The sequence below is a fragment of the Pseudochaenichthys georgianus genome, chromosome 10 (assembly GCF_902827115.2).
Source record: "Pseudochaenichthys georgianus chromosome 10, fPseGeo1.2, whole genome shotgun sequence".
In the NCBI taxonomy this organism is placed as follows: Eukaryota; Metazoa; Chordata; class Actinopteri; order Perciformes; family Channichthyidae; genus Pseudochaenichthys; species Pseudochaenichthys georgianus.
Window position 1 is genome coordinate 2,446,141 of NC_047512.1, and position 52,001 is coordinate 2,498,141.

Consider the following 52,001-nt stretch of genomic DNA (forward strand, 5'->3'; position numbering starts at 1 on the left):
AAGTGTCCATCTTGGGTTGCCGTCCGGACTTCCGGACCATCTCGCACATGCGCAGAACCGATCGGGCAGGGTGACGGATCGGGTAGTGACACGTGTTTCTTCTTCTTCTTCTTCTTTAGTGTTTATTGGCGGTTGGCAACCCAACCTGTAGGTGCATTACCGCCACCAACTGGACTGGAGTGTGGACAAGAGACTAAGCAGAAAACAAGAAACAAAAGAAACAAAACAAAGAACCAAAACTCTAGATTATTTTAAATGTATCAATTTCTCTTAGAAACGTAATAATCTCTCAATATATATTGCCTGATGTTTTCCCTAACAGCCCTGATAGCGACAAGTCATGGCATTTTGCTTTCTCCAGTGTCTGGAAAAGCACATTTCTCTGAGTACTATATTTCCTGCAAAGCAGTAAAACATGCTCAACAGTTCCTGGCTGGCTGCAGTGTATACACTTTCCGGTTGGATGCTTTCCTATTATACTTAATGTATGATTGAGACCTGTATGACCTATTCTCATCCGAGAAATGAAATGTTCCTCCCTTCTTTTAAACCCACCTTCCTTCCATCCCCCACATACCTTTGCATTTTATAAGATGTCTTCCTGTATCACTAAGGTCCCAATGATCTTGCCATGTTGTTTGTGCATATTTCTGAATGAATGTTTGAACCTCCGCTTTGCTGAGTGGAACTTCTATGTCTATGTTCATACTTCTGAGTGTTTGTTTGGCCAGAATATCCCCCTGTTCATTACCCTCCACACCAACATGAGCAGGAACCAGAGGAAACGGGTTGCTATGCCTTTGATTTGCATTTTATATAACATTAGAAATACTTCATTTATTATGTCCATTCTAGATGAAGATCTGCCTGATCGTATACTCGATAATGCTGAAAAGCTGTCAGATGCAATTACACTGTTATGTATTTATTTCTCCTCTATCCATTTCAATGACAGCACAATGCCAACAACTCTGTGGTCAACACACTCTGACGGCCCCTACACACAGCGGCGTGCGTTGCCGCTTGGCGGTGGGCGTGTCTTGAGCTTGGGGAGTCAACGCGAGCAGCCCGACCAACAACCAACCACATGAATGTCCCGCCCCGGACATACAAAGCAAAGCATTCAAGCTACATCCATGCTGGCTAAATATACTGTCTATGCTTGCTAGCTGTCCATTCAAACGAAGTACACTGGATATAAACTCCCCAAACAAGCGAAAACCTACCAGTTTCCCCCACTGTCTCTGCCACCTCCCCCCATGCCTGGCTCCTCCGGTTTGTATCCCTGTATGTTCCCTACCGCCACGATCATTTTCTCCTCCTTTTGTTGACATATGGGAAATAACTGCGGTCTGGCTCTCCCAACATACACCCGGTTTGATTGGCTAGTGCTTGTACTGTCAGATTTACATACGAGGGATTTGATTGGCTGACGCCTCCGTCGAGGCGGCAAAAGTAGAACATTGCTCTACTTTTGCAGTGAGCACCTCGAGAGAAGCTACGCTTTGCTCCCACAATGCAGTTCGGGCGAATCGTGACGTCACCCCATTCAAAGTGAATGGGCAGAAGCGTTGAAGCGGCAACGCACGCCGCCGTGTGTAGGGGCCGTTACTCCCTAAGCGTCCAGGAGCGACGTTTGGTCAGTGTCCGTGGCGTCCAATTGTGACGCTCCTAGGCTCCTTCAGCGTCATAAAGGGACGCAAATAGCTTTCAACTGATTGCAATGTATTCCCATCTGCGTCGGGATTTGACGGTCATGGAAGCACGGCATTCGTTTGTGTCGGCTGCCCTTAAAGGCAATGTGAGCGTCCATTCCCATTGGATAACGGAGAATTTTACACCAGGAAGTAAGTATTCCTCTTACTGTCTATTTTACAGTGATATCTGCACTACTCATCGACTAAAAAACACCAGATTATCCTTGTTAATTACACAACATTGATTGGTTTAAATTGTGTGCAATGCTTTTGTATTTTTCCCCTTCGATTCGGAGAAACAAATATGTTTTCTGAGTAAAGGATGGCAGAAGACACTACACTACCCAGAATCCCCAGCTATCGTTTGGCCTACACCATGTGCCCTGTTTGACAAACCCCGTTTTTTTTTTCACCATTCATTCCGATGGCTGGCGTCTATGTCACGTGATCTTCAAATTTCTCCCTGCAGAAAAAGAAAACATGGCCGCACTTCGTTTTATTCTCGGTGTAAAATGCCTATTTTAAAGTTAGTTTGGCCATTAAAATGCGTTTTGATGTCATTTGATGCGAGAAATATGAGTTGTTATTTCAGATTATGTGTGCAGTGGATGTACATGATCTTTAGTTTGCTAGTTATTACGAAGATTACTTCAGGAAATCGCGACGTTTTCATTGTTACCAAGGTGGTTGCTAGGGACGCTGCTATCGATATTATTTCTGTTATGTTGTGTAACTGTTTAATGGTGTTATCTTTATTGCTACCTCCTTCCCCGTCAATGTGTTGGTCCACAGCGCAAACATATTAGTTTAACAAAATCCGCATCTAAAGATACGTTATTTCCCCCTCTGCAATTCCAGTCTCACATCTCAGAGCACATCGTCATTAACAAATACCGGAAACAGACCGAAAACATTTTAAAATGAATAATAATACTTTATTCCGAGTGTGCTTGCTTTTCTCTTTGAAAGTCATCACATAACGGCATTGTAATACACGGTTCGGCTGCATTAAATATTACATATCTGCCGTAGTTCTGTATTTATAGCCCTGATGAGAAGACAAACATGAGGAACTGGAAACGTGACGTGGATCATAAATATATCAGCCATTAAACAACATCTTACATTTCTTTTCACACAATACGTCTCCTTGCAGTATCAACACTAATTCGGCTGACTTTTATATTTGATCCAATTGGTAGATAGGCTGTATTTACACCATAAAGGTGCACAGATGATATAAAGAGACACCTGGTGGTTAAAGCATGTTATTGAATTTCATTATTTTTATTATTAGATATTAATACGATCCTTATAAAGTATATTCATTACTCGTTATTCTCTACTAATAGTTAATTAAAGACTGTATATAATGACTATTTTGCACATCCCGTTCAAGATTTCAAGATGTTCTAAGGTTTATTGACATCATATAGGCCTACACAACTGTGGTGTAGTTCTGCACTGAATGAAAAACTTGGGTCGCAGGTTCCTCAATAGTGCATTACAAGACATCTATCAATATGTGTGCATACCTCCAGCAATGTTAACTATGTTGAAGCACTTATTTTAACTGATATTATACATAATGTATTATACTCTTATAAGATGTATGTAGATATTTCATCTCCGGCCTTGTCAGGTATTGAACAATCAATAAATAAAGAACACAGAATTGTTGAATATAAAACACAGAATTTGTGTGATTATACTAAATGATTTTCAAATAAACACCACTGCATATTTAACTGTTACACATGCTGATGGAACGCAAATGTTCCAACTTGGGATCAATAAAGTATATCTTATCTTAAGCTGATCGATGGCTACTGCCATATTTGCAAAATGTGCCTCTGAACCTTGACAAGTGCATGTGTCAGGCTTATCAATTAATGTAATGTAATGTTATCACAGGGGTCACACACATAAGACCAGCTGTTAAATAAAGCTCTTCTGACCTTAGCTGGCATGTGGGTATATATATTAATACTGCCCATATTGGGCACAAGCAATTTTCACCCATTTATTAATTATATGTTTCAAATGTGAGTGTTTCCTGTCCCTTAAACCTCCAGGGATGTACACAGTTTAATACTGGCAACTTCTTATTATGGGAAATACGAAAACGTCTTTTAAAACTACAACTCCCAGTAGAGACGTGCCATAGAGAGAACATGTTGCGAAACAGAATAGCCAGCATGTGTAGTTCTGGGGACGGGGTGGGGGAGGGGGGGGACGCGGTGGACCCGTTCAAATCCAGTTTTGGACAGTCTGCCGTGGTTCCATCCCATTTCAAGTGCTGTTCGAGAATCTGCTTAACCCTCGGAGCACACTCTCCAATCACAGAGCTTGAGGACTATCACGGGGTTTGTCAAACAAACAGAGCACATGGTGTAGTCCAAACGACAGCTGGGGATGCTGGGTAGTGTAGTGTCTTATGCCATCCTTTACTCAGAAAAAATATTTGTTTCTCCGAATCGAAGGGGAAAAATACAAAAGCATTGTACACAATTTAAACCAATCAATGTTGTGTAATTAACAAGGATAATCTGGTGTTTTTTAGTCGATGAGTAGTGCAGATATCACTGTAAATTCGACAGTAAGAGGAATACTTACTTCCGGGTGTACAATTCTCCGTTATCCAATGGGAATGGACGCTCACATTGCCTTTAAGGGCAGCCGACACAAACGAATGCCGTGCTTCCATGAGCGTCAAATCCCGACGCAGATGGGAATACATTGCAATCAGTTGAAATCTATTTGCGTCACGATTAATACTTTTTCGTGAGTGTTTTTCCGTGCCTCGTGGCGGGGATGGCGTCCTTCGGGGGGTGGCTCAGGCCGCAAGCACAGTGGAGCAGGTGCTGCTGGCTGTGGGGGAGCAGGTAGGCCATGTAAACATCTCCTATGCTTCCCGCATGAACAAAGCGGTCGTGGTCTTTTTGAAAGATCAGAAATATGTGAGGGAATTTATTGAGAGCGGATTCATGCTAAACGAGGAATATATTCAAGTTTCGCCGTTGGCAACACCGTCCACGCGGATCACTGTGTCTGGCGTTCGTCCGTTCATCCCGAATGAGGCGCTGGAACGGCAGCTGAAGCGTTTCGGTAAATTTGCCAATAATCTCCGCACTGTTGCTCTGGGGTGTAAGGATGAAAAGCTAAAACATGTCCAATCTCTGCGGAGACAGGTGTTCATGTTTCTGACTTGTCCCACTCAGACACTGGATGTGTCTTTCCGGGTGAGGCACGAAGAGGGGTTTTATATGGTGTATGCGAGCTCAGGGAACGTAAAGTGTTTTGAGTGCGGGGAGTCGGGTCACAAACGTGTTGCATGTCCACAGAGACGGCACGCCGCTCCGCCGGGTGCGGCTGAGCCCGGGGCCGCTGGGGTGGCCGGGGTCGCTGGGGCAGCCGAGCCCGCCGCCGGGGCGGCCTGGCCCGGGGCGGCGGCCGCGGGGCCCGGTGTCGCAGGGGCTGCTGCTGCGGAGGAAGTAGGGATGAATATCGTGAGAGATGAAACAGGGATTGTAGAGAGTGTGGTGAGTGTGAGAGGAAAACATGTAGAAACAGGTAACCGGATGGGAGATGATGTGCGGGACAGGTGAGGACCGGGGCTGTGGGACAGGTGGAGGCTGTTGGCACACAGCAGGAGCTGCCGTCTGGTTCTGGGAGGCAAACAGAGCTTCAACAGGCTGCAGACATTAATGAGGTGACAGAGATGGACACAGACGGTGAGGGGGATTCTGACTGTGTTTCAGTTGCAGATAGTCTCTCTCAGAACGCAGAGATATATTCTTTGGAAGAGATTAATGTCTTTTTAGATGTGTCCTTTGGCAAGGCAGTGGAAGTGAGAGACTTTTCCCCTGACACTAACAAGTTTCTTCATACAGTGAGCACTCTTCAGAAAGTTGTAGGGTTAGACCTGCTGGATGAAAAGAGACGCTATCGTCTCAGGAAGCATGTGGGATGAGTATCTCCGCAGGGACGTAGCGCTGCAGGGGGAAAGTGATGAAGAAACCGAAACAGTAGAGAAGCTTCACCCCCTGATCGGTCCTGGAAAAAGAGCAGAGAAATAGTCATAAAAACGGGACTTATGTGGCAGAAAAATCAGCTTTCAAGCTCTTTGTCTGTGAAACAAGCGTAAAAAATACGAATTCAGCTGATGTTCAGGTGTATATCAGTATGTCTCTACTTTAAAGAGTCCTCTCCTGCTGATGTTCAGGTGTATATCAGTATGTCTCTACTTTAAAGAGTCCTCTCCTGCTGATGTTCAGGTGTATATCAGTATGTCTCTACTTTAAAGAGTCCTCTCCTGCTGATGTTCAGCTGTATATGTAGTGTCTCTACTTTAAAGAGTCCTCTCCTGCTGATGTTCAGGTGTATATCAGTATGTAGTGTCTCTACTTTAAAGAGTCCTCTCCTGCTGATGTTCAGGTGTATATCAGTATGTAGTGTCTCTACTTTAAAGAGTCCTCTGCTGCTGATGTTCAGGTGCATATCAGTATGTAGTGTCTCTACTTTAAAGAGTCCTCTCCTGCTGATGTTCAGGTGTATATCAGTATGTAGTGTCTCTACTTTAAAGAGTCCTCTCCTGATGATGTTCAGGTGTATATCAGTATGTAGTGTCTCTACTTTAAAGAGTCCTCTCCTGCTGATGTTCAGGTGTATATCAGTATGTAGTGTCTCTACTTTAAAGAGTCCTCTCCTGCTGATGTTCAGGTGTATATCAGTATGTAGTGTCTCTACTTTAAAGAGTCCTCTCCTGCTGATGTTCAGGTGTATATCAGTATGTAGTGTCTCTACTTTAAAGAGTCCTCTCCTGCTGATGTTCAGGTGTATATCAGTATGTAGTGTCTCTACTTTAAAGAGTCCTCTCCTGCTGATGTTCAGGTGTATATCAGTATGTAGTGTCTCTACTTTAAAGAGTCCTCTCCTGCTGATGTTCCTCTGCTGGCCTGCTAACCGTCCCCACCCCACTCCTGGACACCATGGGGGTTATGCAGGCCCGGTTCTACGGGGGTTTATAAGGGTGCATTGCACCCTCAGTTGAGTCGTTATGCACCCTCATTTGAAAAGTGAAAAAAGTGAAAAATATTACATGTATAATAACAATAGTAGTAATAATAATAATAATAATAATAATAATAAGAAGAAGAAAGTTGAAATAAAATAAATTGTAATTGTGGTTAAATAGCATTGTCTAATGCATTTATTTGATCAATTTAAACGGTAAGTAACGTTATTATGTCAGGTGCGCGTGACCTGTGCCGCTGCGCGTTCGTCCTCTGCAAGGTGCTGACACAGCAGTCAGTGATGGATCAGAACATGGTTAAAACAACCAGCCCTTATCGCCAGCATGCACTGCATCTACTGCAGGTAATAACAGGTCAGATCATGGGGACATTACGTTACCCGCGGCCACTGTCGGGGACACTGACGCCCGACTCGCCGGCTTTGCCCGCCTCGCCCACGGAGGCAGAGCAGCCGCAGCCGTCTTCGTTGCCCCAAACACCGCCACCCCTCGGCGGCCTCCAAGTGCCAGAGGACCTCTGCAAAACAGCCTGCCCAGGTATATTTAAAAAAGTACCCAACTCGCCTGTACAGTGGGGTGAGGCGCTCGTTTTGCAGCTCATGGTTTCAAAACAGATATTGGCTGGAATATTCATGTAAAAAAGATGCCGTCTTCTGCTATGTGCATGTAGACATTTCGGTCCAAGTAAGTCAGATCCACCCCCACTTAAAATATGTTCACATGGATAGGTTCCCAAATACATTTGCACATTTTTTAAAATAGTAACCCCTGTCCATATGTTTATTATTGGGTAGATTTAAACTATAGAGCTATCACTATGGGCAGCTACGCTGTAAATATTTACAAATAAATCCAGCAGAATGGCAACTGGTAGTGGCCTGGCTGGTGTATAATTCCCGGCCTGACTTATTGTCCCAGTCCGGCCCTGTAGTCAGCTGTATAGAAAACTGTAGTTTCCATAGTTACCCCACAGCAGCAGACGCACATTTATGACGTCCGCTGGAGCATCATAAATACGTTGGATATTGTAAGTGCAGTCGGATTCTCAAAGCACAGCAGTCTCTTCTCCTATCCCCTTTTCAATTCTCCTATCCACTATTCCTTAACCCTGTGACGTTTCACTCAGAGGTCAAGGAATAGACGATAGGAGCGGATTTTTGGACTATTCAACTGCAGCCACGCTGTTTACAAACAGTTACTGCAAACATCCAGTAACATGCAATGTTAACAACCTCATGGTAACCTCATCTTTTTTTTAACTTAGGATCATACCTGTGTTTAGTCTAGAAAATATGGAAGCCCATTTCCGCCACTTGAAAAAAATAAAATCCCCATGAAAAGTCATTATGAGATAAGAAAGTCGAAATTATGAGATAAAAAGTCATAATGAGATAAAAAGTCATAACTATGAGATAAGAAGTGCGCATGTGCTGCAGTGGCGCTGTCTTTAAAGGTCCCTTCATCACCTTGCTGCTCTTCACCATGCAAACAGCATCTAGTCCTAAATAAGATAACTATTACAGGTGACTTTTGTAAATGTTAGATGTTACATATAGCCTATATTGCAGTTAAACTACAACAATGCAGTTCATAGCTTTGACATTACCTGTTATGAACTATAATATATATGCCTATAGTTTTGTGGTAACGTTCACGCCACTAATGACAATAGTGTAGGCATACTGCTGCTGTGAGTTGCTCTAACTCTAACCCGTGAACGTTACCACAAAACTATAGGCATATATATTCTATTCATAACAGGTAATGTCAAAGCTATGAACTGCATTGTTGTAGTGTAGCTGCAATATAGGCTATATTTAACATCTAACATTTACAAAAGTCACCTGTAATAGTTACCTTATTTAGGACTAGATGCTAGGGATGTGCATCTCCATCACTGAGGCCGATGCGATGCGCATCTCGATACGTTGCCACGATACGATACATTAACGATACATTTGAAACACCAGGTGATACGATACGATACGATTCACCCCTGTTGCGATACAGTTCGATACGATTTGATTCAATATTATGCGATACGATGCGATTCAACACAATGCAAAAATAATGATACTTCAATTTGGTACGACAGAGGATTTTTGTTTTATTCCTTATATGCAGCAAATCATACATTAACAAAAAAGTGCTTTACATATTTGGTACTGCACATCCCATCATGCCGTTTATTTTTTTAACTTTAAAAGCTCTCCAGAGTAGCTACAGTACAATTGTATAACACCTCACAGTTAAACAATGTAAGGATGCATTGCTCATGATTAACAATGTGCAAATAACAGCTACCACAGTGCCATGCCCATACAGCTGCCAGCCTGATGTGCTTAACACTCATCCATAGGCTGACTCACCAGTGAGCAGAAAGCAGTGGGTTCTATAACAATAAAGAATACAAATAACCTTTCACAAACAGGTATTTCATAACTGCTTACAGTAAGGAAGACATTCAAATTATTATTGACCGTCACAGGCTGCTGTAAACTAAACACCACTCTCTCTGACCGAACACCTCACTGAGTGATTTAACTCATGTCTAACTTTCAGGTTTCTCTTTTCAGCCGCAGACCCCATGTCGCCTCTTTATGTGCGTCGCTAAGTTCCTCGTACTACTTGTGTACTTTAAAGCGGCTCGGCATCGTTTACAATTTGCGAGCGATTTTTCAAGTTGACTGTAGTATATAGTGCCGCGCACATATACCATCAGGACGTTACTGATGGGGTGCGGCTGCGGAGTGATACTGTGTGTATGCAAGCCCGCATCTAGGACGGATCTATGTATCATGGCTGAAGACCTGTTGAGTAATAAAGATACCTCATACAAAGGTCTACGGATACCTTATTACTCTCCATGACCTGCGGTCAGCTATATAGCATAAAAGGACTATTACACCGTCTTTCTTGAACAATCCGAAGTGTTGCCAAACGTTTGATTGTAGGTATTTTTCGGTGCGCTGTGTTTCTCTTTCTCCTCAACTTCCGTGTGTGTTGATAACTGAGACTCTCGGCCTCGGGCGAAGCAAATATCCAAATCAAAGATCGTCTCTGCTGAGCGTTGACAGGATGAGGGGATTTTATATGAATGAATCGGTTTTTTACCGATGCAAAGACGCTACGCAATCGATGCATCGCGAGTTCAACCCGGTTCAACCCAAACTGTAGCCGATGTGCACTCTTTCAACCGGTGCACTCGCATCTTGAACGTTTATGCCGATGCGAATCGGTGAATCTTAACATCTCTACTAGATGCCGTTTGCATGGTGGAGAGCAGCAAGGTGATGAAGGGACCTTTGAAGACAGCGCCACTGCAGCGCATGCGCACTTCTTATCTCATAATTATGACTTTTTATCTCATTATTATGACTTTTATCTCATTATTTCGACTTTCTTATCTCATTATTATGACTTTTTATCTCATTATTTCGACTTTCTTATCTCATAATTATGACTTTTTATCTCATTATTATGACTTTTTATCTCATTATGACTTTTTATCTCATTATGACTTTTTATCTCATAATTTCGACTTTCTTATCTCATTATTATGACTTTCTTATCTCATTATTATGACTTTTTATCTCATAATTTCGACTTTCTTATCTCATAATTATGACTTTTTACCTCATTATTTCGACTTTTTTATCTCATTATCACTTTTCATGGGGATTTTATTTTTTTCAAGTGGCGGAAATGGGCTTCCATAAGAAAAAGATAAATGTGAGCATTTTATTATAAAGTTGTGTATATTTACAGAATGTTGCAAAAACTAAGGAGCTTATAAACATCAGGTTTAAAACTAAAAGGGAATTGGGCCATACTTCCACACGTAGTGATGGGATGACATGGTGATGCATATTCTTGTACGGTAGGTGGCGGTATGCGCCTTAAAGTTATTTTGCAATCCGGCAATAACCGAGAGAAGAAGAAGGAGAACCATTCAGTTAAGTTTCAACATGGCGTCCAAGTACTACCAGGAGATGCAGGAGAGCTTCAGGAACAACAACAAGAGCCGAGAGTTCCCGGCTCACACCGCTAAAGTCCACTCTGTGGCCTGGAGCTGCGACGGGAGGAGACTCGCTTCCGGATCCTTCGATAAAACTGCCAGCGTTTTCATCCTGGAGAAGGACCGGCTGGTGAGTCGAGGAGCTAACATGCTAACGTGCTAACATGCTAACATTAGCATCTGTCTGTAACATCTTAGGTCACAGGCTCCTCCAACAGAGCAACACAATAAAACAGATAAAATCGTGCAGGTAAATACAATAAAATATAATATAATAGAAACGCAGAATGTTAGAAGTGCAGAATGTTATGGATGTTCTTTCCAAAGTGCAGGTGAGAATCACAATTAAGTTTAAACTTATAATTTAGGGTAGTAAATCCAAACACAGTAGGCTACCTTGTTTACTACCGTATATAATATCGCACAGCCTTGTTGATTCTTCCCTGTGCATTGGAGCAAATACATTTTATATGCTACCCAAATATGGCCAGGATCGGATGCATTTTGGGATATCGGGTTGCAGATTATAATTTTCCAAAGGGGGGTTCGTTTGACACTTGCAATAACTAAAGGACAAGTTAAAAAAGAACGTGGAAAGAAAGCGAGGTCAAAGAAAACTATTTCCGCTATAAAGTTAGCACTGATCGAGAGTCGGAGCTAAACCTTTCAGATGTGTGTATCTCACACGGCACTGCCACTTGAATTCATGTACCTTTGTTATTCATGTTTTATTATCTTTGCTTTTAAATGAGTGTTTTTAAATGCCATTTCATAATATGTTTCTTAATATCTTACATTTTTGTAACGCACTTTGAATGGCCTTGTTTTGAAAAGTGCTATCTGGGGCCCTCAGCAAATTAAAAAAGTATAATGGAATATGGCGCACAAATGAAACTTGTGCTTGTCTTGTATTGTACTTCTTAAATATATCCGTACACAGTAGTATTCATGTGTTAATAAGACCACTTTCAGTCAATTAAAGTTGAAAATATGTTCTAACATATCTAAGTTGATAAGAAAAAAGCCCAATGACCTACAGAGCAAGCTTGAATTACACCCTTCCTATTTCTGTTTTAAGGGATGAGCTGCGAACACTCACAAGCATCATTGACCTACATTTGATTGAATTGTTAACTTATAACTGAACTTACGAGGCGATATACCTCGAGTGAGGGGCCTTCTTTATGTGGCCCTCTGTGAAAAAAGTTCGGACACCCCTGGCGTACAGACATGTGTGAATTTGTGTTGAATTGGAGTGTGTCTCTGTCCTCAGGTGAAGGAGAATAACTACCGAGGCCACGGGGACAGCGTGGATCAGCTCTGCTGGCATCCAACCAACCCCGACCTGTTCGTCACCGCCTCCGGAGACAAGACCATCCGCATCTGGGACGTCCGCACCACCAAATGCATCGCCACCGTCAACACTAAAGGTGGGACCAGAGATCCTTTAAAAGTCTCAGATTATGCAAAATCCACTTTTCATGTATTTTCTACAGCAACAAGAGATTCTGAAAGTTTCAGGAAAAAAAAGAGCTGATCTGATTTTGGCCGCTTTAAGATGTCTCACCACCTTCAAAGACTCACCTCTTCAGTCTGGATTTTAATGTGTGATTGTTTTTGTATTATTTGACTTGAACTTGAACTATATATTTATTTGTTGTTCCTCTATTTTATTTTATCTTCACTATATATGTAAAGCGTCTTTGAGCACCTGTAAAAGCGCTAACAAATTAAATCTATTCTTATTATTATAATCAGGGAAACATTGAGAAAGAGAGATGAGAAAAGAGTGATATTTGCGAGTTGCATAAGAACCGGTAAGATAGCAGGGTTTCCCACATCGACTTTACTTTGGCGCGCCGCCCAGGTATATTAACGGTAGCCTATAATTCGCGAGCCATTTAGGTTTAATTTGTTTAATCCGTCCGCGAGCACGACGGCATCTGCGATCCCCCGCTCTACCCCTCGCTATCGCGTGAAGGGTCTGCTTTATGCGCTCCACACAGTAACCCTGCTGCACACCCCCCCCCCCCCCCCCCCCGTTCATAAAGTCAAGTACCCCTCAAAAGGTCCGCTTTATTTCATTTTAAGGATACGCACCAAGCAACATCTCCAGGTGCTCCTTTGAGAACCAGGGCAAAGAAAGTGTTGTGCACCCCTGGTCATAACGATGTTTTGTCTTGAGTAACCCCCCCCCCCCCATTGAGTTCTTTGTAACCACATCTCTCTCAGAGGGGCGTGGGGAGGGGCTCCTTATTTTCATCTAAAGTAACAGACAGAGAATCAGCACTTTGGAAACAGGGCTGAAACAGAGGGGGTTATGGGTAATGCTGCAATGATCTGTTTGGTGTTTCAGCCAATCAGAGACAGGCTCTGGATATATCTGAGAGCTGTGATACACTGATGAGAAACAGGATGATAGGGGACCTTTTTAAAATTCTCTCATATTGTTTTTGTTTGCTCTTCAGGAGAGAACATCAACATCTGCTGGAGCCCCGACGGTCAGACGATCGCCGTGGGCAACAAAGACGACGTGGTGACGTTCATCGACGCCAAGACGCACCGCTCCAGGGCCGAGGAGCAGTTCAAGTTCGAGGTGAACGAAATCTCCTGGAGCAACGACAACGACATGTTCTTCCTCACCAACGGCAACGGCTGCATCAACGTCCTCAGGTAGGAGAAGTGCATTTAGGGTTCTCCACGAACTACCTCCGAATAGAGCGGTGTAGGAGCGAGTCCTGCGTCCTTCCCTCGTCTCGGAGTCGACGGGTATTTGAACTAGTTTTTGGAGAACAGCTGGTTGAGACAAATGTAAGAGACGGATCACGTTTTGTTCCACGACATTAAACACCGTGTCTGAAAAACGATGGTGGTTACCAAGTGGCCGAATAGGACTACAGAAGTTGTCGAGGACGTTGCGTGTAAGAAATGTTGTCATTGTGTAAATCGCCTGGAGCAACGACATGTTCTTCCTCACCAGCTTATATATTTATATTTTGCCCCATCTCTTCCAAACATCGCAGGGGAAACCCGGCCAGGTACATGCAGCCTTTTCTTTCAGGGTTGATGGGGAATCCACCATTTATCTAATTAACCTTTTTAAAAGGCACATTTAGTACCCTCCAGAGAAATCGATTCTGCGATCGCAGAATTTACCGCAAAATGGCGCAGATTTTTTAAAAGGCCGCATATTTTTTAAAAGGCCGCATAATCCCCGCATTTTTCACACAAAGTTGAGAAGAAAAAAGTGATGATGATATTGACGCGACGCCATCAGCGCGAACGTGTGGAGCTCACGCGAGAGAGAATAGGGTACCCCTTGCCCGTCAGGCTTCTAGACCACGTGATCAACGATGGCCGACCTTCGTGTTATTCTCGGTGGAAAATGCCTATTTTAAGGTTCATTTGGTCATTAAAATGCGTTTTGATGTCATTTTATGCGAGTAATGAGTTTTTATTTCTGATTATTTGTGCAGTACATGTACATGATGTTTAGTTTGCTAGTTATGACGAAGATTACTTCATGAATGTGTACACATTCATGGTTGCTAAGGTGGTTGTAATATGTAATGCAGCCGAACCGTGTATTACAATGCCGTTATGTGATGACTTTCAAAGAGAAAAGCAAGAGCACTCGGAATTAAGTATTATTTTTAAAATGTTTTCCGGATTTCATATAATATAAACACCAAATCCCAGCATGCTTTGCGGCTAACACATCCAATCAGCGAGCTTAAACCATAGCTGAGGATCTTGGGTAATCGCTCGAAAATACCTACGTCTGTTTCCGGTTATTTTTATTTTGAAATTCAGTTCCTGACGGACGCCAAAAAAGCCCGAGATTATGGAATTAAACCAATAAATAAAAGCAAGGATAATTGTGTGTTATTGGTGAGTAAATAACAGTGTGTTATTTTGAAAAGAATAACAAATTAGAAGGAAAAAAAGATTTAAAAAACACAAGGCTCTGAGCCCCGTGTATTTTCCTCACAGACGGCAACACTAAAGGTCTACAATAAAGACCTAAGTTAATATATGGGATGTTCTTTTCTTTAGATTCTCCCAATAAGTCCAAGTACAGAGGGTGACTTTGCTGTGAAAAAACACATTTCCACCTAAAAAACGTTAGCATTCATGAAGTAATCTTCGTCATAACTAGCAAACTAAACATCATGTACATGTACTGCACAAATAATCAGAAATAAAAACTCATTACTCGCATGAAATGACATCAAAATGCATTTTAAAGCCAAATGAACCTTAAAATAGGCATTATGAAGGTCTACGGGACGCCCTGCCCGTAGAAGCCTGACGGGAAAGGGGTACCCTGTACGTAATATAGCGACGGGGAGGGGCCCTGACCGTCCGTCAATATGTGACGGGATGGGAGTGAGAACGTGTTGGTGTGTGTGTGTGTTTTCTTTTACAATAAAATAAACATTGAATGTGTTTAATTGAACAGTAAAGGGTTTAGTGGCAGGTTGTGTGAGAGAGAATAAATACGACAGCCCAATATTTATTTTTTCCGCATATTTCGCAACTTTCCGCAATTTCACCGCTTAAAATCAAGGATTTTTGCCCGCGTTCTTCTGGAGGTTCTAATTTAGGTACCTTTTTGTTTGAGTTGAAACCAACTCCAAACTCGCCTACCGTCTACTCGCCTACTGCTCCTGACCTTTAGAGGGTTTCATCCTCCAACTATATTCTCTTCTATCCGTCCAGATGGTTCAGATACTTGTGTTCTGAATTAAAGTGACTCTTAATTTGCTTACTTTGTGTGTGCAGTTATCCGGAGCTGAAGCCCATCCAGTCCATCAACGCTCACCCGTCAAACTGCATCTGCATCAAGTTCGACCCCACGGGGAAATACTTCGCCACGGGAAGTGCCGACGCGCTCGTCAGCCTGTGGAACGTGGAGGAGCTGGTGTGCGTGCGCTGCTTCTCGAGGTCAGTGCTTCATCGGGATTGAGGAGGAAATTCCACGCAAACAAAAACAACCGGTTTGGCAGGAAATGAACGAGGAATGGAAGTTTAAAGCGGTTTGTTATCGCCTGTGGCCTTTGTCTGTTCCAAGGAAGCATTAGAGTTCAACACATGGGAAGATAGAAACCTCAGAATGAAGTTAATACTTTTACTTAAATTAGACTTAATGATTCATTTCTACAACAGGGTTTATGATGCATAATATTTACATTTGAAGCACCAGTTTGATGCTTTAGGGTTAGTTGGATCAGTTCTGGACGATTATTTATAAAAGGTGTATACTCCATCCATCCATCTTATCCCGCTTATCCGTGGTCGGGTCGCGGGGGTATCAGTTCCAGCAGAGAGCCCCAAACGTTCCTTTCCCCTCATCAACCAGCTCTGACTGGGGGGTCCCAAGGCGCTCCCAGGCCAGCGGAGAGATATAGTCCCTCCACCTGGTCCTAGGTCTACCCCTTGGTCTCCTCCCAGCTGGACGTGCCTGGAACACCTCCCTAGGGAGGCGCCCAGGTGGCATCCTAACTAGGTGCCCGAACCACCTCAACTGGCTCCTTTCGACGCGAAGGAGGAGCGGCTCAACTCCGAGTCCCTCCCTGATGACCGAACTTCTCACCTTATCCCTAAGGGAGACGCCAGCCACCCGGCGGAGGAAACCCATCTCGGCCGCTTGTATCCGCGATCTCGTTCTTTCGGTCATGACATTCTTAGTGAAGTTGTATAGAAAAAATTGAGACTTCTTAGAAAAAAAGTGAGATTTTATAGAACAAAAATTCACGTGTGAAAGTCATTTTCAAAAAGTTTCATTTAACATATTTCTATATATTAAATGTCAGGAATAATAAAAAAAAAAGTGAAATGTTGGTTAATAACTCCAGGAAGGTAAAATAAGCAAGAGAATACATCGTTAAAGTAATCCGAAAAACAACCCACTTAGTAAAAGTAGGTACGGAAGAGGATTAGGGCCACACGGAGAAAGTCTGATATTTTTTCAACAACAACAAAATAATAATAGAAAAAGTAAATGGATAAATTGAAAAAGCAATAGAATTAGAAATAATAATAGTAAATTAATAAAACAATACAGATAAAGACTAATATGACACAAACTAGTAAATAAATATAATAATGAAAATAAAAAGCATTAGAATTTAAAGATATTGGAACAAGACAGAATAAAGCCAAATAAGTAGGTTTTCAGTTTGGTTTTTATTATGTATTTATTTCAGCATGGACCATCTCAGAAAAGAGAAGAGATTAAGGCCAGATTTGAGCTAATGGCTAATTTCCATCTGCAGTCCTTTGCAGATAGAAATTAATAATCCATTGAAGTAATTATAATATGACTCAGTACTTTATTTAATTTGCACTTATCTTTCTGAATATATCCTTATCTCTGACCGATGGATGTGTTTCCGTCGCAGGCTGGACTGGCCGGTGAGGACTCTGAGTTTCAGCCACGATGGCAAGATGTTGGCGTCGGCCTCCGAGGATCATTTCATCGACATCTGTGAGGTGGAAACAGGTCAGGACGACTCCACGTCTCTACATCAACATGTGTCCCCTCTTCTTCATGTCTCTTCTACATCAACATGTGTCCCCTCTTCTTCATGTCTCTACATCAACGTATCAACATGTGTCCCCTCTTCTTCATGTCTCTTCTACATCAACATGTGTCCCCTCTTCTCCATGTCTCTTCTACATCAACATGTGTCCCCTCTTCTCCGTGTCTCTTCTACATCAACATGTGTCCCCTCTTCTTCGTGTCTCTTCTCCATCAACATGTGTCCCCTCTTCTCCATGTTTCTTCTACATCAACATGTGTCCCCTCTTCTCCATGTCTCTACATCAACATGTGTCCCCTCTTCTTCATGTCTCTTCTACATCAACATGTGTCCCCTCTTCTTCATGTCTCTACATCAACGTATCAACATGTGTCCCCTCTTCTTCATGTCTCTTCTACATCAACATGTGTCCCCTCTTCTCCATGTCTCTTCTACATCAACATGTGTCCCCTCTTCTCCGTGTCTCTTCTACATCAACATGTGTCCCCTCTTCTTCGTGTCTCTTCTCCATCAACATGTGTCCCCTCTTCTCCATGTCTCTACATCAACATGTGTCCCCTCTTCTTCATGTCTCTTCTACATCAACATGTGTCCCCTCTTCTTCATGTCTTTCTACATCAACATGTGTCCCCTCTTCTTCATGTCTTTCTACATCAACATGTGTCCCCTCTTCTTCATGTCTCTACATCAATATGTGTCCCCTCTTCTACATCAACATGTGTCCCCTCTTCTTCATGTCTCTTCTACATCAACATGTGCCCCCTCTTCTTCATGTCTCTTCTACATCAACATGTGTCCCCTCTTCTTCATGTCTCTACATCAACATGTGTCCCCTCTTCTCCATGTTTCTTCTACATCAACATGTGTCCCCTCTTCTCCATGTCTCTACATCAACATGTGTCCCCTCTTCTTCATGTCTCTTCTACATCAACATGTGTCCCCTCTTCTTCATGTCTTTCTACATCAACATGTGTCCCCTCTTCTTCATGTCTTTCTACATCAACATGTGTCCCCTCTTCTTCATGTCTCTACATCAATATGTGTCCCCTCTTCTATATCAACATGTGTCCTCTCTTCTTCATGTCTCTTCTACATCAACATGTGCCCCCTCTTCTTCATGTCTCTTCTACATCAACATGTGTCCCCTCTTCTTCATGTCTCTACATCAACATGTGTCCCCTCTTCTTCATGTCTCTTCTACATCAACATGTGTCCCCTCTTCTCCATGTTTCTTCTACATCAACATGTGTCCCCTCTTCTCCATGTCTCTACATCAACATGTGTCCCCTCTTCTTCATGTCTCTTCTACATCAACATGTGTCCCCTCTTCTTCATGTCTCTACATCAATATGTGTCCCCTCTTCTACATCAACATGTGTCCTCTTTCTTCATGTCTCTTCTACATCAACATGTATCCCCTCTTCTTCATGTCTCTTCCACATCAACATGTGTCCCCTCTTCTTCATGTCTCTTCTACATCAACATGTGTCCCCTCTTCTTCATGTCTCTTCCACATCAACATGTGTCCCCTCTTCTTCATGTCTCTTCTACATCAACATGTGTCCCCTCTTCTTCATGTCTCTTCTACATCAACATGTGTCCCCTCTTCTTCATGTCTCTTCTACATCAACATGTGTCCCCTCTTCTTCATGTCTCTTCCACATCAACATGTGTCCCCTCTTCTTCATGTCTCTTCTACATCAACATGTGTCCCCTCTTCTTCATGTCTCTTCCACATCAACATGTGTCCCCTCTTCTTCATGTCTCTTCTACATCAACATGTGTCCCCTCTTCTTCATGTCTCTTCCACATCAACATGTGTCCCCTCTTCTTCATGTCTCTTCCACATCAACATGTGTCCCCTCTTCTCCATGTCTCTTCTACATCAACATGTGTCCCCTCTTCTCCATGTCTCTTCCACATCAACATGTGTCCCCTCTTCTTCATGTCTCTTCTACATCAACATGTGTCCCCTCTTCTTCATGTCTCTTCTACATCAACATGTGTTCCCCTCTTCTCCATGTCTCTTCTACATCAACATGTGTCCCCTCTTCTCCATGTCTCTTCTACATCAACATGTGTCCCCTCTTCTCCATGTCTCTTCTACATCAACATGTGTCCCCTCTTCTCCATGTCTCTTCTACATCAACATGTGTCCCCTCTTCTCCATGTCTCTTCTACATCAACATGTGTCCCCTCTTCTCCATGTCTCTTCTACATCAACATGTGTCCCCTCTTCTCCATGTCTCTTCTACATCAACATGTGTCCCCTCTTCTCCATGTCTCTTCTACATCAACATGTGTCCCCTCTTCTCCATGTCTCTTCTACATCAACATGTGTCCCCTCTTCTCCATGTCTCTTCTACATCAACATGTGTCCCCTCTTCTCCATGTCTCTTCTACATCAACATGTGTCCCCTCTTCTTCATGTCTCTTCTACATCAACATGTGTCCCCTCTTCTCCATGTCTCTTCTACATCAACATGTGTCCCCTCTTCTTCATGTCTCTTCTACATCAACATGTGTCCCCTCTTCTTCGTGTCTCTTCTACATCAACATGTGTCCCCTCTTCTCCGTGTCTCTTCTACATCAACATGTGTCCCCTCTTCTTCATGTCTCTTCTACATCAACATGTGTCCCCTCTTCTTCATGTCTCTTCTACATCAACATGTGTCCCCTCTTCTCCATGTCTCTTCTACATCAACATGTGTCCCCTCTTCTTCATGTCTCTTCTACATCAACATGTGTCCTCTCTTCTTCATGTCTCTTCTACATCAACATGTGTCCCCTCTTCTTCATGTCTCTTCTACATCAACATGTGTCCCCTCTTCTTCATGTCTCTTCTACATCAACATGTGTCCCCTCTTCTCCATGTCTCTTCTACATCAACATGTGTCCCCTCTTCTTCATGTCTCTTCTACATCAACATGTGTCCCCTCTTCTTCATGTCTCTTCTACATCAACATGTGTCCCCTCTTCTCCATGTCTCTTCTACATCAACATGTGTCCCCTCTTCTTCATGTCTCTTCTACATCAACATGTGTCCCCTCTTCTCCATGTCTCTTCTACATCAACATGTGTCCCCTCTTCTTCATGTCTCTTCTACATCAACATGTGTCCTCTCTTCTCCATGTCTCTACATCAACATGTGTCCCCTCTTCTTCATGTCTCTTCTACATCAACATGTGTCCCCTCTTCTTCATGTCTCTTCTACATCAACATGTGTCCCCTCTTCTTCATGTCTCTTCCACATCAACATGTGTCCCCTCTTCTTCACGTCTCTTCCACATCAACATGTGTCCCCTCTTCTTCATGTCTCTTCTACATCAACATGTGTCCCCTCTTCTTCATGTCTCTTCTACATCAACATGTGTCCCCTCTTCTCCATGTCTCTTCTACATCAACATGTGTCCCCTCTTCTTCATGTCTCTTCTACATCAACATGTGTCCCCTCTTCTTCATGTCTCTTCTACATCAACATGTGTCCCCTCTTCTCCATGTCTCTTCTACATCAACATGTGTCCCCTCTTCTTCATGTCTCTTCTACATCAACATGTGTCCTCTCTTCTCCATGTCTCTACATCAACATGTGTCCCCTCTTCTTCATGTCTCTTCTACATCAACATGTGTCCCCTCTTCTTCATGTCTCTTCTACATCAACATGTGTCCCCTCTTCTTCATGTCTCTTCCACATCAACATGTGTCCCCTCTTCTTCACGTCTCTTCCACATCAACATGTGTCCCCTCTTCTTCACGTCTCTTCTACATCAACATGTGTCCCCTCTGTGGAAAGAGACTCTGAAAGTTTCAGGAACAAAGATTCTCTCTCAGAGGGGCGTGGGGAGGGGCTCCTTATCTTCATCTAAAGTAACAGACAGAGAATCAGCACTTTGGAAACAGGGCTGAAACAGAGGGGATTATGGGTAATGCTGCAATGATCTGTTTGGTGTTTCAGCCAATCAGAGACAGGCTCTGTGTATATCTGAGACCTGGGATATACTGATGAGGAACAGGATGATAGGGGACCTTTAAAGTAGTAAATGTCCTCCTAAGACGCTCGTCCTCTGACATTCTGTGAGCAGGAGAGAAGCTGTGGGAGGTGCAGTGCGACTCCCCCACCTTCACCGTGGCGTGGCACCCCAAGAGGCCGCTGCTCGCCTACGCCTGCGACGACAAGGAGGGCAAATACGACAGCAACCGAGAGGCCGGCACCGTCAAACTGTTCGGCCTCCCCAACGACTCCTGAGACCACAGCTCACACTCTACTGGTTACACTGGTTTCTGAAATTATTTAAGAAACAGTTGCGCTCGTCCACCAGCAGATGGCGGCGCTGTCACTACTTTCATACACCGATAAAACCACAACTCCCAGCTCTGTAATATATTGTTTTTTTATGTGAAATATGCATTTTCTTAATAATAAAATGGTCTCTTTGTAAATGTTTGTCCTGGTGGTGTTAGTTCAAATTAATGTCTTGATTGAAATCTGTTTTAAATCTGAAGTATACAATTAAATAACATTATTTATGTTCATTGTCAAATAATCTCAAATGCAATACATACAAAATATAACAATAAAAACGACACTTCATCTAAAAAGCAAGTAGAGAAAACAGAGAAACAGAAATGAAGTATTTATTAGGATCTGCATTAAGATGATTTTAACACATTATAAAAATACATTTAACAACATTTATTTAAAGAATACAATTAAAATAAACACTCCTCCTTGACTTAAATTAGCATTTGATCATATTTAAAAACAAATGTTATTTAATAAAGGGAAGAAAACTACAAAATACAATGATTCAACAATAAAACTAATATTAACAATACCGTAACAACAACTTTATCCAAATCTAACCGACACTATATCCAAATAGTAAGATACATTTGAAACTTCCTCACAGAGCCCCTCCTCCAGCACACACGAACGCGCACATGACCAATGAGGGCACGAGGTAAGTTTGTAGGAAGGCTGACAGGCAGGTAGGCCATCCAGTTACTTTAGCCGGCTCAGATGATTGGTCGTGCTTTTTACAGCGCCACGGCTTCCACAGATGAAATGTTAGTATGTATTTATTGTCAAATAATGTAATATATTCATTGCTGTCGGGATGTTCAGAGCATTCCAAGGAATATAACAAGTGTTTCTGAAGGGAATTACCTACCCCACCTCCAAGTGACTGAAATAAAAAACTAAAGTCCACCAGCAGAGGGAGCAGCTGTTCTAACTTTCCTTTAAATCAGCTGACTTCATCCCCGGTTTCTTTACACGGATAATAAACATCTCCAAGTTCTGTAATATATAGTTTTTTCATGTAAAATATGCAGTTTTTTAAATATTTAAATGGTCAGTTTGTAAATATTTTTCTGATTGCTGAATCAATTCTGTTTATTTCTGAAGTAGAGAATGTAATGAGATGGTCCCTGAGGATCCCCAATAGCCACGACCTCTTCCTTAGATCCAAGTAACCATTACATCATCGTGTGAAATATATATAAAACAATGAAACGTATTATAATAACATTATAAGCTTCGATATCCAAATAGTAAGAGCAATTTGAACCAGCTAAACATTTTTGGTTAAAACAGTTTATAATGACGGAAATAAAAAAATAAGAAAGTTCCTCGATGTTTGTATGTTGTCTTCTCCTGAATGTCTCTTGTTTGTTTTTCTGTATTATTGATGGCACCTTAGAAAAGGAGTAGCTCTACTCATCTCATTGTGCCTGTATAATGACAAGAAAGGATTATATTCTATTCTATTCACATATTACAGTTTATTGCTCTAAAATCAATGAGAGTAGACCAGCTCTAGTCAGGTTCGTACATTAATATTTATTCTTCCTAACGTATTGCCTTCAGGCAGAGCTAGGCGACAGAGTCTGAAGAGGAAACATTTAATTACTCTGGACCTTGAACCATTGCTGCCAGCGTTGGCGTGTGTATCGGATATGAAAAAATAAGTAAACACACACACTTACCCAACATGCATGCACACACATCGCTCCCACACGTTAGTCCCCAGAAACTCTGCCTCTGCACACGAGCCAAAAAACAGATATATAGAAACAGATATATAGAAACAGGGAGAAAACATTTTGTTTGTTTATTTGTTTCAGAGGGTTTCTGTATGATATGATGACTTATTTGGTATTTTTACTCGGCATGCTGCCAAAGAGTTCAGGAATGAGTCCATTTTGGTTAGAAGCCTGAAAATAAGCCTGAAGATAGCCTTTAGCTTAGCGGTGGTGACGTGAAGTCATGTGACCGTGCTGTAGTTCCTTTATAGCCCAACATTAGCCACCTTTAGCTTAGCGGTGGTGACGTGAAGTCATGTGACCGTGCTGTAGTTCATTTATAGCCCAACATTAGCCTCCTTTAGCTTAGCGGTGGTGACGTGAAGTCATGTGACCGTGCTGTAGTTCCTTTATAGCCCAACATTAGCCTCCTTTAGCTTAGCGGTGGTGACGTGAAGTCATGTGACCGTGCTGTAGTTCCTTTATAGCCCAACATTAGCCACCTTTAGCTTAGCGGTGGTGACGTGAAGTCATGTGACCGTGCTGTAGTTCCTTTATAGCCCAACATTAGCCACCTTTAGCTTAGCGGTGGTGACGTGAAGTCATGTGACCGTGCTGTAGTTCATTTATAGCCCAACATTAGCCTCCTTTAGCTTAGCGGTGGTGACGTGAAGTCATGTGACCGTGCTGTAGTTCCTTTATAGCCCAACATTAGCCTCCTTTAGCTTAGCGGTGGTGACGTGAAGTCATGTGACCGTGCTGTAGTTCCTTTATAGCTCAACATTAGCCACCTTTAGCTTAGCGGTGGTGACGTGAAGTCATGTGACCGTGCTGTAGTTCCTTTATAGCCCAACATTAGCCACCTTTAGCTTAGCGGTGGTGACGTGAAGTCATGTGACCGTGCTATAGTTCCTTTATAGCCCAACATTAGCCACCTTTAGCTTAGCGGTGGTGACGTGAAGTCATGTGACCATGATGTAGTTCCTTTATAGCCCAACATTAGCCTCCTTTAGCTTAGCGGTGGTGACATGAAGTCATGTGACCGTGCTGTAGTTCCTTTATAGCCCAACATTAGCCTCCTTTAGCTTAGCGGTGGTGACGTGAAGTCATGTGACCGTGATGTAGTTCCTTTATAGCCCAACATTAGCCACCTTTAGCTTAGCGGTGGTGACATGAAGTCATGTGACCGTGCTGTAGTTCCTTTATAGCCCAACATTAGCCACCTTTAGCTTAGCGGTGGTGACATGAAGTCATGTGACCGTGCTGTAGTTCTTTTATAGCCCAACATTAGCCACCTTTAGCTTAGCGGTGGTGACGTGAAGTCCTGTGACCGTGCCGTTAGCTTTTTACTTCAAAAATCATAAAGTGGTGTTAATATGTGGAGATTATCCTGCTGAACACAACGTGTAGGTGTCTAAGTATCATACATTTAATTATTTTCTGCAATATACCGAAATCCAACGGAACATTTGAATTGTCTCTTTGTGAGGAGCCCTTGTGATGCTCACTTATAGGAAGGCCTACAAAAACACTTCATCTGCCAGTCTGGACTGGACACTGCAAACACAAAATACGTGTGTGTGTGTGTGTGTGTGTGTGTGTGTGTTTTTCTGTGTGTTTGTTTTGGAATAATTTCGGAGCCATCATGCAAATCTTTGGAGTCGAGCACCTGGCATTGGGAAGCTGGATGGCCCTCGAGCATTTCATCTGATCCCATCTGTTATTTATTGTGGCTGAGACATTGTGAAGAGGTCGTCAATATCCACGGATGTGATTGCCAGCGAGCATCTTGGGATAATAAATCAAATGTAGCTGCCTGCAGGGTCTGCTTCATCTGCCGGAGCAGGAAGCTCTGTCTGAACTGACTTGTAATGGTCTGATCTCCATGGAGAAACCTCACCACTGCACTTAGCCCTCGACGATAAATCACCGCTGCTTTGGCATTTTCATGTGGCTCTGCAGAGGACAACATGACGTACAAATGGTGGGTCAAGTAAGTCAATTACAACCTTTAATCTTGTGTAATATTGAGCTTTTTACTCCTACAATGATCTGCCATGGTTACTTTTGGCTACTTTTTAATGCTGAGTTCATTAATAAGAGACTACAGTCTGTGAAGTCGTATCACAATGCAGAAAGAAGTCTAGTCAATTGAACTTTTAGTGTTTACTTCCTGTCTGTCTTCTTCTGCTGTTCCCTTTAGTGTTTACTTCCTGTTTGTTTTCTTCTGCTGTTCCCGTTAGTGTTTATAAACACTAACGGGAACAGCTGAAGAAGAAAGACAGGAAGTATACTTCCTGTCTTTTTTCTTCAGCTGTTCCCTTTAGTCTTTACTTCCTGTCTTTTTTCTTCAGCTGTTCCCTTTAGTGTTTACTTCCTGTCTGTCTTCTTCAGCTGTTCCCTTTAGTGTTTACTTCCTGTCTGTCTTCTTCTGATGTTCCCTTTAGTGTGTACTTCCTGTCTGTCTTCTTCAGCTGTTCCCTTTAGTGTTTACTTCCTGTCTGTCTTCTTCTGATGTTCCCTTTAGTGTGTACTTCCTGTCTGTCTTCTGCTGTTCCCTTTAGTGTTTACTTCCTGTCTGTCTTCTTCTGATGTTCCCTTTAGTGTGTACTTCCTGTCTGTCTTCTGCTGTTCCCTTTAGTGTTTACTTCCTCTCTCTCTTCTTCTGCTGTGAAATTGACCAATCAGCATTGAGTATTTAACTTTTAAGCCATGTTGTAAAGCACTTTAAATTTGTGTCTGAAATGCGCTCTATAGAAAAGTTACCCTAACCTTACGTAAAACACTTCCTCCCCCATTGGTCTTTTGTTGCGGTCTGAAGAGAAAATCCTCCCGTCTCGTTAAACATATGTGAAACAGTGTCGGTTATAAACCTCTTTCACTCTGATCAATATTCTGATCCATTGAACGGCAGCTTTTCCCGAGGTGATCCTCCTCTTCCATCTTTCACACACACACACACACACACACACACACACACACACACACACACACACACACACACACACACACACACACACACACACACACACACACACACACACACACACACACACACACACACACACACACACACACACACACACACACACACACACACACACACACACACACACACACACACACACACACACACACACACACACACACACACACACACACACACACACACACACACACACACACACACACACACACACACACCTGAGATGTGGTCCGGCATGCTGATCAATCCATTCACACACTAATGCTGTTCGACAAGGTGTGTGTGTTGCCCATTTGCATGAGTGTATTAGTGATTAGGTGTGTGTGTGTGTGTGTGTGTGTGTGTGTGTGTGTGTGTGTGTGTGTGTGTGTGTGTGTGTGTGTGTGCAGCTGCGTGCTGAGGGATAATCAGACCCACCCGTCCATTTGCTTCAGTCCAAACAAATTAGTCTCTAGATTTGTTAAAGGGCACTTCGGCCATTCAGGATAATTGCCGAGCTGCATTGAGCGGACGCTTCCTCATTGATTTCAGAAGTTTTGGTGAAATGAGAATGTTTGATGCTCGGTCACTCTCTGCTTTCTGTTCGGGGTTTAAAAGATACCAAAAGGCTGGTCCAAACTAAAGAAACAGAAATCCATTATTTGTCGGGGAAATGTCCAGCGTTACAGGAAAAGTGACGATGTACATAAAAGGCAAAACATTGTCATAATAAATAAATATAAACCAAACCATAACCTTCCATTTTATGGAAACATATTTTAAGTCTGACCAGGACAATATCAACTGAATCAAAGAGTACAGCTTCCCAAAAAACTCAAGATTACAAATACATCTTGTAGTCTTCGAGTCCAGCTGGACATACGAAAACTAAACTGCAAAATAGATTTCAACGCTTGGTAATGACAGAGCTTGAAAGTGTGCAGCATTACCTCATATAAAACAAAACTGGTTATACAAATATCTCCCGGACATGTCCAGCGTTACAGGAATAGTGATAATGTCGATACAAGGCAAACAAAAATAATATTAAATATAATAATACATTTTATTTTTAGGCGCCTTTCATGACACCCAAGGACACCGTACTATTAAAAAAAGAAAAAAAAAAAAAGAAAACTAAATTAAAAATAAATAAAATAAAAGCTAATAGGCAACAGAACAAGATAAAAACACAAACAGGAAATCATGGAGGAGACAGTCAAGTGGACACAAATGAAACATATAATGGGGAGCACTACAGTGAGTAAGCAGATTTGAACAGGTGGGTTTTTAATTGGGATTTGAATATGGTGGTTGTATAAACCAATCCAAACCACAACATCAACTGAATCAAAGAGTACAAGCCAGCTTCCCAAAAATAACATATCATTACAAATAAATCCTTTCAAATGTCTTCAAGTCCAGCTGGAAATAACAAAAACTAACCTGCAATTTTGATTCAATGTTTGATAATGCTATCCATGTTTCTGGAAGGTGTGCAGCATTACTTCAAACTGGTTGTTAAATGATATCTTCTCTGTCTAGTAGTGGAATTGATTATTGATTACTTCATTCATGATTACGGTACCCAACAAATTAAGCAGACCAGAACACGCCTGATGCAATTATTGGTCGAAGGTTTAATTGTTTTCTCCAGATTAATGTTATTGATTTTTATAAAATGGTGTCTGTGGGAAACCAAAGCAAAGACGATCCTCAAGATGTTTTAGTTGGTGGACAGCTTATTCTCTGAGGCAGGGGTGGGGAACCGTTTTCCTCTCAAGGGCCATTTCAATTTTTACAACATCCTCCGAGGGCCGTACAAATTATTGGCACTCGATGACGTAGTATGCTTCAAATAGTGACTCTGGAGCAGCTTCACTCCAGATTGAGAAACACCCCGAGTGATGACACGTTAGGCTCGTGTTGTGTTCAAGGACTCTCGTGGCCAGGAAAAACAGGTACTCGCTTGTTTAATTATTTTGCAGTTTAGATTTAATTTTAAATTTTTTTGTGTGTTTATAAATTACCTCGAGGGCCATACCAAATGGTCTCGCGGTCCGTATACGGCCCGGAGGCCTGAGGTTCCACACCCCTGCTCTACGGTCTTATAGTTTACGCCGTGTGTTCTCACTCTCAACTTGTCAAAGATGGTCCGTGGGAATTTTCCTAGTGGTCAAACAGTGGAACTACATGCCCGTTCTAATCTCTTTCCCATTGACTTACATCAGGAAAGAGAAGTTTGTAAATCAGCGCATAATACCGTGTTTTGAGCTAAATGAGCTGTCTACAACTAACAGTTTTATAGCCATTATTTAAATCATTAATCGTCTAAAAGTTGTTAAATGAGCAAAAAAGCTGAATTAAGCCGAATTTCCCTCGACATTCATTTGATCAAGCCAAGACCGGTAGATTGAAGGCGGGGCTTGATGAAAACCAAACTGCGCATGCTATGGCTGTGCGCTTGTGTATATACTATTTGATTTGTCTTCTTGTTTATTTAATTTTCAAACAAGTAATCATGAAAACCAATTTACCCCGGGATAATTGGAGTATTTCTGATTCTAATGGATTAATAGCAGGATAGTGAAACACTAACATGTGCAATTCCCATGACGTCATTGGGCCCAAAAATCCACTTTCCCATTGACTTACATTGGGAAAGAAACGTCTGTAAATCAGCGTTTAATAATTTTTGAGCGAAGTAAACGACACAATACGAAACCTTTTATCGCCCTTGTTGAATAATTAATGTATATCGTAAATGAGCCAAACCCTCGCCTTTTGGACTAAACTAAGACTCGCAGACTGAAGGCGGTGCTTACGAAAACCCAAGTCCGCTTGCTCTGGTTTTGAGCTTTTGTATATAATATTTTAATTATCTTCTAATTCTCAAATGGAACAACTGTCATGAAAACCAATTCACCCCGGGTTAATTCGAATATTTCTCAATCTGATTGCTCAATTTCAAAATAGTGATTTTTTTTTGTATTCTCTTAAGGAGTTGGATGCTTTAACACTGGAAAACGGTAACCTGTGCAATTCCCAGTCGTCAACGTCCTGACCAGTGTGAATGTGATGGAACTGGAGCATGCTGTTCAGTCGAGTATCCCTGAATAAATGGAGGTATAAAGAAAAAGCTGGGGTCATACATCTCTCTGCCTGGATTCACTGAAAGCAGCATGTGTGTGCTCAGCAGACTCTGCCCGGATACAGAAAGGTTCCCCTCACTCCCAAGGTTTATCTCAGACAACAATACGAGACTTTCAGGTTGGTAATTCGAGGGTTTTGACCTCGGGAATAAGCGGCGCGGACACAGATTACTGCTTTAACAGGAAGTGCAGGAGTCAGGACTTTTCTTGCTGGAGAGCCAGTGAACTGCTGACAGCGGCAACGCTCGGATGTGCCAAACACACCGGGTGAAGACAAGAAGGATGAGGACACACACACACACACACACACACACACACACACACACACACACACACACACACACACACACACACACACACACACACACACACACACACACACACACACACACACACCACACACACACACACACACACACACACACACACACACACACACACACACACACACACACACACACACACACACACACACACACACACACACACACACACACACACACACATATGCTACTGTACTGCAAACTGTAAACATACAGAGTTGCATGCAGAAAGCCTACTTGAGTGCCGAAAGTGAGCTCGTCCGTCTTTTTTCAATTAAGTTATTAATAGTTGAATGTATGAAATGTCCCACTTTTTGAAAAATGCCTTTATTAATATTAAAATGCTTTTTTTAAATCAATAAGTCATGTCTTTCTTTGTTCAATGAAACTGGATACCATAATACGGGGAGTCGGACATTTTGAATGTATACTGTAGCATTGATCCTGCCTTTTGGATTTTTTTGTTTCTTGCATTAGGTTATACATCTTCTCCTCTCGTGTCAGATTGTTCAATCTACCTTCTTGAATCCAACTTTCAACAAAGTGGAATTCCATTAGAGTACATTGTAAGCTTACCATAAACCCCTGGAGTTGTTTTGGTTGAAGCCACATTTAAATGATATATCTGGGTTTTAGTAATTGTTTCTGTTGGACTTGCCTAAAGGTGTAAATGTGTCATAAACCCAACAGGAAGTCAGCCATTTTGAATTTTATAGCATTTTTTGGCTAAATGGAGCCGACATTTGTGCTCTGTAGTAATCTTATCTCTTGACTTGCCACCCAATGGAGGTTCACTATAAACCCAACAGAAAATTGGCAATTTTTTATTTAATGGCGTATTTTGATTTGAAACTTAATTTATGTTTCTGGGTTTTAGTTATGCTCTCTTCCCTTGGGTCGGATCGTAAGAATTATCCTCTTGAATCTAACTTCCAACAAAGTGGAATTTCATTGGAGGTTTGCTCGAAACCGAACGGGAAATCGGGCCGTTGTTTAATTTATAGCTTTTTGGGGGGTGCTTTTTAGTGATCTTATATGTTCGACTTGCCTTAAAAGCTCTCCTCTCAGATCGTAAGAATTACCTTCTTGAATCCACCTTTCAACAAAGCTGAATTCCTTCTTTCCCCCGATGTCCCTCGTGTTTTCTTTCACACTCAACAGATTTTACAAGTTGTTCACGTCGACTGCTGCCCTTCCTCTTTCTCCTGTCTTTTTTTCTTTCCGCTGTAATGAGAAAAAGACGCCGCTGTAATTAATCTGCTCTTTTCTTCTTCGAACTGTTGCGAACTAACACCGATGATGGATGGTCGAGTGAAGCCAGAGCGATGGCTTCTTCTCCGATGATAAACTGGATCCTCTCTGAGGCTAATGAACCAATCAGAGCTGCTCACAGCCGAGGAAGAGGAGGAGGAAACGGACCAGAGACAGTGAGCAGAAATATAGAGGCTGCTTTAGTGAACCTGTCGGTAGAGAGACGCTTTCTGTTCGCATGCGCTGCAAATTAACCTGCTTGTATAATGTTATTTATTTAATTAAATAAATGTAACTTCTTTTTTGTTGTTTTATGCTGCTTTTTATCCACTTTTTTATGTATTACCTGTTGCATTTTTTATTCTTACGTCGTAATCTTTGCGCAATTTCTGGCGCAAGAATTTTCTTTGACATTTTCAAAAGTTGTATCTTATCTGATCATATTTTATATCCTGCTTATAATGACAGACACAATACCCCGGCAGCATTAGACAAAACATGGTCACATGTGGCCCTAATCCTCATCTGAACAAGACGAATAAAGAAAGTCACATTTATAACGCCTTGGACTGAAACGCCTTTTTTTATACATTATAAACCGTCTATGTCACGAATCTTATGTTATGTCACGTTTTTAGTTTTTATGTCCAGGTTTGGGTGTTTTGCTGTTCTGTTCTCCCTGTCTCATGTTTTCCTCCTGGTTTATTGTCTGGTCCTTCTCCCTGTGTCTTCCCCCTGTCGTTAGCTTCCCTGGTGTGTCTAGTTGTCTGATTGTGTTCACCTGTTGCCCTCGTGTTTCTCCTCCCCTGCCCGGCTGTTTCTCGCTCGTGATTACCCCTCCCTGTATTTAGTCTCTTCCTGTTTCTGTGTCGGTTCGTCTTTTGTTTGTGAGCGAGTTCACCGGTGAGTGTTTTGTTTCGTCTGAGTTAGTTTCATTATCCTTGAAATCAGTTTATCAGAGTTATCTGCATTTGGGTCCTGCTTCCTTCACTCAACCGTAACAGTCTATGTGAACAGATGGAGCTCGAACACATCAGAAAAACACACGCACGCACGCACGCGACCGTAACGTCACTAGAAGCTACTTCGCAAATGTCAGATTTCTGGTGTAAAGACTTTCATCTGTGCAAATATGTTCGAGGATGGGATGCAACTTTTACTTTTTTTTTAGCACACACGCACGCACGCACGCACACACACACACACAGTATTTATTGCCTGTGTGTGAATTATTCACTGGGATCGACATCTGGGGAAAGAACACCCTCAGAGACATGATCAGATTTTTCTTCAGGAGTAATTTTATTTATAGAAAATAGTGTCGGCAATAACACCAGCCAATATTTCTCCTCTGTGTTTCCAATCCAATTGAAGAGTCCCACAAATGTGTTTACACGGGGGTTACATAAAAGGCTGTGTGTGATGTCCTGGTGTTCTCTGTGTTCACACATGTCGGAGGACACACCTGCATCGATGCAGGAGGACACACCTGCATCGATGCTTGTTAAACTCGTGTTTTACTGCTTTGTACTAAACACACAGTTTTATCCGAACATAAGTCTCCTGAAGCTTCTAGGGGGGCGGGGTTAATTGGTTTATCTGCGAAGTAATCACCAGGATAAGGATTGGCTGTGTTGCCAGAAATCTACTTTACTCACAGAAAATGTACAACTTGCTACATCTCTCAGCCAGACTCATACTCAAGCAGCGTTATGCCGTCATGCGGAACATTTGCATTCAGGAAAGCAAGTTCCTTTAGAGGCGAGTGGATTTACGGCACGCAGTGAACCAACGAAAAAGAACGGCTTTCACCAAGTACGACTCGGTTCCCTTCGTTCGTACCGTTCAAAAGCATCGGATCGTTCGCGACCGTAACGTAAAGCTACTTCGCAAAGGTCAGATTTCTGGTGGAAAGACTATCATCTGTGCAAATATGTTAATTCGAGGACGGGATGCAACTTTCACTTTTTTTTTGAGCAGTGCTTCTTTCCAATTCAGGACCTTTGATGACTTTAATTTAGATATACCACAAAGTAAAGTATGGTTTACATGTGCATTACGTCGTGTTTCGCAAGTGCCTTCTTCATTCATTCAGTGTTAATTGTAAAAAAGAAAACAGTTCATATTGCATTTGACATCTCTGAGAGATAAGTAAGTAAGTCAGTAAAACTTTATTTATATAGCACCCTTCTCAACACGGATGTACAAAGTGCTTTACAGTACAGTACACAGGACACAATTCACAGTACAACTATAACATGTAGAATAAAAGGCATACAACGGCAGCAGGTAACACATAGGATAAAACATACGACAAAAGACCAATAATAAAAAAAGAAAAAAAGAAAACGGCCACTAACTCACCTTCTCCGACGACCCAAAGGCCTGTCGGAAGAGGTGGGTCTTTAACCGCCCCTTAAAAATCTCTATTGAGACCGAGGTTTTTAAGATCTTAATTTGTGTTATTCAAGAAGTGTAAGCCCAAGCTAGCCAGGATATGGAGAGCTATCAACCAATGATGCTCGATACAACATTATATTGATACTGTTCTTGTTTGAGACGAGTGGATAAGAAGGTCTGGCTGGAATCATTTTAAAACCTGGTTTTTACTAAAATAAAATGTTCTACTCCAAAAAAGTATCTTAAATTTGATTGACCAGAATCCCAGGTTCGATTAGTGTTGACTGTCCTATCGGCCATAACATTGATATTACAGCTTATCATCCCGGTAGTTTCCCGTCTGTTTTCTCTGTGTGTTTCTGCTTCTGTGTTCATCCCAACATCGTCTTGTGGGCAGCTCTCTGCGTTGAGGGCTGCGCCTGCGGTCGGTTCAGATCTGAAGAAGACTCTGGACTCTGACAGACCCAAATCACGTTAATTAGCATGTTGTCTGGCGGGACGCGGCTATTTCAAGACATAAAGGCTTAATGCAATTACACCGCCATGTTTGTTTCTGTCATGCAACAGCCTACAGCCGCCGCATGTGAAGAGCATAGGATGTTCACTCCACTGTTCCTGCTCTCGGACCTCTGGTGTGTGTGTGTGTGTGGGTGTGTGTGTGTGTGTGTGTGTGTGTGTGTGTGTGTGTGTGTGTTGCATGGACTTTTGAGTGGAGATGAAATGAAGCAGCTTCCACACGATACGCTTATTTACTCTTAAGAGTAAGATGGGAACATTGACACACACGTTATGACATTATGTAAAGCTGCTCGTGATGAAACTGCAAACAATGACTGTACTATTTGTAGATGTTTATATGTGTATGTTGCATGTATGCAGAGATGGCAAAAGTACACACATCCTTCACTCAAGTAGAAGTACAGATACTCGTGTTTAAAAATACTCTGGTGAAAGTAGAAGAACTGACTAAACTTCTTTACTCAAGTGAAAGTAAAGAGGCTTTGAAGTGTCCTTCAGTAAAAAGTACCCATAGCTACCAGCTGTTTTAAAGAGTACCTGACCTCCCTTTATATTAATAGAACAATAATGTCATTGTTAGCTAATGAATGTTTCCATGCTGAACAACGGCAACATGACAACGTTTCCATTGGTCCCTCTTCTTTAGAGAAGACCAGGAAGTGATGGATACACGGATCGTCCAACCAATAGACACGCAGTTACTCTGAAGAATAATGACCACGCACCAGACACACATTCAGACTAAAGGAACCAGCTGTTTGGGAAATGAGAGAAGTAGAAAGTACAGGTATTTGAGTTCAACATGTAGAAGTAGAAAGTACAGGTATTTGAGTTCAACATGTAAGAAGTAGAAAGTACAGGATTTGAGTTCAACATGTAAGAAGTAGAAAGTACAGGTATTTGAGTTCAACATGTAAGAAGTAGAAAGTACAGGTATTTGAGTTCAACATGTGAGAAGTAGAAAGTACAGGTATTTGAGTTCAACATGTAAGAAGTAGAAAGTACAGGTATTGAGTTCAACATGTAAGAAGTAGAAAGTACAGGATTTGTGTTCAACATGTAAGAAGTAGAAAGTACAGGTATTTGAGTTCAACATGTAAGAAGTAGAAAGTACAGGTATTTTGGTTCAACATGTAAGAAGTAGAAAGTACAGGTATTTCTGTTCAACATGTAAGAAGTAGAAAGTACAGGTATTTGGGTTCAACATGTGAGAAGTAGAAAGTACAGGTATTTGGGTTCAACATGTAAGAAGATAAAGTACAGGTATTTGAGTTCAACATGTGAGAAGTAGAAAGTACAGGTATTTGAGTTCAACATGTAAGAAGTAGAAAGTACAGGTATTTGAGTTCAACATGTAAGAAGTAGAAAGTACAGGTATTTGAGTTCAACATGTAAGAAGTAGAAAGTACAGGTATTTGTGTTCAACATGTAAGAAGTAGAAAAGTACAGTATTTGGGTTCAACATGTAAGAAGTAGAAAGTACAGGTATTTGGTTCAACATGTAAGAAGTAGAAAGTACAGGTATTTGTGTTCAACATGTAAGAAGTAGAAAGTACAGGTATTTGGGTTCAACATCTGAGAAGTAGAAAGTACAGGTATTTGAGTTCAACATGTAAGAAGTAGAAAGTACAGGTATTTGTGTTCAACATGTAAGAAGTAGAAAGTACAGGTATTTGGTTCAACATGTAAGAAGTAGAAAGTACAGGTATTTGGGTTCAACATGTAAGAAGTAAGTACAGGTATTCTGTTCAACATGTAAGAAGTAGAAAGTACAGGTATTTGGTTCAACATTGAGAAGTAGAAAGTACAGGTATTTGAGTTCAACATGTAAGAAGTAAAGTACAGGTATTTGAGTTCAACATGAGAAGTAGAAAGTACAGGTATTGAGTTCAACATGTAAGAAGTAGAAGTACAGGTATTTGAGTTCAACATGTAAGAAGTAGAAAGTACAGGTATTTGAGTTCAACATGTAAGAAGTAGAAGTACAGGTATTTGTGTTCAACATGTAAGAAGTAGAAGTACAGGTATTGAGTTTCAACATGTGAGAGTAGAGCTTTTCCCGAGGTGATCTCCTCTTCCATCTTTCACACACACACACACACACACACACACACACACACACACACACACACACACACACACAACACACACACACACACACACACACACACACACACACACACACACACACACACACACACACACACACACACACACACACACACACACACACACACACACACACACCTGAGATGTGGTCCGGCATGCTGATCAATCCATTCACACACTAATGCTGTTCGACAAGGTGTGTGTGTTGCCCATTTGCATGAGTGTATTAGTGATTAGTGTGTGTGTGTGTGTGTGTGTGTGTGTGTGTGTGTGTGTGTGTGTGTGTGTGTGTGCAGCTGCGTGCTGAGGGATAATCAGACCCACCCGTCCATTTGCTTCAGTCCAAACAAATTAGTCTCTAGATTTGTTAAAGGGCACTTCGGCCATTCAGGATAATTGCCGAGCTGCATTGAGCGGACGCTTCCTCATTGATTTCAGAAGTTTTGGTGAAATGAGAATGTTTGATGCTCGGTCACTCTCTGCTTTCTGTTCGGGGTTTAAAAGATACCAAAAGGCTGGTCCAAACTAAAGAAACAGAAATCCATTATTTGTCGGGGAAATGTCCAGCGTTACAGGAAAAGTGACGATGTACATAAAAGGCAAAACATTGTCATAATAAATAAATATAAACCAAACCATAACCTTCCATTTTATGGAAACAATTTTAAGTCTGACCAGGACAATATCAACTGAATCAAAGAGTACAGCTTCCCAAAAAACTCAAGATTACAAATACATCTTGTAGTCTTCGAGTCCAGCTGGACATACGAAAACTAAACTGCAAAATAGATTTCAACGCTTGGTAATGACAGAGCTTGAAAGTGTGCAGCATTACCTCATATAAAACAAAACTGGTTATACAAATATCTCCCGGACATGTCCAGCGTTACAGGAATAGTGATAATGTCGATACAAGGCAAACAAAAATAATATTAAATATAATAATACATTTTATTTTTAGGCGCCTTTCATGACACCCAAGGACACCGTACTATTAAAAAAAAAAAAAAAAAAAGAAAACTAAATTAAAAATAAATAAAATAAAAGCTAATAGGCAACAGAACAAGATAAAAACACAAACAGGAAATCATGGAGGAGACAGTCAAGTGGACACAAATGAAACATATAATGGGGAGCACTACAGTGAGTAAGCAGATTTGAACAGGTGGGTTTTTAATTGGGATTTGAATATGGTGGTTGTATAAACCAATCCAAACCACAACATCAACTGAATCAAAGAGTACAAGCCAGCTTCCCAAAAATAACATATCATTACAAATAAATCCTTTCAAATGTCTTCAAGTCCAGCTGGAAATAACAAAAACTAACCTGCAATTTTGATTCAATGTTTGATAATGCTATCCATGTTTCTGGAAGGTGTGCAGCATTACTTCAAACTGTTGTAAATGATATCTTCTCTGTCTAGTAGTGGAATTGATTATTGATTACTTCATTCATGATTACGGTACCCAACAAATTAAGCAGACCAGAACACGCCTGATGCAATTATTGGTCGAAGGTTTAATTGTTTTCTCCAGATTAATGTTATTGATTTTTATAAAATGGTGTCTGTGGGAAACCAAAGCAAAGACGATCCTCAAGATGTTTTAGTTGGTGGACAGCTTATTCTCTGAGGCAGGGGTGGGGAACCGTTTTCCTCTCAAGGGCCATTTCAATTTTTACAACATCCTCCGAGGGCCGTACAAATTATTGGCACTCGATGACGTAGTATGCTTCAAATAGTGACTCTGGAGCAGCTTCACTCCAGATTGAGAAACACCCCGAGTGATGACACGTTAGGCTCGTGTTGTGTTCAAGGACTCTCGTGGCCAGGAAAAACAGGTACTCGCTTGTTTAATTATTTTGCAGTTTAGATTTAATTTTAAATTTTTTGTGTGTTTATAAATTACCTCGAGGGCCATACCAAATGGTCTCGCGGTCCGTATACGGCCCGGAGGCCTGAGGTTCCACACCCCTGCTCTACGGTCTTATAGTTTACGCCGTGTGTTCTCACTCTCAACTTGTCAAAGATGGTCCGTGGGAATTTTCCTAGTGGTCAAACAGTGGAACTACATGCCCGTTCTAATCTCTTTCCCATTGACTTACATCAGGAAAGAGAAGTTTGTAAATCAGCGCATAATACCGTGTTTTGAGCTAAATGAGCTGTCTACAACTAACAGTTTTATAGCCATTATTTAAATCATTAATCGTCTAAAAGTTGTTAAATGAGCAAAAAAGCTGAATTAAGCCGAATTTCCCTCGACATTCATTTGATCAAGCCAAGACCGGTAGATTGAAGGCGGGGCTTGATGAAAACCAAACTGCGCATGCTATGGCTGTGCGCTTGTGTATATACTATTTGATTTGTCTTCTTGTTTATTTAATTTTCAAACAAGTAATCATGAAAACCAATTTACCCCGGGATAATTGGAGTATTTCTGATTCTAATGGATTAATAGCAGGATAGTGAAACACTAACATGTGCAATTCCCATGACGTCATTGGGCCCAAAAATCCACTTTCCCATTGACTTACATTGGGAAAGAAACGTCTGTAAATCAGCGTTTAATAATTTTTGAGCGAAGTAAACGACACAATACGAAACCTTTTATCGCCCTTGTTGAATAATTAATGTATATCGTAAATGAGCCAAACCCTCGCCTTTTGGACTAAACTAAGACTCGCAGACTGAAGGCGGTGCTTACGAAAACCCAAGTCCGCTTGCTCTGGTTTTGAGCTTTTGTATATAATATTTTAATTATCTTCTAATTCTCAAATGGAACAACTGTCATGAAAACCAATTCACCCCGGGTTAATTCGAATATTTCTCAATCTGATTGCTCAATTTCAAAATAGTGATTTTTTGTAGTATTCTCTTAAGGAGTTGGATGCTTTAACACTGGAAAACGGTAACCTGTGCAATTCCCAGTCGTCAACGTCCTGACCAGTGTGAATGTGATGGAACTGGAGCATGCTGTTCAGTCGAGTATCCCTGAATAAATGGAGGTATAAAGAAAAAGCTGGGGTCATACATCTCTCTGCCTGGATTCACTGAAAGCAGCATGTGTGTGCTCAGCAGACTCTGCCCGGATACAGAAAGGTTCCCCTCACTCCCAAGGTTTATCTCAGACAACAATACGAGACTTTCAGGTTGGTAATTCGAGGGTTTTGACCTCGGGAATAAGCGGCGCGGACACAGATTACTGCTTTAACAGGAAGTGCAGGAGTCAGGACTTTTCTTGCTGGAGAGCCAGTGAACTGCTGACAGCGGCAACGCTCGGATGTGCCAAACACACCGGGTGAAGACAAGAAGGATGAGGACACACACACACACACACACACACACACACACACACCACACACACACACACACACACACCACACACACACACCACACAACACACACACCACACCACACACAACACACACACACCCACACACACACACACACACACCACCACACACACACACACACACACACACACACACACCACACACACACACACATATGCTACTGTACTGCAAACTGTAAACATACAGAGTTGCATGCAGAAAGCCTACTTGAGTGCCGAAAGTGAGCTCGTCCGTCTTTTTTCAATTAAGTTATTAATAGTTGAATGTATGAAATGTCCCACTTTTTGAAAAATGCCTTTATTAATATTAAAATGCTTTTTTTAAATCAATAAGTCATGTCTTTCTTTGTTCAATGAAACTGGATACCATAATACGGGGAGTCGGACATTTTGAATGTATACTGTAGCATTGATCCTGCCTTTTGGATTTTTTTGTTTCTTGCATTAGGTTATACATCTTCTCCTCTCGTGTCAGATTGTTCAATCTACCTTCTTGAATCCAACTTTCAACAAAGTGGAATTCCATTAGAGTACATTGTAAGCTTACCATAAACCCCTGGAGTTGTTTTGGTTGAAGCCACATTTAAATGATATATCTGGGTTTTAGTAATTGTTTCTGTTGGACTTGCCTAAAGGTGTAAATGTGTCATAAACCCAACAGGAAGTCAGGCCATTTTGATTTTATAGCATTTTTTGGCTAAATGGAGCCGACATTTGTGCTCTGTAGTAATCTTATCTCTTGACTTGCCACCCAATGGAGGTTCACTATAAACCCAACAGAAAATTGGCAATTTTTTATTTAATGGCGTATTTTGATTTGAAACTTAATTTATGTTTCTGGGTTTTAGTTATGCTCTCTTCCCTTGGGTCGGATCGTAAGAATTATCCTCTTGAATCTAACTTCCAACAAAGTGGAATTTCATTGGAGGTTTGCTCGAAACCGAACGGGAAATCGGGCCGTTGTTTAATTATAGCTTTTTGGGGGTGCTTTTTAGTGATCTTATATGTTTCGACTTGCCTTAAAGCTCTCCTCTCAGATCGTAAGAATTACCTTCTTGAATCCACCTTTCAACAAAGCTGAATTCCTTCTTTCCCCCGATGTCCCTCGTGTTTTCTTTCACACTCAACAGATTTTACAAGTTGTTCACGTCGACTGCTGCCCTTCCTCTTTCTCCTGTCTTTTTTTCTTTCCGCTGTAATGAGAAAAAAGACGCCGCTGTAATTAATCTGCTCTTTTCTTCTTCGAACTGTTGCGAACTAACACCGATGATGGATGGTCGAGTGAAGCCAGAGCGATGGCTTCTTCTCCGATGATAAACTGGATCCTCTCTGAGGCTAATGAACCAATCAGAGCTGCTCACAGCCGAGGAAGAGGAGGAGGAAACGGACCAGAGACAGTGAGCAGAAATATAGAGGCTGCTTTAGTGAACCTGTCGGTAGAGAGACGCTTTCTGTTCGCATGCGCTGCAAATTAACCTGCTTGTATAATGTTATTTATTTAATTAAATAAATGTAACTTCTTTTTTGTTGTTTTATGCTGCTTTTTATCCACTTTTTTATGTATTACCTGTTGCATTTTTTATTCTTACGTCGTAATCTTTGCGCAATTTCTGGCGCAAGAATTTTCTTTGACATTTTCAAAAGTTGTATCTTATCTGATCATATTTTATATCCTGCTTATAATTGACAGACACACAATACCCCGGCAGCATTAGACAAAACATGGTCACATGTGGCCCTAATCCTCATCTGAACAAGACGAATAAAGAAAGTCACATTTATAACGCCTTGGACTGAAACGCCTTTTTTTTATACATTATAAACCGTCTATGTCACGAATCTTATGTTATGTCACGTTTTTAGTTTTTATGTCCAGGTTTGGGTGTTTTGCTGTTCTGTTCTCCCTGTCTCATGTTTTCCTCCTGGTTTATTGTCTGGTCCTTCTCCCTGTGTCTTCCCCCTGTCGTTAGCTTCCCTGGTGTGTCTAGTTGTCTGATTGTGTTCACCTGTTGCCCTCGTGTTTCTCCTCCCCTGCCCGGCTGTTTCTCGTCTCGTGATTACCCCTCCCTGTATTTAGTCTCTTCCTGTGTTCAGTGTCGGTTCGTCTTTTGTTTGTGAGCGAGTTCACCGGTGAGTGTTTTGTTTCGTCTGAGTTAGTTTCATTATCCTTGAAATCAGTTTATCAGAGTTATCTGCATTTGGGTCCTGCTTCCTTCACTCAACCGTAACAGTCTATGTGAACAGATGGAGCTCGAACACATCAGAAAACACACGCACGCACGCACGCGACCGTAACGTCACTAGAAGCTACTTCGCAAATGTCAGATTTCTGGTGTAAAGACTTTCATCTGTGCAAATATGTTCGAGGATGGGATGCAACTTTTACTTTTTTTTTAGCACACACGCACGCACGCACACACACACACACAGTATTTATTGCCTGTGTGTGAATTATTCACTGGGATCGACATCTGGGGAAAGAACACCCTCAGAGACATGATCAGATTTTTCTTCAGGAGTAATTTTATTTATAGAAAATAGTGTCGGCAATAACACCAGCCAATATTTCTCCTCTGTGTTTCCAATCCAATTGAAGAGTCCCACAAATGTGTTTACACGGGGGTTACATAAAAGGCTGTGTGTGATGTCCTGGTGTTCTCTGTGTTCACCACATGTCGGAGGACACACCTGCATCGATGCAGGAGGACACACCTGCATCGATGCTTGTTAAACTCGTGTTTTACTGCTTTGTACTAAACACACAGTTTTATCCGAACATAAGTCTCCTGAAGCTTCTAGGGGGGCGGGGTTAATTGGTTTATCTGCGAAGTAATCACCAGGATAAGGATTGGCTGTGTTGCCAGAAATCTACTTTTACTCACAGAAAATGTACAACTTGCTACATCTCTCAGCCAGACTCATACTCAAGCAGCGTTATGCCGTCATGCGGAACATTTGCATTCAGGAAAGCAAGTTCCTTTAGAGGCGAGTGGATTTACGGCACGCAGTGAACCAACGATAAAAAGAACGGCTTTCACCAAGTACGACTCGGTTCCCTTCGTTCGTACCGTTCAAAAGCATCGGATCGTTCGCGACCGTAACGTAAAGCTACTTCGCAAAGGTCAGATTTCTGGTGGAAAGACTATCATCTGTGCAAATATGTTAATTCGAGGACGGGATGCAACTTTCACTTTTTTTTTGAGCAGTGCTTCTTTCCAATTCAGGACCTTTGATGACTTTAATTTAGATATACCACAAAGTAAAGTATGGTTTACATGTTGCATTACGTCGTGTTTCGCAAGTGCCTTCTTCATTCATTCAGTGTTAATTGTAAAAAAGAAAACAGTTCATATTGCATTTGACATCTCTGAGAGATAAGTAAGTAAGTCAGTAAAACTTTATTTATATAGCACCCTTCTCAACACGGATGTACAAAGTGCTTTACAGTACAGTACACAGGACACAATTCACAGTACAACTATAACATGTAGAATAAAAGGCATACAACGGCAGCAGGTAACACATAGGATAAAACATACGACAAAAGACCAATAATAAAAAAAGAAAAAAAGAAAACGGCCACTAACTCACCTTCTCCGACGACCCAAAGGCCTGTCGGAAGAGGTGGGTCTTTAACCGCCCCTTAAAAATCTCTATTGAGACCGAGGTTTTTAAGATCTTAATTTGTGTTATTCAAGAAGTGTAAGCCCAAGCTAGCCAGGATATGGAGAGCTATCAACCAATGATGCTCGATACAACATTATATTGATACTGTTCTTGTTTGAGACGAGTGGATAAGAAGGTCTGGCTGGAATCATTTTAAAACCTGGTTTTTACTAAAATAAAATGTTCTACTCCAAAAAAGTATCTTAAATTTGATTGACCAGAATCCCAGGTTCGATTAGTGTTGACTGTCCTATCGGCCATAACATTGATATTACAGCTTATCATCCCGGTAGTTTCCCGTCTGTTTTCCTCTGTGTGTTTCTGCTTCTGTGTTCATCCCAACATCGTCTTGTGGGCAGCTCTCTGCGTTGAGGGCTGCGCCTGCGGTCGGTTCAGATCTGAAGAAGACTCTGGACTCTGACAGACCCAAATCACGTTAATTAGCATGTTGTCTGGCGGGACGCGGCTATTTCAAGACATAAAGGCTTAATGCAATTACACCGCCATGTTTGTTTCTGTCATGCAACAGCCTACAGCCGCCGCATGTGAAGAGCATAGGATGTTCACTCCACTGTTCCTGCTCTCGGACCTCTGGTGTGTGTGTGTGTGTGTGTGTGTGTGTGTGTGTGTGTGTGTGTGTGTGTGTGTGTGTGTGTGTGTGTTGCATGGACTTTTGAGTGGAGATGAAATGAAGCAGCTTCCACACGATACGCTTATTTACTCTTAAGAGTAAGATGGGAACATTGACACACACGTTATGACATTATGTAAAGCTGCTCGTGATGAAACTGCAAACAATGACTGTACTATTTGTAGATGTTTATATGTGTATGTTGCATGTATGCAGAGATGGCAAAAGTACACACATCCTTCACTCAAGTAGAAGTACAGATACTCGTGTTTAAAAATACTCTGGTGAAAGTAGAAGAACTGACTAAACTTCTTTACTCAAGTGAAAGTAAAGAGGCTTTGAAGTGTCCTTCAGTAAAAAGTACCCATAGCTACCAGCTGTTTTAAAGAGTACCTGACCTCCCTTTATATTAATAGAACAATAATGTCATTGTTAGCTAATGAATGTTTCCATGCTGAACAACGGCAACATGACAACGTTTCCATTGGTCCCTCTTCTTTAGAGAAGACCAGGAAGTGATGGATACACGGATCGTGTTCCAACCAATAGACACGCAGTTACTCTGAAGAATAATGACCACGCACCAGACACACATTCAGACTAAAGGAACCAGCTGTTTGGGAAATGAGAGAAGTAGAAAGTACAGGTATTTGAGTTCAACATGTAAGAAGTAGAAAGTACAGGTATTTGAGTTCAACATGTGAGAAGTAGAAAGTACAGGTATTTGAGTTCAACATGTAAGAAGTAGAAAGTACAGGTATTTGAGTTCAACATGTAAGAAGTAGAAAGTACAGGGATTTGTGTTCAACATGTAAGAAGTAGAAAGTACAGGTATTTGAGTTCAACATGTAAGAAGTAGAAAGTACAGGTATTTGGGTTCAACATGTAAGAAGTAGAAAGTACAGGTATTTCTGTTCAACATGTAAGAAGTAGAAAGTACAGGTATTTGGGTTCAACATCTGAGAAGTAGAAAGTACAGGTATTTGAGTTCAACATGTAAGAAGTATAAAGTACAGGTATTTGAGTTCAACATGTGAGAAGTAGAAAGTACAGGTATTTGAGTTCAACATGTAAGAAGTAGAAAGTACAGGTATTTGAGTTCAACATGTAAGAAGTAGAAAGTACAGGTATTTGAGTTCAACATGTGAGAAGTAGAAAGTACAGGTATTTGTGTTCAACATGTAAGAAGTAGAAAGTACAGGTATTTGGGTTCAACATGTAAGAAGTAGAAAGTACAGGTATTTGGGTTCAACATGTAAGAAGTAGAAAGTACAGGTATTTCTGTTCAACATGTAAGAAGTAGAAAGTACAGGTATTTGGGTTCAACATCTGAGAAGTAGAAAGTACAGGTATTTGAGTTCAACATGTAAGAAGTAGAAAGTACAGGTATTTGTGTTCAACATGTAAGAAGTAGAAAGTACAGGTATTTGGGTTCAACATGTAAGAAGTAGAAAGTACAGGTATTTGGGTTCAACATGTAAGAAGTAGAAAGTACAGGTATTTCTGTTCAACATGTAAGAAGTAGAAAGTACTGGTATTTGGGTTCAACATCTGAGAAGTAGAAAGTACAGGTATTTGAGTTCAACATGTAAGAAGTATAAAGTACAGGTATTTGAGTTCAACATGTGAGAAGTAGAAAGTACAGGTATTTGAGTTCAACATGTAAGAAGTAGAAAGTACAGGTATTTGAGTTCAACATGTAAGAAGTAGAAAGTACAGGTATTTGAGTTCAACATGTAAGAAGTAGAAAGTACAGGTATTTGTGTTCAACATGTAAGAAGTAGAATGTACAGGTATTTGAGTTCAACATGTGAGAAGTAGAAAGTACAGGTATTTGTGTTCAACATGTAAGAAGTAGAAAGTACAGGTATTTGTGTTAAGTAGTGGAGTAAAGTACTGATACCAGCAACATGTACTTAAGTACAGTAACAAACTATTTGTACTGCACTACTTCCCACCTCTGCATGTATGTATATGTAATAAACATTTGTCTGAGAGGGTGAAACTCTCCATGTCTCTCTGCACCATCAACATTACACATGCAGTGATTCATGGAACAATATGGAACTAATCTCGCGCTGCGTTCTGTTTGATTAGATTTTCTGAGGCGAGGTCCAGCTCTCCGTCAGTTCAGACTGTTATTACACTCAGCGTTAAAATACAGTCTGCAGAGAGGGAGAGGGCATGACGGATCCCACATAAAGATCTAGTTTATTCACCGCTGCAAAGATACCATTGCTGTTTTTGTGCCAATCATTTATGAGTTTGGCTCGTTAAGGGTCTGCAGAAGTATTACATGTGTCCAGGAAATAGCCACAGCCTTTACGACGATGCAGCTATAACATTTTACTAGTCCAAAGTAACAAATAACAATTGAAAAGAACCGTATTTGTATTTTCTAATGATAAGAGCAGAATATACTCATTACTTGGTGCTTAAAGTCCACATTTGAACCATTTAAGTCTTTGTAATGGTCGTTCATCGGGAAAGTAGCAACAATATAGACTTTGGCTAACCACGTAGTCAACCTGAGTTTATTGAAATACACCAGGAGCTAATTATACAGGCAGTTAGCTTAAAATGTTAAAAGACAAAAACACAGAACCAATACAAAAGTTTGGGAGATTTTCCACAAAAACATTGGCAGTAAAATATCAACCTTTTAGGATGAAGACAATAACTTCTTTAAATGCCTCTAATAAATGATGACTGTGACGCCATCCAAAGACCATAGGAAGCTTAATTTACTCTGATCTCACACAATGACAACATTAAGGCTTTTAATGCATCCAATAGACAGACCTGTCGACATATTTCAAACTCTGAGAGGTTTCTCCACAGTGTTTGTAACCTCTCCTCGACCTCAGGATGATTTTGTGGCGACGAGAACAATGACGTGTTCGCCATACAAAGATTTGTGAGGGAAAATTACGCCGACCTCAGGAGAAGATTACTAATGCTCTGTGAAAACAAAACGGTGGTGAGGTGAAGTCATGTGACCGTGCAGTTTAGTTCCTTTACAGCCCAACATTAGCCTCCTTTAGCTTAGCGGTGGTGACGTGAAGTCATGTGACCGTGCTGTAGTTCCTTTATAGCCCAACATTAGCCGCCTTTAGCTTAGCGGTGGTGACGTGAAGTCATGTGACCGTGCTGTAGTTCCTTTATAGCCCAACATTAGCCGCCTTTAGCTTAGCGGTGGTGACGTGAAGTCATGTGACCGTGCTGTAGTTCCTTTATAGCCCAACATTAGCCGCCTTTAGCTTAGCGGTGGTGACGTGAAGTCATGTGACCGTGCTGTAGTTCCTTTATAGCCCAACATTAGCCGCCTTTAGCTTAGCGGTGGTGACGTGAAGTCATGTGACCGTGCTGTAGTTCCTTTATAGCCCAACATTAGCCGCCTTTAGCTTAGCGGTGGTGACGTGAAGTCATGTGACCGTGCTGTAGTTCCTTTATAGCCCAACATTAGCCGCCTTTAGCTTAGCGGTGGAGACGTGAAGTCATGTGACTGTGCTGTAGTTCCTTTATAGCCCAACATTAGCCGCCTTTAGCTTAGTGGTGGTGACTTGAAGTCATGTGACCGTGCTGTAGTTCCTTCATAGCCCAACATTAGCCTCCTTTAGCTTAGCGGTGGTGACTTGAAGTCATGTGACCGTGCTGTAGTTCCTTTATAGCCCAACATTAGCCGCCTTTAGCTTAGTGGTGGTGACTTGAAGTCATGTGACCGTGCTGTAGTTCCTTCATAGCCCAACATTAGCCTCCTTTAGCTTAGCGGTGGTGACTTGAAGTCATGTGACCGTGCTGTAGTTCCTTTATAGCCCAACATTAGCCGCCTTTAGCTTAGCGGTGGTGACGTGAAGTCATGTGACTGTGCTGTAGTTCCTTTATAGCCCAACATTAGCCGCCTTTAGCTTAGTGGTGGTGACGTGAAGTCATGTCACCGTGCTGTAGTTCCTTTATAGCCCAACATTAGCCGCTTTTAGCTTAGTGGTGGTGGCGTGAAGTCATGTGACCGTGCTGTAGTTCCTTTATAGCCCAACATTAGCCTCCTTTAGCTTAGCGGTGGTGATGTGGAGTCATGTGACCGTGCTGTAGTTCCTTTATAGCCCAACATTAGCCACCTTTAGCTTAGCGGTGTTGACGTAAAGTCATGTGACCGTGCTGTAGTTCCTTTATAGTCCAACATTAGCCACCTTTAGCTTAGCGGTGGTGACGTGAAGTCATGTGACCGTGCTGTAGTTCCTTTATAGCCCAACATTAGCCACCTTTAGCTTAGCGGTGGTGACGTGAAGTCATGTGACCGTGCTGTAGTTCATTTATAGCCCAACATTAGCCACAAAGTGGTGTTAATATGTGGAGATTATCCTGCTGAACAAAACGTGTAAGAATCATAAACGTGATTTTATTTTCTGAAATAATCCAAACTCCAATGTAGAACTCCCATTGCTTTTAGTCAAGGGAGTTTTTGTGATGCTAACTTCAGGGTTGGCATACAAAACGATATCATCCATGCACCACTATCTTCCTATGTTATATTTATATCAATATCTTTGTTAGGGCCTTATCTTGAAATCCATGTTCCTCCACTTGTTGCTGTCGGTGTTCTCCTCTCTCTGGCAGAGCGTGAGGTTGTTGTTTGCTCAGATTCAGCCGATTCAGCGAGTTGTTAGCGTGACATGAGGCTGAGCAGCAGGCAGCACCTGTCCTGTCTGTTTGCTCAGTGTGTGTGTGTGTGTGTGTGTGTGTGTGTGTGTGTGTGTGTGTGTGTGTCTGTGTGTGTGTGTGTGTGTGTGTGTGTTTGCACAGTGATACATGAGCTGGTAATGACACGTTAACAATGAGTCCATTAGTGTTACACCAGGCTTCACATCAGTGTATTGTTATTAATAAAGCGCTGAAGCCCCGCCCCCTTTTCTCAGCTGACACTACACATTTTACATTTATATTCAATCTAATATTTAATATTCCATCCCTCACATACTTATGTATATATAATGTCCTGCTTTATATGTTGTTCCTGTGCAACATGTATATTTTCTACTTTTTTTTAATGCTATTTTATTTCTATTGAGATGTTGACATTTTGGGATGTTTATAAGTTTTAATTTGCCTTGTCTTTGTATGCTGCTGCAACATCTGCTCCTGCTGCGTCACTGAACTCCCGATAAGCAATCTGAAAAATTAAAGGAATCCTGATTTATTTACTTTTGATATGTTTTTCAAAATTCTCACCTTTTTTCTCAAAGTTCTGACTAATTCTTTTAATTTCAATTTTTTTTTCAATTTTATAAAAAAATCTCACTTTTTATAAAAAAAATCAGACTTTTTAGAAAGAAATCTCACTTTTTTGAAAGAAATCTCACTTTTTTAAATTCCCGACTTATTTTTTTTCAAACATTTTAACTTTTCATAACAATCAGCTGTTCTCTCTTCTCCGTCAGCTGTTCTGTTCTCTAATACTTTCAGTGTGAATCTTTCTCTGCTTTCTAGTTTTCACTTTCTTTGCTTCATCTGTTCTGTTTTTAATTCAGCAGGTGAACCTATATGTTCATCAAATAGTGTGTGTGAGTTTAACTGTGTGTATTAAACTAAAACTGTAGTCTGTGCTCATGTGTTTCAGTGTTGGTGTAGAGCAGGGGTGTCAAACTCAATTTCATCACGGGCCACATTCGTATTATGGTTGCACTCAAAGGGCCGGTTGTAACTTTAAAGCCTATATCAAAATACATACAAATATTTAATATATATAAAATAATGTATTATTACATTATTGCCTCTGCATTGGATTATTATCGGATAGGGTAATAACTTCATAATTAACTACGTCTGAAAGTAGAAGTCTGGGGTAAATAATTACAAGTATCTTCAGTGAGAATGTCACAAAATGATTTAAAAAGAAAAGCCAAATTCTGTAATAAGTAACAAGTAATATTTTGGGAGAAAAAAAATCTAAATCAGAGAAAAAGTCAAATTCTAAGAAAAAAGGCATATTTTGAAAAAAAGACAAATTCTGAGAAAGTAGAATGTAACCCTATAATAAACATATTATGTTTTTTGCAAGCTCTTATGGGGCCACAGAAAATGAAGTCGCGGGCCGGATTTGGCCCCCGGGCCTTGAGTTTGACACCCCTGGTGTAGAGGCTGAATCTGCTTCATGAAAGGCAGGTTTTATCAATAACATCAGTTTTGATCCTAAATATCTTGGTTTCTTCTTTTCTATATCTGTATTAATTTGCATTGCATTTGATATTGAGGTGTCGTGATGATGCTGTAAGTTACCCATGGCTGTGTGTAGTGTGTACTGTACTGTGTGCAAATATAGACAATAAGACGTAGCGGTTAAAAATGCTGCGTTGTTAGCATTCATTAGCTTCAGCTCCCATGAGGCTTTGCAGCAGCTCAGGTGATGTGTGTAGACCCGATCCTCATGTTTGTGTAATTAGGAGAGCACTGGTCCTAATGAGAGGAGACATGCGAGGTGTTGCTTCTGCTGGGCCGAGGCGTATCTTTAGAGAGCGAGGCAAATTAAAGAAGAGAAGGAAAATGGACAGGAGAGGACTCTTTAATGTAGAGACACTACATACTGATATACACCTGAACATCAGCAGGAGAGGACTCTTTAAAGTAGAGACACTACATACTGATATACACCTGAACATCAGCAGGAGAGGACTCTTTAAAGTAGAGTCACTACATACTGATATACACCTGAACATCAGCAGGAGAGGACTCTTTAAAGTAGAGTCACTACATACTGATATACACCTGAACATCAGCAGGAGAGGACTCTTTAAAGTAGAGACACTACATACTGATATACACCTGAACATCAGCAGGAGAGGACTCTTTAAAGTAGAGACACTACATACTGACATACACCTGAACATCAGCAGGAGAGGACTCTTTAAAGTAGAGACACTACATACTGATATACACCTGAACATCAGCAGGAGAGGACTCTTTAAAGTAGAGTCACTACATACTGATATACACCTGAACATCAGCAGGAGAGGACTCTTTAAAGTAGAGACACTACATACTGATATACACCTGAACATCAGCAGGAGAGGACTCTTTAAAGAAGAGACACGACATACTGATATACACCTGAACATCAGCAGGAGAGGACTCTTTAAAGTAGAGACACTACACACTGATATACACCTGAACATCAGCAGGAGAGGACTCTTTAAAGTAGAGACACTACATACTGATATACACCTGAACATCAGCAGGAGAGGACTCTTTAAAGTAGATCCACTACATACTGATATAAACCTGCACATCAGCAGGAGAGGACTCTTTAAAGTAGAGACACTACATACTGACATACACCTGAACATCAGCAGGAGAGGACTCTTTAAAGTAGAGACACTACATACTGATATGCACCTGAACATCAGCAGGAGAGGACTCTTTAAAGTAGAGACACTACATACTGATATGCACCTGAATATCAGCAGGAGAGGACTCTTTAAAGTAGAGACACTACATACTGATATACACCTGAACATCAGCAGGAGAGGACTCTTTAAAGTAGAGACACTACATACTGACATACACCTGAACATCAGCAGGAGAGGACTCTTTAAAGTAGAGACACTACATACTGATATGCACCTGAACATCAGCAGGAGAGGACTCTTTAAAGTAGAGACACTACATACTGATATGCACCTGAATATCAGCAGGAGAGGACTCTTTAAAGTAGAGACACTACATACTGATATACACCTGAACATCAGCAGGAGAGGACTCTTTAAAGTAGAGACACTACATACTGATATACACCTGAACATCAGCAGGAGAGCATTCTTTAAAGTAGAGACACTACATACTGATATACACCTGAACATCAGCAGGAGAGGACTCTTTAAAGTAGAGACACTACATACTGATATACACCTGAACATCAGCAGGAGAGGACTCTTTAAAGTAGAGACACTACATACTGATATACACCTGAACATCAGCAGGAGAGGACTCTTTAAAGTAGAGACACTACATACTGATATACACCTGAACATCAGCAGGAGAGGACTCTTTAAAGTAGAGACACTACACACTGATATACACCTGAACATCAGCAGGAGAGGACTCTTTAAAGTAGAGACACTACATACTGATATACACCTGAACATCATCAGGAGAGGACTCTTTAAAGTAGAGACACTACACACTGATATACACCTGAACATCAGCAGGAGAGGACTCTTTAAAGTAGAGACACTACATACTGATATACACCTGAACATCAGCAGGAGAGGACTCTTTAAAGTAGAGACACTACATACTGATATACACCTGAACATCAGC

General features: G+C 41.3%; 1 protein-coding gene across 1 annotated transcript; it reads left to right on the forward strand.

Moving 5' to 3' along the window:
• Positions 1-4,519: 4,519 nt before the first annotated feature.
• thoc3 (THO complex 3) lies at positions 4,520-21,735 on the forward strand. Its single transcript, XM_034092860.2, has 7 exons — positions 4,520-4,582; positions 10,617-10,880; positions 12,024-12,180; positions 13,219-13,423; positions 15,536-15,697; positions 17,155-17,255; positions 21,378-21,735. Exons 2-7 carry the CDS (start codon positions 10,701-10,703, stop codon positions 21,539-21,541), a joined length of 969 nt encoding a protein of 322 aa, XP_033948751.1. The 5' UTR covers positions 4,520-4,582; positions 10,617-10,700; the 3' UTR covers positions 21,542-21,735.
• The last annotated feature ends 30,266 nt before the right edge of the window (positions 21,736-52,001 follow it).

What these genes read in the sequence shown, in the direction of transcription:
- thoc3 (XM_034092860.2), top strand. Translation starts at nt 10,701, where the DNA reads ATGGCGTCCAAGTACTACCAGGAGATGCAGGAGAGCTTCAGGAACAAC. An exon ending in TCCTGGAGAAGGACCGGCTG is followed by an intron (nt 10,881 to 12,023) that starts GTGAGTCGAGGA and finishes CTCTGTCCTCAG; the next exon opens with GTGAAGGAGAATAACTACCG. An exon ending in CGCCACCGTCAACACTAAAG is followed by an intron (nt 12,181 to 13,218) that starts GTGGGACCAGAG and finishes TTTGCTCTTCAG; the next exon opens with GAGAGAACATCAACATCTGC.